At 41.8% G+C, this 72,089-nt stretch overlaps 2 protein-coding genes across 4 annotated transcripts in view; both read right to left on the bottom strand.

Moving 5' to 3' along the window:
• Positions 1–35,479: 35,479 nt before the first annotated feature.
• On the bottom strand, positions 35,480–46,595 carry OSTC (oligosaccharyltransferase complex non-catalytic subunit). The gene is made up of 4 exons (XM_080797184.1): positions 46,392–46,595; positions 42,618–42,711; positions 40,681–40,878; positions 35,480–36,054 (listed from the first exon to the last, which is right to left on the bottom strand). Exons 1-4 carry the CDS (start codon positions 46,528–46,530, stop codon positions 36,036–36,038), a joined length of 450 nt encoding a protein of 149 aa, XP_080653310.1. The 5' UTR covers positions 46,531–46,595; the 3' UTR covers positions 35,480–36,035.
• A 23,306-nt stretch (positions 46,596–69,901) lies between these two features.
• RPL34 (ribosomal protein L34) overlaps positions 69,902–72,089 on the bottom strand; it is a 5,527-nt gene continuing 3,339 nt past the window's right edge. For all 3 annotated transcript variants that reach the window (XM_080796937.1, XM_080796936.1, XM_080796938.1), the window contains exon 5: positions 69,902–70,962. In XM_080796937.1, coding sequence (XP_080653063.1) covers positions 70,878–70,962 — 85 coding nt within the window. In that variant the 3' untranslated portion in view covers positions 69,902–70,877. The remainder of the gene's footprint in view (positions 70,963–72,089) is intronic.

Below are 72,089 nucleotides of genomic sequence, written 5' to 3'. Positions count from 1 at the left end.
ACCATACAGCTAACCCCCCTTCAGACAAGGGGCTGAGACCTTTTCACTATCAGGAAGTCATTAGCTACAAGCTGAGGAGGGTGCTGTTTGTAGACATCTCTGAGAGAGCCAGCTCCCTTGGGCAGAGGTCAGTTCTCCAGAGAAAAGGAAACCCTGAGTCATCAGCAGTCATCACTTCAGAGTAGTCGAGGGCTGGGTGTGCTAGCCTGATGAAAGGGTCTGTCTGGGCAGGGCATCCTCGGCCTCCATTAAAAAGGGTTTCAGAAGAGATTTATTTATCGTGAGACCTCCAACACATTTTATGTTGAGACACAGGGAAATGATCCTTCACTATGATGCCTGAGCATATAAACAGCATTTTAAAATACGGCTTCCTTCTCCTGTCACAAAAAAACACGTCTTTTTTTTTTCTTTTTAAAATATTTTATTTATTTATTTGACAGAGAGACACAGCAAGAGAGGGAACACAAGCAGCGGGAGCCGCAGAGGGAGAAACAGGCTTCCTGCAGAATGTAGCTCAATCCCAATCCCAGGATCAGGATCAGATCCCAAGGCAGACGCTTAACCGAATGAGCCACCCAGGCGCTCCACAAAACACAAGTCTTCAAAAAAAAAAAAAAAAAAAAAAAGTCTAAGGAAAGAGCAGCCGTGGACTGGCCACTGCAAGAAATTTGTCTTTGCAGTTGGACACACATCTACAGAGACAGTGAGGTGCGCTCAGCGGCCATACGTTGCCCGCGCGGGGGAGGTGAGTGTGGGAGGCAGCAGCTCCGCGCTCAGGCTCCCTGCTCCCAGAGGCCCCAGCAGCGCTCCCCCAGCCACATGGGAGCCAGAGCGTCCTGTCCAGCTCCACCACTTCATCACCCTGTGACCTCGGTGACCCGTTTCTTTTGCCGAGTCTGGGTCTCCCGTCTGGAAGATCAGAATAATCACACCAGGACTCGCTGCCGCCTCAGGCGGTGTGAGGACAGGAGCATGAATCCAGGCCGGGTGCCTGGAAGGCCCAGGTTTTAAGCCCTGTCTGCTGCTAGGAGCGAGTTTGCAAACACCCACACAGCCAGCCGGGGTTGCTGAGCGATTGTTGATCCTTCCCCCAGACACCAGGGTTGAAGGAACCACGAGAGGAAACTGAAACTCGCGTGGGTGGGGATGCTTTGACCTTGGCGCCCGACGGTGGGGGCAGGGTGCTGGAGGAGGGACGCCGCCCTTTCAGCTCTGTGGAGAAAAGAGATAACAGGAGGGGAGATCCTTGGGCTCTGCAGGGACTCACCCTCGCCCTTTGTCTTGGGTCGCCCGGTGAGTGCCTTCAGACCTCAGTTGGGGGGAGGGGTCTCTGGCACGAGGGTCACAGTAGGTCAGGACTCACTGACATCAGACAGTTGTTTTTCTGCCCCTCTTCCTCTTCCAAACCCTTGGGCTGGGAATTACAATGTAAGCGGTTCTTCCTTTCAGATCTGCTAGTACCCACAAACAAAGCCAGGGGGAGTCCTTGGGAGGGGTGGCAGTGGGGGCCTGGATTTCTGAACCCTGCTGCCGCTGGACCTCATACTCCGTGACCCCCCAACCCCACCCCAGCCCCATTCCCTGAACTTGAGGCATCCAAACTTGTCCCAAATAACACTACTCACCTGTTCTGGATATTCCTCTATCCATCTGTGATTGCACGTTGCCATAGTTTCTGTGGAGTGTGTGCTTAGGGATGGAATTACTGAGTCCCTAGGGTATGTGAATGCTCAGCTGGGGTAAATAATGCCAAACTATTCCCACCAAAGTCATTACCTCAGTTTCCATTCTACTCCCCGACTTGGAAGAGATCCTGCAGACCCACATCCTCTCATGTATTTTGTATTGTCCCTAGTGCTGTCCATAAGAGCAAAAAACCTGGAAACACAAACGCCCTCTCAGCAGTTGAGTGGATTAATAAGCTCTGAAATAGGTACACAATGGAATATAATACAGCATTCAAAAATGATCAGTTGCAATGCCACACAGTATGACTAAACCTCATCAATATAATCCTAGGTGAAAATATGCCTGAAAGATTCCATACATGAGACCCCTTCCTATGAACACTATACACACATACAATGTATTTAATAATACATTTAGATACAAAACAGAAGTATAGAGAAATCAAAGCTGGTAGTGATGAGCACAGGAGGAGGGGTAGGGTTGACAAAGGATAGTTTGACAGAAGGTGTCATGTCATTTAACTGTAAGTTATTGTCAAGGTCCTAGCTTTCAATTTAGGTGTTATGTTCTCCGGTATTTATTGCATTATTTAAAATATCTAATTAAATGACTGAGTAAAGACCATGTATGAACCAATGATGAGGCTATTTACAAACCAAGGATTATGTTCTTTCAGTTCTACACACATATACATGTTTATTGGAAGAAAGGAAGGTAGGAAGAAAGGACAGATGGATAGGAGGAAGAAACCACTAACCTTAGAGAACTAATCAGAAATCATCCCAGACAGCGCCTTAGACAAATGCCCTACACACATGGGTTGGTTGGGTGTTTGTACCTCATCTCTCTCTTTGGCTCCCTTCCTGTGTGGCCCCAAAGATGGGCATCCACCTCCATAAGGAATCTTTTGAATACACGAGCTACTCCATTTTGTAAGTCATTCCTAGGACCACGCAACTGCCAAACAAAAAGAGAGAGTTTGCTCTTATTTCGTATCTAGTAGAAAGAGAAAAAAATTAATCCTTTCCTAATAGCAGTTAAAAGTGGGTGTTCTCAAGTGCTGGTAGTATAATAATCACTGGGACTTTTTTTTTTTTTTTTTTAAAGGAAGAAATGGGGAGGTCCGAAGGAGAGGGAAGGAGAGAGGATCCTTTTTTTTTTTTTAAAGATGTTATTTATCAGATAGGCATCACAAGTAGGCAGAGAGGCAGGCAGAGAGAGAGAGGAAGGGAAGCAGGATCCCTGCTGAGCAGAGAGCCCAATGCGGGGCTCGATCCGAGGACCCTGGGATCCTGACCTGATCCAAAGGCAGAGGCTTTAACCCACTGACCCACCCAGGCGCCCCAGGAGAGAGGATCTTAAGCAGGCTCCATGCCCAGCACAGCGCCCACCCGGCACCCCTTGGGAACTTTTTAACATACAGATTCCTTAGAAATTCACTTTCAGGTATCCATTATTAGCCACCATTCCAGATAATTCTAATGCAGGTAGTCTGAGGACCATATTTTGAGAAACACCTGGTTAAAGAATTGAAACAAGTGGAGTTTGTATAGCTAAGGAAGTTGCCATTAAGGGGTCAGTAATGGAGCAATTAAGGCCAATTGTCTTGTGAACATACAAAGCCTTTTAAATTATGAGTCAATTATGACTTTCTTGTTATGTGTTTAGTACACATTATTTCTGAGAATTTGTATTGGTCCTTGGGAGGGGTGTGTGTGTGTGTTTATTTTCCAACAGGTACCTCAAGGACACTGAAAAGTATACCAGCGTACCTGCAAAACTTGTCCTGGCACGAGTCCTTCAAAAGGATTAGATTTAAAGTGATCAACAGCCCCCCATGCAGGTCTTCTGGAACGGCATGCCAAGTCCAGTGCACACCATCTGAGCCAATAAACTACTCATGACTCTATATCATTTTCCCCCCTTTTTTACCAAACATAATGGTGCAGAATGATCTTTAAAGTGGAGGGGAAAACTGGCATTTGGATTTCCAATATTATCAAATTGCTCCTAAATTTATCTTTTCTTAAATGAAATAAGCCCAGTTATTCCAAGCCTTTTTAAGGACACTTGTTTAAGCATTGACTTTTTTAAATTCAAGGTTAATTGTGTGTGAAATATAATTATGCACAGTAAAATTCACCCATTTTAGGTATATCGATTAACAGTACACTTCACATTTGACAAACATATATGAAGAGTATAGAAGCAGCCAAAACCCCTTCCTTTTGGTCTGTGGTCAGTGTGTGTTTGATTCCAGGAGCCATGGTTGTCAGGATAACTATGTGTTCTACGGAAAGTCTCAAAGAGAGAGGTAAGACTACTTGAATTCTCTACAATATCTCAGTGGTGCTTCTGGAGTTTATATTCTGTGTTATCCAGCTCAGGCTGCCACAGAAAAATACCATAGACTAGATGGCTTAAACAACAAAAATTTATTTTCTTGAGGCACCTGGGTGGCTCACACGGTTGGGCGAAAGCCTTCAGCACATCTCAGGGTTCTGGGATTGAGTCCCGCATCGGGCTCCCTGCTCAACGGAAGTCGGCTTCTCTCTCTCTCCGCCCCTCATGCTGACTCTCTCTCTCCCCTCCTCCTCAAATAAATAGATAAAATCTTAAAAAAAAAAAAAAGTTAAAAAATTTTTTTTGCAGAGATTTGAAATCTGGAAGTCCAAGATCAGGGTAGAAGCATGATTGGTTTCTAGTGAGACCCTCTTCCTGTCTTACAGATAGCTGCTTTTTCACTCTGTTTTCACATGACAGCGAGAGAGAGACAGCAAGCTCTCTGCTATCTCTTCTTATAAGGTCACTAATCCCACCAGGAAGGCCCCACTGTCTTGATCTCCTCCAAATGTAATTATCTCCTAAAGACCCCATCGCCAAATACCATTACACTGAGGGTTGGGGCTTTCACATAGGAATTTGTCGGGGGTGGGGAGAGTTCAGTTCGGTTGATGGCATACCCACGGAGTGTATTTCTGGCTCAAATCTTCAGACCTAGACTAAGTTTGGGAGGGGAGGGGTAAAGAAACTTCTACTTCAACAGAAGCGCTCAGAGACACTCTTTGTCTGTGATCAAGTCTTAATGGGGAAGAGTGAGGATCAACTCTTTCTGTGGGCAACACAAGAGCTGGGTGTTTCCTGACCCCCTTCCAGGTCAAAACGCGTCACATTGAGAGTTCACGTAACTCTTCAGTGTCATAGTTCTGTCCCTCAGAAAGTCAGGACCTTCCCTGCCCTTGAAGTCCACAGTCAGATGCCCGACAACCTGAGGTTAATTTTAGCATCTTTCTCATAACCACTGAGGTCTCGATGCATCTGCTTAAAAGGAGCAGTGTGATGGATTTTTCCTGATATTTCCTGATATTAACTTTACCTTTACAGGTAGTTGGGCTTTCCGGGAAAATGTGAAAAGTTGTCACTGTTACCAAGAACTGCTTTGGTTCCTCAGACAAAATTGTTGACTTATATATTCAATAGGAACCATCTCTAGTGAGTCAGACAAAATTCCAACTGAACCCTCAAACCAAGTCACTTTATCTCTACCAAATAATAATAATAATGATAATAATGATAATAAATTATTAAATAAGAAATCTGTAGCTCTGAAAAGAAAACCTAGGAGTTTCTCTAAATGCTTTTAATGTGATGGGATCCAAATATAAAGATAATTTGAATAAATAAGCTTTGCTCCAAAAATGCATGAAATCCTTTCATTGTGATTGTTTCCATGTGTCTTTCTGAAAGCTTCACAGGTCAAGTCCAAGAATGATAGAAAACAGTCTTTTTTTTTCCCCCCCTTTTAATGGCATGTTTGCATTAGATAGTCCTACATTAGTTTTATATCTGATCTGGCTTGATTCTGGGTGTTATAACTTGGGAGTGCGGACTGACAGGGCCCCGAGAGGGGGAGTTGCTGCCCGTCAGGGGGAAGAGAAGCAGAGCAATGTCTGACTTACCAGATGCTTCAGATAGGCCGTGAAACTTCCAAATGAAAGAGCAGCAACATTTTCTTATCTCCATCCCGTAATTAAGTCATAAAGTCTTGACTTTCCCTGATGGGTAGCCATGTGGTTTTAAATAGTGCCTTAGTTTGGGTTTCCCTAAATAGCAGACACTGAGACAAGGACCTGGGGACGGATAGTTTGCTTTGGAGATCATCCCAGGAAGCCAAACTGGGGAAATGGGGAACATGAATCTGGGAAGTGAGAAAAAAACAATAATAAAGGAATCACCACACACTCACGTGGTTTTGGTTTTTTTTTTTTCAAATTTCTTTCAAATCACTAGTTAAAGGCCACATATTAGCTCTAACAAATTTCCCATGATTTGTAATTTTTGTCCATCTTTTCTTCTAAAAGTACTTCCATGCTGGGCCTGCTGTCCCTGTATTTGTGCCCGTATGTATGATAGCTGCGTTCTAACTATGAATATCCATTGGTCTGGTTTCCCACTCCAGCCTCTCCGGGAGCACTTTCTCTGGCTTGAAAGCCTGTGACTGAGATGTAGGTCTGTTTGGTAAATGCCAACCCCGAGGAACCATTTAACGTCCATCTGCAGCACGCTAGAGGGGGAGGTAGCCTGGCTCCCCTGAGACCTGGAGGCAGGCTGGGGTGATCCAGGCATGAGCATCAATGCCTTTGGCAAAAGTTTCTTGGATTCTTCCCATCTTCCTGCTTAAGCTCAGTCCCTGCCAGGAGAAGATGGAAACGGCACAGTGACAACACAGGGTGCTATGAGCTCCATTTCATCTAGACACACAGAGTATGCTGAGCTCCCTGATAAGGGATGTGGAAAGAAAGACATCTCCCAGGTGAAGGAGGGTAGACACCCCCTTCCAGAGACAGTGAGAGCAAAAGCCCAGGGTCTAGAGTGAGAACCAATGAAAGAGCAAGGGAAGAAGGAAGACCAGAGGATGAGGAGAACAGAAGGGTGGTGGAAGGTGAGAAAGGAACTGGAAAGGAATTTGGACGTTACCTCTTAAACTGTGAGGGGCCTTAGAAGAGCTTTAAGCAAACATATTTGCCTTCGACAAAGATCTCTGAGGCAGCCCCAGGGCAGAACACCAAGAGGTGAGTCTGAAAATAGGGAAGAGAGGCTACTTCTCTCTTATTTCCTTTGCTGCTGTAACAAATGGCCACAAACATAGGGGCTTAAAACACAAATGTATTCCCTTAGGGTTCTGGAGGTCAGAAGCCCACAGTGAATCCTGCGGGGTTAAAAGGCGACGTATTGCCAGGGGTGGTTGCTTCTGGAGGCCCGGGGGAGGAATCGGTTTCCTTGTCTCCTCGGCTCTTAGAGACCCCCTGCGCTCCCTGACTCCTGGTCCACTTCTTCCGCCTTCGACGTGCATCACCCCAACTTCTGGATCTCATCTTGTCTCCTCCTCCTCTGACCTGCTGGCTGCCCGCGGCTGAGGAGCCTTGTGATTACATCAGATTCAGGTGGATCATCTAGGATAATCTTCCCCATCGCAAAATCCCTAATTTAGTCACATCTGCAAAGTGGCCTTGGATAGAAGGTCCTATTCACAGTTTCAGGCATTGGGACAGAAAGACCCTGGGGGACCATCACTCAGTCTGCCGCAGTGATCGTGTTTCCAAATAAGAGGCAAGTCCAGTGAACCCGTAGGATACATGGGACTATCACAAAGTAAGGGGGCTCCAGGGAGGAAGAATATCATGTATTTTCTTTTTACCGAAACAGTATGTGTGTGTGTGTGTACACGCATGTGTGCGAGTGTGTTCATGATATAAGTGCTGTGATTCTGGGGTGACAGTGCCTACGAATCACGCAAAATGTAAGAATGTTCTCTCTCATGAGATTTTGATAACAGTGTTCAAATTTGGTCATGTGAGGAAAGCACAGAAATGTGTAGGTACTCGGGGAATATGTCTAATTGCCACTATTTCCCTTTGAGGTCCTTGAAAGCACTAGTCACTCTGATTCACATTTTTCTCTCCCACAGAGTGGAGCACACACTCTACCCTAGGTATCTGTTGTCTGCTGACCCAGGGTGCCTTCCCCCTTCCTTCATTTTAGCAATGCTTGATTTTCACATGGATATCTAATACACACACACGTTTGTGTAGTCAGTTTTCTGTTCCTTGGCCCACGGTCCACAGCCCATTGGCCTAAGCTGTTCCCAGTAGAGTGCATGCTGGAACAGAAGAGCTCTCGTGGTATAAAGTTATGAGTCTGGAACTCCTATAGACACTTAATCAGCAAGAGGATAAAAGTAATACCTCTACGGAGAGAAGCACGTTGCCGAACCACTGAAAAAAAAAGCAACCCTAAAACCTGCTCTTCCTCTGGATATTCCAGTTAAATGAGCCAATAAATCCTTTTTGTCATTCAGCTAGTTTGAATTGGGTTTTCTACTTTGCAAGCTAACATTACCTAACAGGTACATATGTATTCCTTGCTGAATGAGTATGAATATATACATGAATAAATAGCAAGAAAAACCGCCTCATTAGAACGTTCTCTTTAATGCTATTCAGAACATCTTTTGTGTTGATATCATAAAAATATCTGCTTTTTTTTCTGGGCTTGTTCTAACTAAGAAAATATGGTTACAGAATTTTAGAACTATGTATCTCGAATCGAGATCTATAGGCATGGTTTTCTAGACAGAGGCTTTCGGGGCAGCAATCCCAATCAGATTGCTGAGAATTTGGGTCCTGGTCTTAGAGGGGCTTTTGCAAGGTAAGTACCTTGTTTTCCCTAAGCTTAACTGAGTTTGGAGGTTGTCTTTGCAGGGAGCTGGTGGAGACGATGAGGGTGTCAAGGTCACTCCTTGATGCCTTTGCAGGCTCCAAGATTGCTCCTCACTTCTTTCTGAACATCATTTAGCGTAATGTAATATTACATAAGGAAATAGTAAAATCAACTGTGGAACTGAAAAGGAATCCCTTCCCTTGCTTACTTATGATTCTGCTGAAAAGGCAGCTAAGGGAAAATATCTGAAAGAAGGGAGAATAAACAGGGTAGAGTCCCACCCTCTCACCCCAAGTCCTTCTCCCATCACTAAATCAATGTCATCCCCTCCGTTTCTATGAACATCCATATGGGGCAGAGAACTCAGCAATTTTGGTTCCTCTAAAATAACAAAATTGGCCTAAGCCACCTGCATGATGATCTGAGAAAGCCCTCCAGCATTTAAGCTTTTTCTCCAGACTCTTATCTGTCCCTCTACTCTGCCTGATTTGTCAGTTTGGCTCACTCTCAGAAGAAAGGGCAAAACAGTCCACCCCACCCTGGCTGATCTTCGACTCTGTGTCTTTCTGTCTACATCATAATATCAGCCTATCAACGTAATTGTTGGAATTTCTATTGGGATTGCTGAGTCTATACATCACTTTGGGGAGAACTGACATACATATAGTATAATTCCAATTATACAAAATTGAAAACTAAGACAAACTAATCTATAGGGTTTAGATACTGATAAGTTTAAAATATAGCAAGGAATTAATTACCGTAAAAGTCAGTAGAGTGGTTACCTCTAAGAGGGAAATAAGGAGGGATGGTTCCTAAGGGATATATAAGGAGACTTTGTTTTGTTTTTTGATTGTAGTTATATAGGTCTCTGCCTTATCATTTGTTTTTTGATTGTAGTTATATAGGTCTCTGCCTCATAATTACTTATTAAGATATATATTTCTGATTTACCTAATTTTGTATGCATATTTCATAATCAAATATTTTAACATTTCTAATTCTGCCTCTTGCTAGTTGTTGCATTTGTCTCAGTTACATTAGTCTCTTTCTCTCTCTCTCTCTCCCTCCCTCCCCATCCTGGCCCGTTTTTCCCATTTGCAAAATAGAGTTCATACCTGCATCACAGATTTGTCTCTTCTTACAACATAGCAAACAGTACACAGTACAGTGCTTAGCACATGCTAGAGAATCAAAAAATGTTGATTTCCTTCCCCCTCCACAGCAAGCTCAAATAGAATCAGCCAGAGAGGAGAGGACACCCTCTACAAGGGTTACATATTCAGGAGTCCCTGGCACGCAGCCTTGGACTTACACCCTGTCCTGTCCTGGACAGTGACGTTATCTCCTGCTCTTTCTGGAAATCATGACATCTGTCCATTTCATCATCTTAGGTGTAGGGCAAAGTGAAACTCGCTCAATAATGTTTATCTCTAAACCAGTTCTCTGCCAGAGTCACCCACTGGCGATGGGCTTTCTCCCCACCCCTTTGCCTCTGTCCTTGGCTCTAGAGAAAGTAGACCTGCAGCCTCTGACCCCCACCCCCAACCCCGTAAGCCCTGCCAAATTGTATCAAATAGTGGTAGAGTTTTTTAAAACAGTTCATTCTGAACTGAAATCACTTTAAAATCATGCTGTCAAGTACCCGTATGTTCTTAAATTCTTCTAGGAGTTAGGCACCAAAGTTAGTCTCTTAATAATAAAAATTAAAATAAGAATATCTAAGATATTTGGAGTGATTGCTATATATGCTAAGCCTTTTGCTCAGCACTTCAGGTGTATTATTTTGTTTATTTATTTATTTAATATTTATTTGTTTGTTTATTATTACTCCTCACGGGATAGTTAAGTATTATTTTTTTTAAAAGATTTTATTTATTTACTTGACAGAGAGAGAGAGATCATAAGTAGGCAGAGAGGCAGGCAGAGAGAGGAAGGGAAGCAGGCTCCCTGCTGAGCAGAGAGCCCGATGCGGGACTCGATCCCAGGATCATGACCCAAGCCAAAGGCAGAGGCTTTAACCCACTGAGCCACCCAGGCGCCCCTTAAGTATTATTTTTATCCTCCATTTCATAGGTCCCCATTTCATAGATCGGTAAGCCAGATCTATGAGATCTTCTCTAGATCTATCAGATCTGGAGAAGCGATGACTTAACCAATGTCTCATAACTAGCAAATTGGGGAGATCTTTACCATATATCTAAATGTGTATACGGACAAGTTTCAGACTGAAATAGTGGAGATACATACACATTCATGCCTACAAACCAGCTCACGTCATATCTACCATTTCTGCCATGAATGACACAACAGTGGCATGTTCTCCAGCATGTGTGATTTTTATGACTAATGACCACATATAGGAGCACTAACGGACCCGCCATGGGGGGCGCCCTGCTCAGCCTGGCTCAGTAAGTATTAACTTCTCCTGGTAAAAATGAGTTAAGAGTAAAAAGGCACCTATCTTACAACCCTTGTCATCACAGGTGCATTTTATAGTCAAATTGTTCCAGAGCCGAAGGAAATGAATTTACCAACTGCGCACAAAAGTAGTTGCTGGTCGTGAGTTAGAGAAAGTAATAGTCTGTGGTCACTAGAAATACCGGCCCAGAAACCAATCAGACCCTCTGCTGCAAAATTTGGAATTGGAACAAAGAGCAGTTTGAGTCTCTTTGTTTAGCCATGAACATTTTTTTAAAAATTTATTTATTCATTTATTTATTTATTTATTTGAGAGAGAGAGAGAGCATGAGAGAGCGTGAGCACAAGTGGGGAAAGGAGCAAAGGAAGAGGGACAGAGAATCCCAAGGCGACTCTGTGGAGCCCCCTACTCGGGGCTGGATCTCTCCACCCTGAGATCCTAATCTGAACCGAAATCAAGAGTCTGGTGCTCAACTGACTGAGCCACCCAGGCAGCCCTGTTTGACCAGAGATTTAACACACAAACTGTGAAGGAGCGTACCCTGTGCCCAGAAGAGCAGAGAAACCTGCTCACCAGAGGAAGAGCGGTCAGACAGTGTGCAAAGAGAAGGAGAAAAACGAGGTTAAGGGGCACCTGGGTGGCTCTATCGGTTGAGAGTCGGACTCCTGATTTCAGCTCAGCCATGATCTCAGGGTCATGAGATTGAGTTTCCTGTGGGGCTCCAAGCTCAGGGTGGCGTCTACTTGGGATTCTCTCTCCTTCTCCCTTGCTCCTGTTCCCCTCCCCCACCACTTGTACGCTCGTTTGAGCATGCTCTCTGTCTCAAAAAAATGAAAACAAAAACAAAAACGAAAACACAAGGTTAAGAGAAAGAGCTCTGAGGGCTTGGTAGTTCCCCATTCCAGCCCTTCCTGGAAGTCACCACACACCTGTTCTGGGTTCCTCAACCATCCCATTCTCCTTTCCATTCATATCTGTAGTTGCTGGCTGGTTGGCTTTCGTCTCAAAGTGGCTTAAGTGTGGAAGAGGGGTTTAAGAGGAAAAGTCCCCCCTTTCCCCCTAAAGCTTAGAACTGTCATTTGTTAATCCTTCCAGGAGAGCCTCTGAGCATCCCTCAGTGTTTGTCCCTGTTACTCATAGCCTCCCCTTCTGGTTCCATGCACTCTTCAGAGGTTGCTCGCAACATTTCTTGCCAGTGCTGTCCTGTGACCCTAATCCCAGATTTACCATATGGTTCCCATCTTACCCCTCACAGTAACAGGATAGGTCCCAGAACCTGCCCCTTAAAAACAACCAAAAAGTACATTCCTCTAGATCACAGCAAGTGGCATGACATAGCCATGGGCTATTTTCCCAAAAAGAACTTGAGGCCTCGAGTGTATGATTAGTCACGGACCAAGGGAATGGGACAGAATGAGGAAATGTAGACCAGATGCACACTGGAATCACCTGGGGAATTTTCAAAATCATGAAGCATGGTCCCACCTCCAGGGACTCTGATGGAATCGGTAGGGGGCCCTGGCATCAGGATTTTAGACATTGCTTGGCCTCCCACGTGATTCTAATGAGCAGCCCCGGCAGAGAACCATGGATGTACAGGAGAAACAGTGATTTTAGGAAAAGGTAAAGGTGATGAGAATCATGTTGACTAAATTTTTTTATCCTCCAGGACATGTAGTTTTAAGTACCGAGAACTACTAAGCACTTGCCGTGGGCCAGAAACAGTGTTTTGCCTTTATTTTCTCCATCCCTCACAGTGACCCTGGAGTTTCTCTAGCTGAGGAAGTGAAAACTCAGGTGCTGACATCATTCCACTAAGGACAAAGACTCCTGGGTCACAGAATTTGTGTTTTCCCTGACACACTATCAAAGTGACCGGGGTGTTCCCTCACAATGCATTCTTGGCCCTCTCCAATGGGGATTAAGTTCAATAGATCTGGACGGGTTCAAGTCTTTCCCCAGAAGCACTCCAGCTTCGTTTGAGGCACGTGGTTCACACAGTTTTTGAGAAAGATTTTCCCAACTATACTGTTTCCTCAAGCATGGGCCCCTACTCCTGGGGCTCCCAATGTAGTAGATGCTCAAGAAAAAATTACCAGAGGGAGAGAAGAGAGAGAAGGAGGAAGGAAGGATAAATCTGGGACTATAGTAATATAGTAGTATATAGTATAGTATATACTAATATAGTATAGTATACAGTAATATGGTAATATAGTTGGGTAATAATTATTGAGTAACTGAGTACTTACTAACTGAAGTGACTGTGACAAAACAGTTATAAATGTTAAGGAATACCTCACATATCTGTGGGGCTTGTTTGTCAGCTTTCTTCCTTGTTGATGTAAAAGAGCTAAAATGAGAAACCCTGAAGGTTGGGGGGATGGCGGCAGAGAGGGGTCAGGGCCAGCGTGGGAAGCTGGCTGGGGAGGTGCGGAGGGGGGGCAATATTCTCCTGCAAAATCACCAGCGTGGCCCAGACAGCAGCAGCAGAGGCATCCAGGCCCAAAGACAGTGCTCTTGAGCACAGAAGTGCTTTCTGTCCACACATGCACTCTATTGAACCTGACTTTGACACCCGTGAGTAAAAACATCCATGAACACAGACAAAATTGCAGAGGGCCAAGCCTACTGTTTCAGCTGGGATTTCACTCTGTTTAATAAATAGTGCAGTCCAGCGAGAAGGATTCCACACTTAAACCAAAGGTCACAGGCAAAGTGCAAGAACAAAATAGATTTGGAGACTCCATGACACTTCCTGCATGAGCGGAACAGAATCCCTCTACATTACATACCACTGCCCCCCAAATCTCTGTAGTGAAAAGGCAATAATCACCGAGCCCTAGTGGCACATCGTATTTTATGCAACCACATTTGTGGCCAATAAAGGAATCTGGACAGCCCCTTGGAGTCTGTTCACTGCCAAGGGCAGGACTCTATTGTAATACTGACAAAGGGCCAAGCCACATCGCTTCCTGCTCCTCCCTTCTCCACAGCCCTACACCTCACTAGAAATTGCCTGTTCAACCCTTTGAACACAGCCGAACAGGGACCTAGAGATAAAACTTCAGTGGGCGTTACTTCTTTCATCCGAACGTATCTGGACACCAATGGCCTCAGATGCATGTGCGACATGCGTTTGTTGAATGAATGAACAAGTGAAAGGATTTGTTAACATAAAGACAGCCTAGGAATCGACGTAAACAATGTGACATAACAGGAAAAAGACAAATGCTTGGTATTGACTCAGAAATTCTGCAGTAGTTGCTCAATAAATGAGTGTGAGATGACCATGAAAAAAGTACACTTTGAGACATCCACCAGGTGAAAGATATTTATTCAAAACCCCCGGGGCCATGTTTCAAAAATGTGCCTAAGACTAAGAAACGTCTGGCGTTTTTATTAAAAATACAAATTCCCCAGGATCCTGCCCTATAGATCCTATTTCTGCAGATCTACTACAAGGTTTGGAAATCTCCATTTGTAAAATTCCTAAATACCCTGGGGCCAAAGTGTTAAGGTAGTTTGCTATTTTTCTTCCATTTAGTAGAGTTTGACCTTCTCGTTCATTGAGCAAACATTTATTGAGTTTCTACGGTATACCAGCCACGGAGTTAGGCGCGGGGTATATTCAGGATGACCAACAAAGACAAGATCCCTGTCCGTAAGCGGCTGATCCTAACGAGAATTTGAAGCACATTGGATGAAAGAAGGTAACAGCTCAAGAACACCTGAGACCAGCACAGACACACCAGAATGGTCTGGCAGATGAGAAAGGGAGGGAGCTAAACGGAAAACTCTCTAAAAAGGATTGGAATTCAAAGTTGAGGAAGATGCTGGAATTTGCACGAATGCACTGTCACAGGCACCCAGGGTGGTAAGGCTGAGAAAAGCAGCGTTCCAGTGGTTTGCTCGGGGTCACTTCAGTGACAAGAAGTAACAGTGTGGCCAGGGCTAACACTCTTGTCTGACATCCGGAACAGAAATGTGTCTCTCCCTGGGGTCTGTGGGATTTGACTTAGAAGAGTTTTCAGAAAATAAATGTTGTAATTACTGCACCAGATGAGTGAAGCTCTCGTTGCTTTCCGAAGAGCATTTGCTGCGAAGTTCTCCTCAGGGAGCCTGTGGAGAGCCTGGGGCCGTGCTTGTCTCCATCTGATCATGGAGAGAGAGCGCACATGGGTTACAGGGCTGAAGGACCAAGAAGCACCTGTTTTGGAGTTAGGGAGAATGAACTGGAACTCTGGCTTCTCCACGTGTTTATTGTGTTAGTCAAGGTCCCTTCTAGCCTGTTGTCTTGACCCACAGGATCCTCGTGAACGTCATATCACAAAATACATAAGAAGCGATTAACCAAGTTACTGGGCCATGGCTTCTATTATTCTCATAGAGGTGCAAAAAGGATAGCGAAGACCTATGTCTTTATGGATATCAGTGTTTGTGGCTTTTATCTTGACAAGTTCTCTACCTACAGAAGCTGGGAGTTTCCACACTTACCTTCCAGATTTTCCACATAGAAGATATTTATTTATTTGTTTGTTTGTTTGTTTTTTTGTTTATTTTTAAGGGCAGAGAATTTTTTTTAAGATGTATTTATTTATTTGACAGACAGAGATCACAAGTAGAGAGAAGGGCAGGCAGAGAGAGAGAGGAAGGGAAGCAGGCTCCCTGTTGAGCAGAGAGCCGGATGCGGGGCTCAATCTCAGGACTCTGGGATCATGACCTGAGCTGAAGGCAGAAGCTTTAACCCATTGAGCCACCCAGGTGCTCCCATAGAAGATATTTATTAAAGCTTTCCTCGTTCAGGGGCTGTGAGCAGGGCTTCTATACCATCAAATGAGGACCACCAGGAAAGACCTAGCTGAAGACATATTTCTAAGGACTCCACTTTTGTCTCTCATCTCTGCCAAGTGAGAATCTTTTCCAGTAGGCACATTTTGACTGCAGGTGTTAAGGATTCAAGTATAAACAGTATTGATTTTTAGCTAATGTGAGAACAGAAAGAAGGTTGTGGTATCGGTGGATCGTTGAGTTTAAACTTTGAGAGAAAGATGCTTTCAGTAGCTGAGGGAAGCACTAAGTTGCTGGGGTCAGGATGAAAGCAATGGGAACTGGGGCGAGGAGAATCCCACAGGAAGAAAAGGCAAGAATACCTCAATTAGGACTTTGGGTATTTTGATCATTAACTGGGTATTACTCTGGCATTGAAACCTGCCACATCATTTATTCACTGGTTTCTTCATTCATTCATTCATTCATTCAAATGGTGTTTATTATGGACCTATGTAGCTACTCATCATAGCAGCTACATAATAAATTCCTGAACAGGATTAGCAGGCTACTCCATGTAGCCACTCACTTTACCTCCATGCCTTAATTTCCTAATCGGAGAAAGAGCATAATAGTAGTACTTGCCTCATAGATATGCGGGAAGGATGGAATGAATACACGTAAGGTGCTAAGAAGAGTACCTGGAAAGTGGTAAAGTCTCAATAAATATTAGCTGCTGCTAAGTATTAACAGAAGGCCATTTGGGTGTCAAATTAGGAATTGTTATTTTTAGGAGATTATCAATTTTTTCCATCAGCCCACTACCTCCCCTGGAGCCCGCTGCAACCACCCCTGCGCCCGCACGCGCGAGCGCGCGCGCGCGCGCGCGCACACACACACACACACACACACACACACACACATATGCCAGTCAGTTTAAGATTGTAGGATTTATAGTCCCGCTCAGCTTTCCCAGACCTCAACATTTCAGAGCATTTTCCCCTTCCTTCCCTCACACATCTCACGTAAGATTCTTCTGTTTCACCTCATTCGCATTCCTTTCTCTCATTTTGGCAACTCTAGAATTCCTGTTTTTGTTCGGTCTTCATTTTATTCTCATACTTGTTGCAGTCATTAATGAGCACTCGCTTCTCGAACACGTATGACTGGAGACAGTTGAAAAGATCCAAACAGAGAGTACTGGATAAAATTCTCTTTCTTCTACCTTCGTTCCCTGCCATGTTGTCTAACAAGACTTTCTGTTCTTGAGATCTATGGTATAAGTTCAACATGACTGGCTCATCTTACGGTGATTAATAGACTTTAATTCATTCTTATGCCCCTAAACTGATGACTCTCACAGGACTCAACACAAGATTTACTTATATTTGAGCTGTGTCTACAATTTTCTTCAAATCTCCCTGTCTCCATTTGCCCACTCTAGAGAATGGAAATCTCATCAAATTCCTGCCGACCCCACAAGGGTATTATAAAGGTTAATGAGGCAATTTCCCAGCAGTGCTTTGAGTGCTGAGAGTGTATGACCGTTATTATTGCAAGATTACTGAGGACTTCCAGTGTTATAAAAGAGCACACATTCCCCTCAGACCATTAGATAAGAATTCTTAATTTTAATTTTTCAGATTTTAATACATTCAGGGTTTTTTCATCTTTAGAGTTTTGCTAGGCATTTCACTGATATTTTGGTGAGATTGATTTCTGGAAGTCTTATATGTATTTATACATATGCGTAAATACTCATATTTCTATACCACATCAGTGATTTTATATGTCATATAAAAAAAATCCTTCCAGACATAAGTTTCTGAAAGAGTTAAGTATTAAAGACTCAAAAAGGGAGCATTTAACTCTTACTACATCCTCAATATGACACTTGAATTCCCTCCACGTCGTCTCTGACACTTGTTCTATCTCTGCTTAAATCTATCCATTGACAATTTCTTGGGTTTTATAAACTTCCTAACATGTAGAGCATTTCCCCTTTCGCCAGGAAAGGGCTGTTTCATGTTGTCCTTTCTCCCCTGAGAACTCCAACTCTTCCCCCTTTCTCATCCAGTGGACAAGCTGGTGTCCCACTTGGCCAATCCCCTCGAAAGAACACATGCACAAGTCCCCCCTCGCCAGGCCTCGTGCCTCCTCTCTGACTTCGGTGGGGGGATAAACTGTCCATGCTCCTAGCTAAGCCCATCTCCTCTCCCACCTCCTTTAGCACATTGTGCCACCGTTCTCCTCTCTGTCATTGGTATCACCCACTTTTCTCTACCGAATTATTCCCATCAGCAGGCAAGTAGATTGCTAACTTGCCCAACTCAACAGGACCTTTTAATTCCCACTTGACCATTCAGCTAATACTCATGTTTCCCCATCCGTTTTTGGCAAAAGTCCTTGCCAGTGGTAGGTGTACCAGTCCAATCTGTCTTCTCCTGTTCCATTACAAACATCCTGCCATGTCTCTGAAACTGCTCTTCTCAATGTCACCAGCGGCATCCACACTCCACACCGTTAAGCACTCTGGTCATCTCTCAGCACTCACCTCACTGCACCCAGCAGGGGCCTCTGACCCAGGGGCTCCCTTCTTAAAATACTTTCTGCACTTGGCTTGCAGGATGCCTGGTATTCCTCTCCCTCTTCTGCCTGCTCATTTTCAGTCTCCCTGTTGGTTCTGCCTTTGACATACATGGCTTCCAGCCCCCATTGGCTGCCCTTCATATAACCACCATCACTTCTCACCTGCATTATTGCAACTTGCCTCCTAAGTGATCTCCCGGCAGTGGCTCTTGCAAGATAGTCTCGTCCCAGCAGCCAAATTCCTCCTTTTCCGGTAGGTCAAGGTGAATCATTCCTCGGCTCAAAACACTCCAATGGCCTCCCATCCCATTCAAAGTAAAGGCAAAGTCCTTGCTATGTCCTACCAGGTCCAATGTGATATGATCCTATGTTATTTTTCTAAAAGCCCCTCTCCCACTGCTTTCCCCCCAAGTTCACTCAACTCCAGCCACGGGGGCTTCTTACTGAGCCCCTGAACTCACGAGGCCCACGGTGACTAAAGAGCTCCCATATTGCCTCAGGGTTCCCTCACTTCCTTCATTTCCTCACCTTCTCAGGAGGGCCTTCCTTGGCCATCTTGTCAAACATTGCAAGGACCCTCCCCTCCAACTCATAGCCCCCTTTTCCGTCTTTCTTCTTCCTTAGCATTTCTCCCATCCACCCCTATCATACGTATTCGTTTATCCTGTTTTCCACACTAGCATGTAAGCTCCACGTGGATTGGGATTTCTTTGTCTGTTTTGTTTACTGTTTTATCCCGTGCCTACAGCAATGTCTAGGAAATAATGAGCCTTCAATATAAATATTTGCTGAAAAAGCTATGTGTGAAACAAATTGATAAGTCAGTTCATTATAATTGGTATATTGTGAGGAAAATAAAAATCAACTATTGGCATCCAAGCACCTCTTTGCAGTGGATTAGGCCATCTGTGTGCCCATGTGATCCTGGCGTTGGTGATGACCCTCACCTCAACCCCACGGCAGGAGGGGCAGATGACAGGCTTCCGCCAGAAGCTTACTTTGGGCTCAGAGAGGACTGGCTCTTTGCCAGAAGTGGTTTGACAAGCTCATGGTTATTAATTCATCAGCTGAAGCAAACAGGAATTTGTCCTTTTTCAATATGCTGTGAGGTTCTCAGGCCTCAATCTTCCTGGCTTTGGCCTCTCAATTTTGTTCCCGAATGCAACTGGTGAAAATTCTATTCCGACTTAATTAAACTCAGGGAACTGACTGTATTACGATTTTCTGCACCTATAATCTGTCTCTCAGTGTCAGCCTGAGCATAAACATTCAAGTAAGACATCATTCATAATTCGACGAACATCTAGAGACTTTCAAGTTTCCAAGGACAGTATAAAGGATGCAAAAATAAATAAGGCCTGGTCCTTGCCTTTGAGGAGATCAAAGTCTAAAGGGGGAGGGATACTTTTAAACTAATTCAACACAATGTAATAAGACCAGTAATGGATGAAGGATAATGGGAACATAGAGCAAGGACGTCTGCGGGGACAACGGGACTTTGAAGGGTGAGAAGGTGTTTGCTGAAAAGGGAACGTGCATTATATTAGAATAACTATAAGAGTTTTTCCCCACCCCCACAGTGATCTCTGTTTCTCCTGCTGTGACACAAAACAGGTCACCTTCCTCTTGTCTTGAGGCACAACAATACTCGAGTTAAAAATGACTTGATTTGGGGCGCCTGGGTGGCTAAGTCGGTTAAGCGTCTGCCTTCGGCTCAGATCATGATCCCAGGGTCCTGGGATCGAGCCGTGTGTCACCCCACATCGGGCTCCCTGCTCAGCGGGAAGCCTGCTTCTCCCTCTCCCACTGCCCCTGCTTGTGTTCCCTGTCTCACTGTCTCTCTCTCTCTCTCTGTCAAATAAATAAATAAATAAAACCTTTAAAAATTTACTTGACTTATTACAAAATTTCATCTGTTTCAAATTGATGTCATTTCGATTTACCTCTAGGAATCTGCTGTGGCGATCATCAGGCTGAGTCAAGTGTCATCAGATAAATCCCAGGTTCTTATTCGGCGGGCTTTCCACCCTGGGCTCACAGGTTATTTGAGCTGTGACTTTAGAGACTAGCTCTGCCCAAGCTTGAGCCTCTCCACTGCTGGGGAAGCAAAGCCCTGAGATGGTGCCTGCTTGCCCCAAGTGAGTTAAGTCACCCCTTCTCTCAACAGGGACCTAATCTGAGCACATATCAGGTAAATGAATCAATTGCCTCAGCTTACTTCCTGCATTTCCCAAGCTGGCCTTACTGCATTCTGCACCTAAAATAAGCAAACTCTCTCTGAACTATCCCCCTTATTTTAAAGTTATCAGAGAGAAGGGAGAACCAGAAGCCCTCTTAGCAGTGAAATAATTGGCCTTGTGCAGCCACTCAGGATAGCGGGGCTGAGGGGCGGTCACAGGAGGTCACCGTGACACCTCTCTTCTGTTCCCTCAACTCCTCCCCTCCCCTCTGCCTGCTTCTGTCGCTTCTGTTAAGGCTCGAGCTGCCTCTCCTGCTGCCACCAACTGCCATTAAAAAATATTTGATTGCATCACTCTTCACAATCTGATTTCATCTCCACTAGTCTCCATATAGGCCACTAGTCAGTCTCTCTACAGCTGCCTTAGGCTGGGGAAGCATCTGTGGATCGGCTGAGATCAGGGCAACCAAACTATGGGATTCAGAACATGGAGGCCTGGACAGGAAGAACTACCTGTAATCGATTACCTCAGGTGGGGGGTGGTGTAAATGGTGGGCCAAATGGCCTGTCCAGTACACATAGTTTCCAACTCTTTGGCCTCTTTGGACCATGGCATAAAAAAGAGCATCCTTGATAAATATCACGTAGAAGAAACTACAGGAGCTCTGGACAGGCATGAAGTCGGCAAGGAAATTCCTCGTAACTTTCAGTTTTGTCTTCTTAAAACCTGGCTTTAAAATACCCAACTTACACAACTATTTGAAGGAGTTAAAAGTGTTGAACATGAAGCCAAGTCCATAATTCCAATTTGTCATGAATTTTCCTCTTCCTTTGAAGCATACACACTCATGTCAAGTCTTTAAAGTCAGTCCCTCCTGTGCTCGCTTTGGCAGCACATATACTAAAGTCAGTCCCTCCTTAGCTAAACCATGGCTACGGCCCATCCTTTGAACCTACATTAACAGAAACAATAATAATGCCTAGTGTTTGTTGAGACCTTTCCCTATATTAACGCCTTTCATCTCCATACCCGTACTCCGGTTCGTTTTCCTTCCTAACACTTGCCTACCTGATACTATATATTTCTTTCTTTCAGTATGTCTCCCTCTCTAGAATATAATCTCCACAAGCTCAGGATATTTTGTTTACTGTTCTATCACCAGCATCTGAAAGAATACTTGACTGTTAGTAGCCTTCTTTATATATGTGTTGAATAAATAAATATAATCCCCTCACATGCTATGATATAGGTAATATGATTAGCTCTTCTTTCAGGTAAGAAAACAGGCACCGAGGGGTCAAGTAAGTTGTCCAAGGTCACACAGTAAGTATATGGTGGAGGCCGGATTAAAAGCCAGACTGCCCCTAGCCTTTCCAGGCTCCACCCTGTACCCTGTGCCTCTCGGTACCCTGCCTGAGCACTCTGGGAAGGCCTTCTTTTTAGCCCCTGCCTGTAGGAAGCATACCCGGACTGGGTTAAAATAAAATAAAAAATACAATAAAACAAAATAGAATAAAATGATAAAATAAAGTAAAATAAGATAAGGTAAGATAAAATAAAATAAGATAAAATAAAACAGAACAGAATAGAATAACAATAAAATAAAACAAAATAGAATAGAATAAAATAAAATAAAATAAAACAGAACAGAACAGAACAAAATAAAATAAAATAAAATAATGGTTCCCTTTGGAACTGCTGATGTTTACCATGAGCAGCAGCACAACTTCTAGAATGGGGACTAGCATGACAATCATTGCAGCCAGAAACGTATCCGTTCAGGGGCCACTGGCAGGGGCAGAGAAGCAAGCTATCAGCGGAGCCCTGGAAGGCTGGCGGAACCAATACCACACCAGCATCTCGGAAAGCGAAGGCAGGTGACCCCACACGGTGGTTGCTCAGCAGAGTACCCAACTATGGTATAAAGAGGACCTTTTGACAGCTGTTTGCTGTTGTGCCAAAAGATGAAGCCTCAGCTCTTCAGAAACACTAAGGAAAAGCACGCCCCACATGGACGCCAGAGTGAGGAGTGTCAGGCTGACCTGATCTGCAGCCGGTGGGAACTGTCACATGCCAGGACCGCCTCCCAGGACCAAAGCCCAGGCATGGCTGGGTCAGCATGAAACCTGTAAGGAACTGAAGGGACTGGAGGCTCAGGTATGACGGTTGGGCAAGAATGCTGGTGTCACAAGGAAATACATCAAGAGAAGAGTGACAGAATTCAAATAGGATTCAAATTAACAGTATTCGACTTCTCTTTCACAGCAGTTTATGAAACGTGACTGATATTTACAGAATCTGAAGGGAAGTATGTGGTTCTGGTCTAACAGCTAGTTTCTAAAGTATTTCTACGTTTTTAAAAATTTCTTTACAGATAAATGTCTGTCTCATTCTCTGGAACTCACTGCAAATCAACCTGGGATGGGAGCTGGGGATTGGGGCTGGGCCCTGGTGAACAAGATCAGCCATCAGTTTGTAACAGGTGAAGCTAAGGGACGGCGGGGGCGGGGAGGGGGGGGAGGTTCGGTTTATTCTTCACTCTTCTTTTGCCTCTGTTTAAAGTTTCCGTGATAAAAATGAAAAGATAAGGAAATAATGAAAACAACATTTACACAAGACATGTTGACCCTTCCGATGTGCACAGTGCTATGCCATCTGCCCTAGGGTGTGTGAGACCAGGCCCTCTCTCAAGGAGCTCAAAGTCCTAGCAAGGGGAAGAGAGTCTGCACCCTGTGAACCCAAATCCTGAGCAGGTATTGGTACCTTGAGGTGGAGGAGGGAAAATCCAAGAGGGTTCAAGTTCCAGCTGCCTGGCTAGTACTGTGCTCATTGAAACAGCACTGTCATTAAGATCTGAAAAAATACTCCAAGCTAACTTACGGTGCCCACAGGGCTAGTCACCTAGAGTCCACATCTCTCATCTCATGCATCATGGGATATGGTGGAAAAGTAGAGAAACGAATTTCCTTCCTGGACAGGACATTGCTGTGTCCCAGCATATTATTTTAAAGGAAATGCCAATACCTGGCTAGGAAAGAAGCTGGAATTGTAAGGATGGATGTAATAGGTACAGTCACAATGGTGTCGGACGGAGAAGGTTTTCCAGTGATTAGGTGATCCTAGCAACGTCTCTCAAAGAAGGGTTTGAGGCACTTTTTTTCTTTATTGAAATCACCTTGCCAAACAGGTAGCTATTCAAGCCTAGCACATTGAAGTTTCCTCTATCCTGGACAACGTAGGAGAAATTTTACCGACTGGGGTGGAAGATTTTCTTTTTCATGGTCCAGGATGATCCTCCCTATTTTATCCCTTATCCACCTGCCAACCAAACACAGCACAGGTGGCTAAGTCCCCAGCGACTACATCTTGACCACCTTGATTGCACTTGGTGTCTCCAGTCTTCAGTTCTACAGTTCATTTCCTGTTATGATCCAAGATGACAGACTACCTCCATCCAGGGAATCTTCTTCCAGCTTACTTTAAGTGCTCTCATTTTCCATTTTCCTAAGGTCTTAACAGCTCACCTCATTGCTGACACCATGAACCACCTACATGAGCAAATTCCTCGATGTATTCTGTTCCCATGCCTGAAGTTAATAACACGAAACACAGAAGCTACATTACAAAAAGGAAGTCAGGGACGTACGTATAATTTGGTACATAGGATTTAACTAACGCTTTCAAAGGAAAACTGTATAAAAACTATACTTTTCTTCTTTAAAAAAAAAAAGATTTTATTCATTTGGCAGAGAGAGAGAGACAGCAAGAGAGAGAGAACACAAGCAGGGGGAGTGGGAGAGGGAGAAGCAGGCTTCCCACCGAACAGGGAGCCAGATGCAGGGCTTGATCCCAGGACCCTGGGATCATGACCTGAGCCAAAGGCAGACGCTTAATGACTGAGCTACCCAGGCGCCCCAAAACTATACTTTTCTAAGTTCCAGCAAAATGGAGACCACGTTAAATATCTGTAAGTAGTTACGAGTGGTGCAGTGTACATGTACTTTGTGAAATTTAAAGCATTCTCCAAAAGTTATTTCTACTTAAGTCCCCTAATAAAAATCAAGCTCCTGTTCAGGCTAAGTTCTGAGCACATTTCTCAGATGCAAACGAGTGAGACTAAACCGACAAAATGTAGTAAGTGCTACAGGGGGTGGAGGGGAACACAGAGCTCCATCTGCGCTGCAGACATTTGTGTAAAGAAGTAAACAAGAAACAGAATCAGATCCTGAACTCAAGCAATTTCTAAACTGGTTGACTCAATCACATTAAAAGTTGCCTAATCCTTTGAGGCCAAATAAGGACACGTTCCTGGGGAACATTCCCTCATGGTTCAGAGCAGAGGCTCCAGAGGCAGGCTGTAGGTCCCCCAAGGAGGATCTGTGCAAACTACCCAAGCCACTTGACCTGTCTGACCCTCAGTTTCCTCATCTACAAAATGGATGTAATCAGTTTACCTCATCCTCTGTGCGGACGCAGAGTTCATACACTGAGAGTCCTTGGAACGACGCCTGGAGCCCAGCGCGCTCTCCGTAAATACTCGCTATTTTTCATACCCATCCTTCCTTGAACAACAAAGCTTTGGACAGTCAAAGAAAATCCCCTTCAGGACAAGAATTAGGCAGTTAAAGTGTTAACAGTCCTAGAGAATCTAGGACTAGTGAATCAGCACTTTGCCCTCCCTTGTTTAGACCCTGTTTGTTCAGAAACACTGATTAACAGGGCTCAGGGCAAGAGATCCAAGATGAATTTGAATGACAAGGAAAACAGCAAACCTTGAAAGGGGCAATTTCCTAGTCAAGGCTTTACTTTAGTAACCACCAGTGACATTTGGGGAGTTGGAGGGAGAAGGGGGAGAGAGAGAGAAAGCAGATCTGCATGTACTGGACTGAGAAGACCCTGAGGCTCAGGTTGGTATCCAGCCTTTTCAGGCACAACTGTCAGCTCTTCTCAAAGTGCTGACCAGGCGTGGCCCGGGGCCAGGGGACACCCAGCCACGTGGCCCAGACAGATGTCCAGCTTGTTGTGAAGACCTGCCCAGATTACTCAGCCTCTGGGTCCCTCAAGGAAGTCACCCTTACAGGAAGGGGGATCATGACTTTTCATGAGGAGACACATGGCCAAGCTTAGTAAGTGGAAGAACTAGGAGTAACTTTGTCCTGGCCTACCTTCAAGAGTTTATTTAAATATTTGACAAATCTTCTGTTTGATTGTTGACACAGTTTTAAGTGGTCTTGCCCGCTTCGGTGCAGCTCCTGTCCTGAGAAATCTCTCGCTCAGACACATTGAAGTACAGTACGGTATATCGACCCCACCCTCAGTGGATGTGGCTGTTTATAAAATAGTAATCACTGATATCGGAAAATTGTTAAGAGAGCTTTGAGAGAAACAAAGAGAAAGCAAAGTTTCAGAAACGTTTGGATTTTTTTTAAAGATTTTATTTATTCATTTGGGAGAGGGAGTGAACGAGAGAGAGCACAAGTGAAGTGGGGGGGAGAGGCCGATGGAGAGGGAGGAGCAGACTCCCTTCTGAGCAGGGAGCCCAATCGGGATAGGACACTGGGACCTTGACCTGAGCTGAGGGCAGAGGCTTCACCAACTGAGGCACCCAGGCACCCAATATTTGGATTTTACACTTCCTGTTTTGAAACATCATTTAGTTGATACCTTAAAAAAATGATGATGTTAGTATTTGTATCATTGTATAGATAAAAGGTATTCAGTGTTGAAAATGTATATATAAATTGAAAATATTCTTGAACTCTCTTTGGCTTCTGTATACCACTTATGATCACAGCAGCCTTAAGAAGATGCCGTTTCCAGCTCCTGAGATCCTAAGAGGCATCTGACTTGTCAGATCCGTCACAAAGGAGTCATGGACCCCCAGGGTCACTTAACTAACTGGGCCTCAAGTCAGGCACTGAAGCATTAGGAGAGGTCTCACTACTGTTTTCCACAGACAGCTTTTTTCTTGGTTAAATAGTGTGTGTGTTTTTAAACCTTCACCATATGTAAAAACAATACTTTGAGATAGGCCTGCTAGAGATAGAACAGATAGTATAAATTGGACGCAGCCTCAGGATTGGGCTTCGGCCTAGAGCCGGCCACCTACAGTAGACACACAATAAATGCGTCTTCTATTCAATAATCAAGGGCTCCCTCTGCTGGTCAGATGGAATTCCTTTGTAGCCCAGCAGACACTGCTGAGAAAACCCATGCGTTGGAAAATTAGAAAAAAACGAAGAGAGTATCCATGGTAAAAGAGGCTTTGCAGGTCATTTGATCCAAACCCTTTACAAACGAGGATGCTTATTATACTACTGGTATATTCCTAACTAGAAGAAATGGAGAAAGTCAAATAATTTGTTGAAATCATGGTTGACACTGACTGCGAGAGACAGCAAGTATGGGATTAAATAAGGTGAAAATAATCCACATGGCAGATGCTTTTTGGTTTTTGGACTGCTCCCTGCTCTTCTCAGAGAAAAAAGTAAAGGAGGACTTTTGACTTGAAGTCAAAAACTAATTCGAACTAATGTTCGAATCGAGTTTCCATCTCTACTAGCTGTTTCTTGGTGGAGATGTTTAGCTCTGTGGCTTCATATCCTTCATCCTTAAATCCTAAGTCATAATACTCCACTAGGCAGAGGAGAGACCACCTGTCTGAAGCAGATCAGGGGGCACATAGCAGGAGCCCCAAAATTGTAGGAGAAGGAAGGATGGCTGCAGGTTTTGCTTATATCAACATTGTAGAGTAAGGATAGTTTCCTACATGCCCAGCAGCTTTGTACCTTGAAAATGTGTAATACAGGGGCACTTGGGTGGCTCAGTCATTAAGTGTCTGCCTTTGGCTCAGGTCATGATCCCAGGATACTGGGATCGAGCCCCACATGGGGGTCCCTGCTAGGCAGGAAGCCTACTTCTCCATCTCCCCTCCCCCTCCCCCGCTTGTGTTCCTGCTCTCACTGTCTCTCTCTCTCTCTCTCTCTCTCTCTCTGTGTCAAATAAATAAATAAAATATTTTTTAAAAAAGAAAATGTATAATACAACTAAGAGTTATGAAAGAGTACTAGAAACTACACTTTAACCATCAGTTTAACACAAAGTCTTTTAAAGAGGTTAAATGAGGAATGTTTCTTGGATAAACTGTGTTTTTAAAACACAAGCTTTTGGAGCACCTGAGTAGTTCAGCTGGTTAAGCATCTGACTCTTGATATCGGCTCAGGTCGTGATTTCAGGGTTGTGGGATGGAGCCCTGTGTCGGGCTCTGTGCTGGGCATGGAGCCTCCTTGGAATTCTCCCTCTCCCTCTCTCTCTCCCCTTCTCTAAAAAATAAATATATTAAAACACAAGCTTTTATTTGCTACCTGGAAAGTCTTTTCTGGGCTTGCTATCACTCTAATGCAAAAAGACAACAACTCCTTCTCTGGTTTCTCTCTCTCTTCTCACATGTCATTATATTGCAGCTAGAAGAACCCAACTGACACTTGGCACTTTCTGCCTGGAAATCTCTCCATGGGATTCATGAGTGTCTTAGGTGCCTTTTCTGTTTTACACGTTAGTAAACTTTACGTAGCACGCGTCACTTTTCTTCAACCACCGAGGTCCCCTTCCTCACTGTTTTCAGCCCCCACCAGCACTTCCCTGAGGACCTGTCAACTGTCATTGATGGTATTCTCGAAACCCTCCTAGCTTGCTTTCTCCGACTCCTCAGGACTCTCTCAGTTTCCACCCATCAATCAATCCCATAGCCAAGGCCACGTTTCCATCCCAGTTATCTACTGCTACATAAAAAGCCACCCTAAAACCTCGTGCCTTAAAGGAACAGTTTATTAACATGTCCCAAGGTTTTCTAGGCCAACTGGGCTCAGTGGGCAGTTCTTCCTGGCTGTGTCCCTCACAGGTGCCCTGCCAGATGGCAGCTGGGGCTGCATGGCCACCAGAGCTCACTCATGGGACTAGCAGTTGGTGGTGGCCGCCAGCTTGGAGCTCAGTTGGTGTAAGACAGAGCAGCCACACGTGGTTTTACTGAGGGCTTGGGCTTCTCATGATCTTGCAGCTGGGTTCCAAGAGGGCATACCCCAAGAGTGAGCATGCTAAGAGGGGGGAAACAAAAGCTGCCAAGCCAATTATAAAGCATATCTGGCACCGGCATGGTCACTTCTGGCATGTTCTGTTGGCCAAAGCCAACACGGGGTCAGGGGTTGGCCCAGGGTCATGGGGTCGGCACGGGGTCACGGGGCCAGCAAATTTGCAAGTGCTGGAGACATCATCTCTACCATTTCATGGGGAGTGGCAAGGTTACTCTGCACAAAACAAGTGAGACCAGAGTATTGTCACAGCTATCATTGGAAACTACAGTCTGCCATTTAAGGATTAAAAAAAAAAAATTCCATCAACTCAAGAAAGGTAAGAGAGGAGGAAAAAGGAGCATTGAAAAAAATGAGACAAATAGGACAAGTGAAGAGATACAGTAAAGTCTAAATATGTAATCATTACCATTCCTGAAAATTATTAATAAAGTCGCTCATTAAAAGAAAAAGGTTGTCAGAGTAAAACACAAATACATGAGGTTTCACGATACACACAGGAGACACACCTAAAACATATGTAAGAACAGAGAGTATAAAGAGTGAAAGAAAATATAAACATATAAATATATTTATATATAAATATATATTATATATATATTTATATACAAAATATAAATATCTATATAAATATAAATATATATAAATATAAAGAGTGAAAATGATTCAAAAAGATATATGGCAAATTTTAACCTGCAGACAGTTGAGTTAGCTACTCAACTCTCTCTATAGCTACAGACTATACAGATTTTGAGACCAAAAAAAAATCACTATCAAATACAAAAAGAGTCACTGCATAATGATGAAAACTTTAATTCACCAGAAAGATCTGACAATCAAATTTCATTAAACTGAAAATATTTTTTAAATTACGAACACAGTGAATATTATCTATGTGGTAAGCAGTAACCCAACAGCAAGCAAAACTGTATGCTTTATTACTTAAATAGTTACACAAACATGATATTTTTTAAAAAGCAAAGAAGTGATAAGCACCAAATTCATAGCAATGGATACCTTGAGAGGGAAGGCACGGGATTGGATAAGATAGAATACAAATACAAGCCCCGTGGTATTGGAAATATTTTCAAGCTTGTGTTGGGTTATGGGTTCTTGGGACTTTGTTCATTTTATTACGCTTCTCAATTTACATGTCTGTTTCATATATTCCTTTGAATATATTACATATTATATAATAAAAGGTTAACATGAAAAATTACATGAATCAAGCTTTATGGGGGAAACAAAAAAAAATAAGATATCAAAACCACAACCTCATCAAATTAATGATCTGAGTCTTTTTCCATGGTCCTAGACCATGGTAGTAGTCCTTTGTTTATAAGTTTTTTCTGTCCTATTTTCCAACCTGAAAGTTTTCTTAAATTGGTTCTTACTCTGTCTACATATGATATACTTCAGGTTTTTGAGCTTCCTGAAATAACAGAGGACAGTGTGTGTGTGTCTGTGTGTGTGTTGGAGGAGACGGAAGAGAGGGGAGAGTCCATTCTTTTGGCAAGAGTATCTAGAGGTAAGCAGTGTACAGTAGGTAAGGGAATGGATTTGAGGGACAGGTAAACTTGGGTTTGAATCTTGGATTAAATATTCCTTAGTGTGTGATCTTGGTCAAGTTGCTTATGACTCTGAGTTTGATTCCTGTATCTATAAAATGAGAATAATGCCCACCTCACAGTGTGTGGTGCAGGTAAGAGAAAACCATATAAAGAAGTTGGGCCCGGTGCCTGATATAGAATGTATATGCTTTGATTTTTACTTTTTATTCTAATTTTAATGAGATCCTCAGCAGGTCTATGACCCAAAAGATTGGGCAGCACTCTTAGAAGCAATAATTTCCCTTAATTCTGTGTATTTAGCACTCACTTGTCCACAATAAATGACCAAAATGCCCACGAGCTATATTTGTTCACTGTAACAAACAAGCACAATGTTAGCTTCCAGGGATAAGTAAAGAGCTCGCTTTCAAAAGAAAACCAGGATGTAAAAAAACCCCTTTATTTAAATAAAATGTTCATAAGGTACACACATCCTAGGCGTACAGCTCAATTCATTTTCCCAAAGTGTACATTCCTTACCACGTGGGGCCCAGATCGGGAAATAACATTAGCAGCAACCCAGGCAGTGACCCCCATCCCCTTCGATCACCGCCCCACTTCTCAAGGCAAACCACCATCCTGACCTCCACCATCCGGGCAGACACCGACTTTGAAAACGATACATTAGAGTATAGGATGAAACGTACATGATGTCCTAGCAGAAAATATGCGAGATTTAGAGGGAGGCACGCTTCAGTTCCAGCCCACCTGAGCCCGTGAAATGGAGACACACTCTTTATTAGACTGAACTGCGGTAAGGATTGGAAATACTATGGCTCAAATACCCAGCACGGTACCGGCCCTTGCTGACTCAGCCTATTTCTTCTCATGACACTAAGAGACCCAGAAGACAGTTGGGGGTCCTCCTTCCCACTCAAATGTGATAGCAGACGCAAGGGTACCATTTACATGTTATCCAAATAGAAAGGGTTATGTGAAAAGATACAGTCCGGCGTGAGCTCTCCGGGCTTAAAATTGTTAGCTAATTTCCTGTCATCTCCGTTAAAACAGTACAACAGTCCAGGGGACTCTGAGTTCCAGCTGTTCCAACCTCTGAAATGGGTCAGACCTTGAGTGCTCTGGGTTTAGGCTGGCGCCCACACTCTGCTGCTAAGAGAATAACCATTTTTCCTGAGGTGGAGCGATTGCCAACATAAGCACTGAATGGCGTGTGTGACGGTGCATCCTCGTCAGGCCGCGTCTGAAGAAACAGTCTTTAGGAAGAGGCGACACCCTCTGCTAACCAAAGGCAGCTCCTTGGCCTTCAGAAGACGGCGGTGTCACGCTGCCCACCCGCGGGCAACTGTTTCCGCCCCGCGACGGATTTGAGGTAAGTGGTAAGAAGGCTTTTTTAAGTGGACATAAAAAGCGGACGTTGTATGGTTCAGTTAGATGGAGATGGACACATGCCTGTGTGTGCACGTGTCCACCACTCCCATCCCTGGGGAGGAGAACGTACAATCATGCGTTAAATAAAACCTCTGGTGTGAAGGGAAAATGACTAAAGATAAGTATAGACCTAACATTTCCGGAGCTCCTGAGAGGTTCCAGACGCTGTGCATTATCTCATTTAATTCTCAGAACATTCCTATAAGGCGGGTATTGCTATCCTTATTTTATTAGGAAGAAGATGAGGCTCGGAGAATGGAGGCAACTTGGCCATGGTGACATAGCTGGTAACTGGCAGAGCTGAAATATGAATCCAACTCTGACTTGATCCCCCAGCTGAGCTTCCGAGAACTCATAGTATCGTTCATCAAGGTCCGTAGTAACCACTGCGGAAACCCTGATAATTAATACAGCTTATGAGATGTAGCCACCAAAATGGCTATGCCCATCTAAGAACCCCCAAAGCAGTACATAATCTTTCAGGGAACGTATTTTTGAAGGAATATGAACAACCTAGAGTGTGGTGATAGGAGTGACCCTAAAGGAACCAGACTGCACACTTCCGAACCTGAAAAGCTAGTAACGGTAGGCCTGAAAAAAAAAAGGTGGCTTCTAAGAGTTTCAACGTTTGAACTGTTAGCTGTCATTACAGTACAGTTACATATGCCTAGATGCAGACACGAGCAGTGGACCTGAAACCAATGAACTAAAGCAAACCAGAAGATAGCTTTCTAAAAGACAAAGAGATCTGAGGGTGGCTCAGTCAGTTAAGAGTTAAGAGTCCAACTCTTTTTTTTTTTAAGATTTTATTTATTTATTTGTCAGAGAGAGAGAGAGAGAGAGAGAGAGCGAGCACTGGCAGACAGAGGCAGAGGGAGAAGCAGGCTCCCTGCCGAACAAGGAGCCCGATGCGGGACTCGATCCCAGGACGCCGGGACCATGACCTGAGCCGAAGGCAGCTACTTAACCAACTGAGCCACCCAGGCGTCCCAAGAGTCCAACTCTTGATTCAGCTCAGTTCATTATATCGGGGCTGGGGAGTGAGTCCCATCCCAGGCACATGTGCTGGGCATGGAGCCTGCTTAAGAGTGTCTCTCTCCCTCTGCCCCTCATCACCACCTCTTCTTTCTCTCCCCCACCCTTCAATTAAAAAAAGAAAGAAAGAAAGAGTGAGAGATCTGAAAATGGAATGGCCTGCCTTGAGAGGTAAAAAGATTTCCATCACTGACAGGTTCAACAGAAGCTAGAGGACAACTCATCATGGACAATGAAATTAGGACTTGAATCTCACATAATTTATAACAAATAATATGAACTAACTTAATAACAACTGGACTTTGGATAATCTTGCAAAGAGGCAGCTAGTCAACTGGGAGCAGCAGGCGTGGGGCAGGCAGGAAAGGCTGGTCAAAGATGAGGGAAAAGGTAGGGTTTCCATCGAAAGAGGCACCCTTAAAAGAGTGAATGTCCTCTAGAGTGGCTGAAGCTGTCAAGTGTACAGTCGAGGTAGGCTGACAGACGTGATTCCCACCACTCTGAACTAGAGGAATAGAAGTGAACAGTTTTATATAGAGAAAAGCCTGGAGCAGATAGATCATAGAATATGTCAGAATCAACACAAGTCCTTACAGCAGTAGATTCTCAAATCTGGCACACCTGATACTCGGTGGCATCCCTGTCTCGAGTATCATGATACTTTGGTATCCCGATCAATTACCCTTTGTTCCAGCCAGCCTGGTTTTCTCTCATTCGCGGTTAAGAGTCTTAGTACATAGTAGAATACTGTACATTAAGCAAAACAAGGAAAAACAAAGACGTTTTGGGAAAAGTGTATTTGCATTTGAAACTTTTAGGCCCAATGTTCCAACAACAAATTAAGCGTTTCCTCAACCCAGATCTGGGTTTAGGTGTTCTTCCCATGTGTTCCTATAAGCAGAGAATTGGCCAATTTGTACACACTCAATAGATTATAAATTCCACATTAGCAAGGGCTTGTATTTTTTATGTAACCCTTCACTTTTTATATAACCTCACATTGATCTAACCCAGCATCTGGCATTAATTCTTTTATAAACAAATGTAGACTTATTACTTTGTTCAAACACTGACCTTCTATACCAGAAAATAGCAGCTCATAATGGAAACAAGTGGTCTCTATGTGGAGGCAAGCAGTGTTGCTAATGAATCTCAATTTACTTACTAGTGAAATGGGAAAAAACCTTTATTCCAACTTTATACTTCAGGTATGTACCATTTACTAAGAATCTAAGTCACCTCACACTTCCCAATTCAAGTAATGACTATCAGAGTACCATTTCTTTTACCATCCAGATACATAGGATTTCTTTTCATTTTAATCCTGTAAGGTTTCCTTTATGAATCTGCCACAGGTGTGCTACTCAGATACCTTTGACCAACTCACCACCTAACTGCAAGGTAAAGGGAGAGGTGACAGCCTCCAGTTGTTGGCTTTGTCAGGGTTCACACGATCTGTGTCCAAGATCCTGCTAATCTCCAGGTGGCCTCGGGCTGAAGACCCAGCGGTGATACTGGGGGGCTAGCCATTTCCACCCAACTGCTCTGAAGGCAGTCTCTTCTATGGAGCTCCCCATGGGACTGACAGCTACTTTGTCAGCTCTGCGTCACTGAATGGCAGCGTTCCATGGTTAGCCTCACAGGCCTGCTTTACCCCTCACTGGACCATTTTGCATTTCTTATTCCACGTTAGTTAGCTTTGACTCCTGGAGAATACTGGGGTAAAATCAGACTTGTTTGTTTCCAGTCTAACCTATTAATTTGGTCTCTTTCTCATATACTTAACCTCTGCTGGTGTTAATAATGGTATTACTTGAAAGGCTTTCCTTCAGCCTATGCCATTTTAGTTTTAGCTTCCCCAAAAGCATTTTGAGTCCAGTACAAGAAAATGATTTTTTTCTTCACATAAAACTTTGCAATTTTACCAGCAGATATTTAAATATATTTCACTGTATTCAGTAAAGATACATTTATTTTGTGATAAAAACAAAAACAGAATCTTAAAAGCAGAGACAAAACACACCAAACCTCAGTAGCGCCATCTTGTGGTGTTTGATGGGAACTGTCCACTACTTCGTTGTTTAGGAAAATGCCTTTTGAAGTCCTAACACCTGTCATCTTGTCCATCTAGTTTAACCAAGGTTTTAAAATATGGCCAAATAACAAAAAATAAAGTTAAATCAAGCCTTTTAAAGTTGGTGAGTACATACAGATCTTGTTTTCCTTTTTCTGAGCCTTGAGGTAAAATCACCTTCTCTCCCCACATCTCTCATCAGTAGACTAGTAACTTACTTTTTGTTTATGGTGTTTATCGGTATCTGACATTTCATAAGCATTTTCTATCTTTTGTTTATCTGGCTTCTCTACCAGAATATGAAAACGAGCCTTTATCTGTCTTATTCACCCTTATAGTCCTCAGGGCCACTTGACATATAGTAAGTATGTAAAACTTTTTGAATAAATGAATCTTTTAACTTATGAATGGCTACATATAAATCAGTCTTGGAATTAGAAAAAAATCACCTGACAGAATTTTCCTGTAAACTTAAACATCTTGGGATAAGAATTAACAGAGCCACCAGAGAAGTGACATTCACAGCCAGTCAGGGAGAACCAAAAGGCTTGGCTACAAGAAATTAAGGCTAGACCAGACTGGTGTAGGGATCCTTTTAGATGTGCCCAAAATCGTGTTAATTACTGAAAACGAATGCCTGAAGGCAGTTTTCATCTCAACCACATTTACAACTCTGACATACACATGCAGCCCATGCTTGAATATTTATAGGGATACAGAATTGCGACCTCACAAGACAACCTATTAATCACATTTTGAGATCTTAAACTTTCTAACAGTAGCTTAAGAGAGTCACAAGAATAATTATGGACCAAAAAGTTAACATTATCAGTTAATTAAATCACATACATAAGTGGCCTTCTTGGCGCAGTGGCTGGCAGATCAGTCTCATAAAAATACAAATACAAAAGGTATTAATTAGAAAACTTATTTATTTCTGCTCCTCTCATACATCTTATTGTGCACGAAACAGTCCTGCATACATATCTGAGTAATGTGCTGTCACACACTCTGTTTAAAGGCAAAGCACCATAGGTAAAGCTGATCTGTCCAGAGTTCTCAGCTCATGGAATCTTGCTTCCTGCTTTTACATTAATTTTTGAAAGTCAGAAAATGTCATCTCCAAAAAATGTTAAGGGGGCTGTAAAAAATAATCACTTTATTCAATATTACAGTTGTAGAAACAGAATATATTTTCTTTAAGAAATGAAAAACTAAGAAAATGCCACCTAACATCGTTGATATGTCAGTATAGGCCAGCAGGAAGAAATACTGTGATGAGCTTGTCTCTTTGATACCAAGCAGACATTCTAGTTCAAGCTTTAATATGCTTCCTAGTTTCACTAGATGCTTCTTTTCTGCTGCTTCGCTCTTTTTCCGTATTTCCCATCAGAGGATTGGTACAGCCTTTAAAACTTCATTAACAGGAGCAAATCCAATATCCACTGATTTCTTCTCAAAGGCATTTTTTTAACCCATCAGATAGCCCCTGTAGGAATAAAATTTATAAACACAAAAAGTGAAAAGGAAGCAAATTCCAAAGCGCCCAAATTTTATGATGAATCAAATGACAATCTAAAAATATAATTGTGTGATTCCTCCTTATGGAATTAGGAATAATGGAATATCTTATGGAATATCTTGCCTTAAGCCAAGATACAAAGTATCTTGTACAAAGTATCTTGCCTCCCCAACAAATGACTACATTACTGAGCTTCATTTCCATTACCCTTTTCCCTCAAAGGGTAAAGTTATAAACTAATAAGCTCCAAGCTTGCAAGCAAATGAAAAGCCACTCACACACCTGCGGGGCAGGTGTAAAAGCCAGGCCATGAAGCTCTCCTTCAACCAGGACTGATTTAAAATGCAAGCACTGCAGCTAGGTTATCGATCTCCTTAAATCACAGAATTAGCAACAAAATCAAGAAAAGGAAGAAAAGAAAAATGACAATAGGTATAAGATGATAAAAAGGAGAATGGCAGGTTACACTAAGGAAATCAACTAAAAACTGGTAAGTGCTCCTGTGTCTAATTAAGTCTAAACCTAAAAGGACCCTGAGTCAAGAAGGCAAAATCATGCTTCATGTTCAGTGTCCAGCAAGTAACAGTTATCAAATAATAAATATTTGCTAAATACAAATATGAATGTTACAGAGGCAATAAAACAAACACTTTAGAAAGTGGCCTGTCAAAAAGGAGTAAAAGCGTTTTAGTACATGTAGAATTAAATTTCAGTTACATGGAAAAATCATATATATGCATTCTCCTAGTCCCTAAATGACATTAATTGAGTAAAGTATTATTATTTTCTTACTTTTATTTTTCATTCCCCCTTCCTTTAGAATTTCTTCTCTGAACTGATCCTGTGATCTTAGGACTTATAGGGGAGCTCCCTAGCTTTTCTCATCAGGTTTAATAAACACTAGCTCAAACTGCTAAAAAGGCGATTTTTGCTACTCTGACTAAAACAGGCCTTTTTAGGGGTGGCTGGGTGATTGAATCAGCTACGCATCCAGCTATCAGTTTCAGCTCAGGTCATGATCTCAGGGCCTTGGAATTGCCAGCGACGGGAGGCTCACGGAGTCTGCTTAAGAACCTCTTTCCTCTCCTTCTGCCCCTCCCCCCACTATCTCTCTTTCAAAAGAATAAATCTTTAAAAATAAATAAATAGAAAATAAAACGAGCTTTTTTTGGTCCCAAATTCCATAGTATCCATTCAATAGACTATTTTATACAGCTTTATAACAGACTTGCCTACAAGTAGAAACCTATCCCTCCACTCCCAACCAAACACTTTGCCTAATTTTAGGACATCACAGCATGATACAGCACACCATCTTTTATTTTTTTTAATTTTTACAATTCTTTTAGGTCAAAAAACAACCCTAATAGTGAAGACTTTAGAGAATCTAATGACCATTACTTTTCAGAAGAACCAAGCACAAATTTGTACCATCTCCCACCCAGTATCTAAACATCATTTCATTTCTTTAAACCTGTGCACATTTAAAAGGTACCTATCGCACACACACAATCCCACATACATTATCTTATGAATTATATGAGAAGAATTTTGTTTTCAAAATGAAAACTGTTTTTCTGTAACTTTGTACTAGTACCATAAAAATATTAGGCACCAAAATTTGATTTTTCACTTTAAATGTATTGTCATATATGCAAATGGTCAAGAAATAGTCATTCGTTTTATTAGTGCCCATGTTTCTATAAAAAATATGGCATCGGAGCACCTGGCTGGCTCAGTGGGTTAAGCCTCTGCCTTCGGCTCAGGTCATGATCCCAGGTCCTGGGATTGAGCCCCACATCGGGCTCTCTGCTCAGCAGGGAGCCTGCTTCCCTTCCTCTCTCTCTCTCTCTGCCTGCCTCTCTACCTACTTGTGATCTCTCTGTGTCAAATAAATAAATAAAATCTTAAAAAAAAAATATGGTATCAAATAAAGCCATACATTGATTTGTAAAATTTTATCTGTAAGAGAGACATCAGGTCTCTAAAAAAGCATAAATTAAACAATATAAAACAGTACCAGTTCACTGCTGTTGTTTTTTTTTCCTTTTTAAAGGTTTCTCTTACTAAGGATATCAAACTCTTTGTAACAAAGACTTCAGCCCTGGAGGTCATCGTGATGAATCTTATGCAGCCTAGCCATCCTTTACCTCAGATGCTAGCAACTTATTTGATCTGAAAGCACCCTTGGTCAGTGGTGTGTTTTAATGTCTTTTTGCTATTGCTGTTCCACTTAGGCATCAAACTGTTTATTTATGTTGGAACTTCAAAGATCATTTGTGTGCAAAAAAGTCATATTCCCTCCTTACTGGTGGTACTAACCACAGCCCTACTGTGTGCGACATGTAGGCCCAGGGACATGACTCATCATCTTGTCTGGGGTCTACAAACATTCCAGAAAATGCAATACTGTTGCTTCCCCTTCTCTTCTAAAATTGTCCATTGTTTCTTCCTGCTCTGCACCCAAGGAACCAGGCTTTAGGAGGTGCAGATGAGAAATCATATCAAAGAAGGAACCATAAATTCCTTCTCCTTAAAAATCTAAATCCTAGATTCAGCTGCATGACAATTTACAATTTAGATCACTGTTCTGTTTGGATTAAATCTAAATATAATTTACACCTAGGAGATTATATATAAAGGGAGCATACCCTATTTCCTATTGTTCACTTAGGCGGCAATCTTGGATGCCAGCCTACAAATGGGGACAAGAAGACAAATATTTACATAAATAACTCAAACAGTAAGATGGAGGCAATCAGAGTATTAAGCACTTCTCAAAGCTTTTGGTTTTAAGCAGTAGATAGCTCTATTATCCTACAAGTCAAATGCCTGAGCTAAAAAGAACAGCACTTACATCCTAAGGAGAGGACCTAAAACAATAAAGAAGAATGAGCAGCTTAAGGCAGAATAAAAATAAATCTCGTTCTATGGGCAAAACCAGCCCACTTCTGATCTGCTATATGCCTCCAAAAGTTCCATCTGTTTTGGTTAATTTGTAGTGGCCTCTTGATCTCTCTGGGAGCCTCCTCTTTTCCTGTTTTGCTATGGAAAATTTCAGCCTCTTCCATACCAATATACCTTTCTCAACAGAGGAGAAAAAAAAAAGGAACAAAAAGAGGATGCTGAAGTACGTAATTCTTCATACAATTTAGCCAGTGGTCAAAACTATTTTTTTAACAATTTCATTTATTTACTAGAGAGAGAGCACAAGCAAGGGGGAGGGGTAGATGGAGAGGGAGAAGACTCCCTGCTGAGCAGGGAGCCCAATACGGAGCTCAATCCCAGGACCTGAGCCAAAGGCAGAAGCTTAATCAACTGAGCCACCCAGGTGCCCCAAAACTATTTTCCCCAGACAAATATAAGAACCACTGGCAGAGGAGTCTGAGGGAACCATATGGATACACAGATATTCATTCAGTTGACAAAGAACACTGCTCTCTTCCCACCCTGCTAAGATGTGAACAAGACTGCAGGATTAAGTACTACTGACTTCCTAGGGGAAGTCTGCCCATTCTACTCCAGATGTGTTACAGACAATGGAGAGGTGAAGCCACAGAACAAATGAAACCCACACACCCTCCTGTATTTTTTTTTTTTTAAATACGGAATGCTTCACTAATTTACGTGTCATCCTTGCGCAGGGGCCATGCTAATCTTTCTCTGTATCATTCCAATTTTAGTATATGGGCTGCCGAAGCGAGCACCCTGTATTTCCTTTTAATGTCTCTTATAATAAGGGAGTATCAGTTCTAAGAAATCACTGACACTTGATGTTTAACCTAGCCCCTAAAAAATGAGTTTACTAAGAGCTAATCTTTGTATGGTATGTCTACCCAGGGTTCCTGCAATTACTAATTCATCCATAGGTGAAATCAGAATATAGGTAAATGTGATCAGACTTGTCCACATTTCAAATTAATGACTCAAATGGAAATATAAAAGCTGCCATAAAACCAATTTGTTTTTGTTCTAAAGATATTGTATGTTTTCTGAAACAAAATGTTCTTATCAGGCCTGTAAACATAAATTCCTTCCTCTTAAAAATTTAAATCCTAGATTTAGCTCCATCTCTCTCTCTCTCATGTGCGCGTGCGCACGCGCGCACACACACACACACACACACAAATACACACACGTATAAAATCCTTTTCCCAACTTTTTGGTGAGGTAATAACCCCCTTCCTGTCCAAGGCTTAACGGGTTTTCCTCACATCATTATTGAGAGATCAGCAATAATTAATGCCTTGAAAATATTCCCTACTATCACTATTACTACTGGAATCCCATATTTTATACATTAACCAAAAAGCAATTTAAAGAAACAGTATCTCCAGTCAGTGGTCAGTGATGTAACAGCAAAATAACAGTATGGAGAAAATACTCAGAAAGACCTACTACTGATTTCAATTTTACTACTAACCATACCTATAACCTCGAGCAAGTCACAAATTTCTTTGGTTCTCAGAAATGTCATTGGTTTAAATGAAGGTTAAATTAAATCGCCCATGATTTTACGTGATCCAAGTAATTATTTTACCAACTTGCAACAGAAGTTAAATTGCTGATTATACAAAGTACTTAATAACTTACGGCAGTTTCATTCTCATGAATACTCTAGCCATGAAAAAACTCAGTAGGACACAGACGAATCCAATGAATAGAAGAAGAAATCTATTGAGTTTTGGAATGTTTGGTGCATTCGATCGGTCCAAGATTATGAAACCTAAACCTCCCATTGTAAACAGGAAGCTGGATGCGAGTCCTTCCATAATATATTGTCCATTTACTCTGAAAAAGACCACAGCAAAACAGTGAGTGAAAATTCCCAGAAAAATAAAATACTTGTCTTTGGACTGAAATTCCTATTTCTGCTAAAATATTTTTGTGTTAATTTTTTATTCTTACCATTAAAACTATTTTACCACATTTCTATGTATTCTTGTCAACAAAATTTATTTTTATTTAGCCTATTATGTATCAAACAATGTTCTAGGTTCTGGGGATACAACAACAAAAATCTGTGTCTTCATGGAGCTTTTATTCATAAACTTTTAAAACATCAACTAACACAATTGTCTATTTAAAATCAATGCTGAGATTTTACTAGCATAAAAATCCAGTCAGTGTATGTATATGAACTCTTCACCCAGAACTTTTGTTTAGCTTTTAAAAATTATGGCATTTAAATTTCTATTATAAATTTCAAATTCTGAATTGGTTAGGAATGTTTCTAGAAGTTTTATGAGAATTTATAAACCTCCTGGGGCACCTGGGTGGCTCAGATGGCTAAGTATCTGTTTGGTTAAGCATCTTGGTTTTGGCTCAGGTCATGATCTCATGGATCATGGAATCAAGCCCTGCATGGAGCTCCACAATCAGCAGGGAATCTACCTGAAGATCCTTTCCCCTGCCCCTCCCCCAACTTGTGTGTGTGCATGCACCTACTCTCTCTCTAAAATAAACAAACATTTTTAAAAAATCAATCAATCAATAAATGTCTTGTTTCAAAGAGAAAATTTTAAAAGCAAGTGTTATCATCCAGGGCTCCATGAACCCCCACAAGGATTTCCAGCAATCTATAAACCCTCAGAATTATATGTAGATTTATATATATATGTATATCTGATTTTTCTGGGAACAGAGCTTTCAAAATTCTGAGTTCATGGATTCCCAAAAAGCAAATTCTTCTGTTAGAGGGATAATTTATACATAGGTACCTGTTACAGAGGTATGTATTTTTTGTTAGCTAATTGCTTTAACTGAAAACACAATACAGGCACGAGGCTCAAAATTCAAACAGTGCCAATGACAACACTATGAAGGGTTCCCCGATCATCAAGATCGCCTATCATCTAGATTTCCCCCGCCCCTAGAGAATCACAGTAATCTTTTCAGAATATTCTATGCAGGAATACCATAAAAGTAAATGTAAATGCAAATATATAGCTATATTTGATAGACAGTTATCAAGTGGATTTTAGAAAGCAATACACTAAGCACTGCTCAGATGAACCAAACCACGCTGGAATGGTGCTTCATTACTGAAATGGAGTGCCGAAGTGTCCAAAATTACTATTTTTTTATTTGATAGTATAATCCAGGGGTCCACGGATTTTTTCCTTAAATGGCCAGACAGTACAAGTCTTAGGCTTGCAGGCCACATGGTTTGTGTCATGCTTACCACTGTAGCTTGAAAGCACCTACAGACAGTATATAAACAAATGGGCATGCCTAGTTCCAATAGAACATGACTTACAAATAAACAGGTATGTACATTTTGCTGCTCCCCAGAATAGTCTAAATGTATTTTAAACCAATACCTTCCTTTAAATAAGCGATCATGTCAATCACTGTGAAACACTTTATGTCCTATAAGTAAGTAACATACATCTATTCTTGCCCACTTCCTGCCATTTCAGCTACTATCTAAATGCAGATGGACCCACAGGTTTCACTATATTTTAAAAAAATATCCATACTCCAGCAACCTTCCTTCCCACCAAATCATTCAAAAAGTTAAGTGTTACCTGTAGGCTAAGAAAGCTACTGGTCTCTGATGTCCATGTTCATCGGTCATAGAACCAACACTTGGAGGTTCAACAATAACATCATAAATTATTCCTGTATGAAAGACAATAGTATAGATTAGAATGGATTCCTAATTTTTAAAAAGGATTAGAGTTTTCGTGTCTCTAAAGGATCATTTATATTTCAACAAGACTACTGAGATATATTATGATAATCAAGTGAAGCCCAGCTAATATCCTAAACTTTAGATACACCATTCAAAAATTCAACTCAATATTTCAGATTATCTCTGTAAAACAGGTGTTTGATAAAAGAAATTCATTCAGTAACTGTTTCTAGTACTTCACAATAAAGGAGATTTAATATTAAAGGCTGTATTTTAGTTCAAGAAAATGTTCCACATATGCTTGGATATGTTTCTATCAATTGAGAGGTAACTAGAGAAATTTTCTTGCTTAAATATAAAATAAGGAGATATTTTAAAATCATACCAACAGGCAGACAAGCGATACTAGAGATTCGTGATCATTAATGTTAACATCCATCACTTAGGTCATGATGTCACTGTGTTAATACTAATGTCCATCAACATCAATTGTTTTCCCAATCTCCCATTGCCAGCATCTACTCTTCACCTTTTCTACTATCCTCCAACAACCTCACTTCCAGCTTTTCTTAAGCATAGTAAGACTGTGTCTCCCTCACCCCTGACTAACAAGCAATCACACAGGAATTCCCTCATCTCTCCACCACCACCAAATCTATAAACTAGTATCTGCATCCATCCATCCTTCCTTCCTTCCAGCTACAAGAAAGAAAGAGTCCCTCCTTCTAACAATGTGAGATTCCTTCTGCAATTATCAGGACTCCATCCCTTTCTACCTTCTCACTGATTTGGATCTTTTGGCTATCTCTCTTCCTTCCTAAACTTTCAACCTCTCCTTCCCTATGTCAACTTTCCCTTGACTCCAGACCCTCCTAGTTAACATCCTATTTCTATGCTTCCTTTTTGAAACAATGTCAGACTTCCTTCTGGGGGGGTGGGGGGGGAGAGAGAGTAAACTTTTCTCCGTTTCCTCATTTACCCCTGATTCTTCAACTCACTCCAACCTGGCACCTGCCTCCACTGATGTCACTCTTGCTAAAGTTGCCAATAATCTCCAAATTCCATGGACATTTTTCAGTTGTCTTAGGAGGCTTCCCAGCAGCACTCAATCCAGTTTACTAAATCCATTTTCTTTGGGGGGAAATTGGCTTTTGTGATACTCCTGTCCACACTTTCTTGCTACATCTCTAACAGAGCCTGTGTATAAACCCACTAAATGTTGGGAGTTCCTTAGGGCTTGATGCACTGTCCTCTTTTTCTACATTCTCTCCTGAACTGAACTCATCCCTTCCCAGGGTTTTAATTCCATGTACTAATGATTAATGATGGTCAATGTGCCAATACCTATCAAACGTTAGCACCCGTAGAATTAGATGTAAGCTCCCTAAGAACAGGGACTTTCTCTGTTCTTCAATATCTCGCTTATGAGAGGATTAAAAAAAAAAAATCTATTACTAACCGATTTCAACAGAGAGCTCTTTTCTCAATTCTAAACTCGTAGATGCAAACTTGACATAGCCAACTAACTGTAGTTGTCCAACTTTTACATATCCTGAAGTGCCCTCTGGTTCACCGTTCCCCACCAAAAAACCTTCAACTCTTCAATCTCAGAAAATGATCCTCCCATCTAGTCAGATGCTCAAAGATTCCTTCATACTTCCTTCTCTCCAATCAATCCATACATCCAATCAATCCATCAAGACCTAATGAATCTACTTCCAAACTATCTTTCATTATACTTTCCTCCATCTCTACTGCCGCCAACCTTGTTAGACTCAATCAACTATAAACCTACCTAACTGGTCTCTTGATTCCGTATTTGTCCATTCTTTTCCCTCTGCCCAGTATTTTCTTTCCCCCAATTCTTCAGATTTTGGTTAACATGTCACTTCCCTCAGAACCACACTCCAATATAAATGATGTTCCAACTCCCATTATTTTCTCCTAACTTCTTGTTCTATCCCTTCAATGAATCTCTGGTAATTTGTAATGGAAAAGATAATGCAGTGGAAAAAGACTTCTGTGTTATTTAACCTGTCTCAACCATGCAATTACAAGCTTCAGGAGAGCAGCATTCTTATGTTTCCTTGACTGCTGTTCCCAGTACCTAGTGCCTGGAACTTAATACAGGCTCAATGCATTGTTTGCTGAGTATTTCTCAGCAATAAGTATCATTTACTTCTAGAAGTACACTCACAGTTTTTAGAAGAGACTCTTTTCCAGTGGCAAAACCGAATCCTTGTATGAGATACCTCTGGCCTTCGCCACTGAAAGGTGTTCTTTGCAATCTGCCCCTGGGGTTGGAGCAGAGAATCTCCCCATACACAATCAACAGGGAATAAGTGGACAGAAGGGAAACTGTGCGGCTTCTAACAAAGGCTTGGACTCCAAGGGAGTAAGGGTTAGGAAAAAGAGACTAGCAGCTCAAAGCAGATGAAGACTATTATTTTTGTTTAATCACATGCACTTTAAATTTCATTTATTCAGTACAGTACCTATTAATGTGCTGAGCAAATGTTAATGCTAATGCAATTCTAGGATAGTACCTTACCAATATAAAAAATATTCAAATGTATTTTACTTAAGTAAGTACAAGTTAACTATCGTGATTCTGGACTGGGAGTGGGAGGTAGATTCAAAGGCACATTCTAGTACCAAGCTCTCATAGTCATAGTTTCAGATTCATCCCTCTTCAGTACCAATGCTTTTCACATCTCTGAAAATAAAGATGTTTATGGCTATTCCCTTAAAAACGGAGCCACTTTTGCTGTTCCTAATCTGTAAGCTTCAATTTTATAACTTCCAAATTAAGTATTCCACTTCCCAGTTTGCCAGTTCGGTAGAAGTCTTGAGTAAATCGTGAATCTGTGGCTTGAAAGGGTGGTGGCTCGAAAATTGTAGCCGGATTGCCAACTCATCACTAGACAAAACTAACGCCCCTTTTGCAACGTTTTATTTGAAAACAAACAAACAAACAAAAAACCCCAAAACAGGATAAGACATTCTGGAGTGTTTAATAGTACTGCTATTTTCCTAATTCTTTAAATTCTCAACTTCTGCTTCTTGAAATACAATACCTTCTGCGAATCTAACTCCAATCCCAAATATTTATCAAAACCGTGGATTCGGAAAATTCCACTGGCATTTATTCTTGATTGGGGCAAAAGGCAACAACGGACGCTTGGGTGTGAGCTAACAAACCTAAAGACTGTCAAGTCTCTTCCAAGGGTCCAGGGACTGCAAAGATAAGGGAGAAGTCCCAAGCCCTCCTGACCAACCATGGAAGTACAACGGACAAGACTAGAGTCCTCCAGGACCTTTGTCAAAAAAACTTAGGGCAGGCAATAAAGAGCAACAAGACAGGTTTAAAAAATAGAGTCTGATTCGGATCCCTAGGCTAAGAGGCTAGAGGTGCGAAAAGGCAATGGGCGTGAGAACAGTGAGAACAATGAGAGTGACCTCTCAGAATACAGAACAGGGCGTGAGGGCAGATTAACCTTTGGGGCGTTAATCCTTGAGACCCCAGAAATTCCCTCCACCCTCCGAAGAGATCGAGAGCACAGAGATGCTGCCCTCGGGGCTGAGAGCCAGCCGCACAGACGCGCCTCCGGGGTGGGCCGGCTCTCCGCGTCTCAGGGCCTCTCGGGGCCGAGCCAGCCCGAGTTACCTCCGGTGATGAGGAAGTAAGACACCACCACCAGAGCGTACACCGTCATGGCCGACGGCATGTGCACCCAGGGCGGCTTCTTCAGCTTCAGGTTGGGGCATTCGAGCACTAAGAACGGGACGCGGTACAAAGTCTCCATGGTGGCGGCACGGGCTTCTCTCGACCTCCAGCCCCACGCGCCACCCGGAAACAGGCCCGCCCCTCCCGTTCGCCCGCGCGTGCGCAGGGAAGAGACTTGCAGGTCCGCCACCCTGGAAGGCCGTTTGTCTACCCAGAGGAAAAAGAAGAAACTATGAAGAAAGGATAAACACCATGATTTTAAGATATATATTTTTAATCTTTGTTAATCATAAATTTGAATGAGAAGCTCAATTATTGCCAATGAATAGGCAGGTGATTTATGTACCTTCAAGGACCTGCAGGGCGTCAGACGTGGCCAAGCCGGAGAAGCAGTGGGGACCGAATCCGTCGCAGCCCCTCCCACTCGCCGGCGCGGGGGATTTAGAAGCTGATTGGACGCGGGCGCTCTAGGTTCCCAGAGCTGGAGGATGAATGGGAACGTTTGGAAAATTCTGCCTTTTCTATTAGCGGTCTTTTCAAGAGCCTGAGAAAGCCCTAGTTGCAGAACTTTTACTTCCCGATGTAGTTGCGGGGACAGTAATAACTACTGTTACTAATAATTGCTCAAAATTGTCAAAAATTTTTTGACAATCTTTTAATTTTTGGAAAAATTTTAAAAATATCCAGTCCAGATGTATCAAAAATAGCAAGATGACGTCTCCACAGCATGCCTAAAGCTGATACCTTGACGTGACCAAAATACTATTTTAAATAACCCATGCCCTCCACTCCACTTTGCTTCTCCCACAGAGAATGCTTAATCTAAATGCTAAATGCTAAAATCATTCTCGCCAAAAATCCTGAACTCATCCTGGTTTCTCCCTTTATTATAACTCCCATCTCCAAAATACCAGCAATAATGAAGTGGGTATACAGTGCAGCCAGTATTTATACACAGGAAGTTTCTCTGAGTATCATAAAGCAGAATGTTTCTGAAGTTCCCATAGTTTTATAAATAAGCAGAACTTTGGAACAATTAAAATTATGTTGTCTTAAAAAATAAGGAAAAAACATAGAAATTAAAAGTTCTTTTTTAATATGAGAGGTACTTGTTATTAAATTCAATAAATTAACATATAATGTATTATTAGTTTCAGAGGTAGAGGTCATTGATTCATCAGTCTTACCTAACACCCACTTATAGGTGCTTATTACATCACATGCCCTCCTTAATGCCCATCACCCAGTTATCCTATTCCCCCACCCCCTCTTCCCTCCAGCAACCCTCAGTTTGTTTCCTATGATTAAGAGTCTGTTATGGTTTATCTCCCTCTCTGATTCATCTTGTTTTATTTTTTTCGTCTCTTCCTCTATGATCCTCTGTTTTGTTTCTTAATTTCCCTGTATGAGTGAGATCATATGATAATTGTCTTTCTCTGACTGACTTATTTCGTTTCACATAATACCCTCTAGTTCCATCCACGTAATTGTAAATGGCAAGATTTCATTTTTTTATAGCTGAATAGTACCTCATTGTTTATACACACCACATCCTCTTTATTCATTCATCTGTTGATGGACATCTAGGTTGTTTCCATAGTTTGGCTATTGTGGACATTGCTGCTATAAACATTGGGGTGCAGATGCCCCTTCAGATCACTACTTTGTATTTTGGGGATAAATACCCAGTAGAGCAATTGCTGGGTTGTAGGGTAGCTCTATTTTCAACTTTTTGAGGAACCTCCATACTGTTTTCCAGAGTGGCTGCTCCAGCTTGCATTCCCACCAACAGTGTAGGAGGGTTCCCCTTTCCCCACATCCTCACCAACATCTGTTATTTCCTGTGTTACTTTTAGCTATTCTGACAGGTCTGAGGTGGTAAGAAATTGAAAGTTTTTAAGCTTCTCTGATAGCTTCAGGGGGAAAGATAATACCAATTAACCACTGCTTGACAGACATATGTTAAATGATTTACACTGGTTCTTATTTAGTCTTCAAGACACCTCTGTTAGGGAAATACTAACAGCACTTTACATACGACAAAACTGAAGCTTGAGAAGTGAAACTTAAGAAGTGTAGTAGTCTGTGATTGGTTGAGACCTAAAGACAATTGTTCTAAATGGAAACAAGATTTGAGATGTTTAAGATGGGTACTTTACATGTTTAGAGAAACTTCTCTAATAACGAACTATAGAAATGAACCCTGAAAGTATAATCTTGAGATGTTTAAGATAGGACAAGTTTATCCTTCTTCCTATATATTTTAGGACAAATAATTCTATATGCCTTGTGGGAAAAACCTAGAAGCCTTAAATTAAAAATAAACATTTTGTAGTAAAAAATAAAACCACCTAGTCAGAGCTTCACATTCACCTATGTATTGAGTTATTACTTTCATTTTGTCTCTGTTCCAAAATGTAAGTTTGTTCCAGAAACCAATTTATTGTTATTTTTAACATCTTAAAATCTGAAATATTTTCCAACTTGACTTTGTAAAATTCTATAAGCCAAGTATTTAAAAAAAAAACCCTTTTATGAATAAAAACATACATCTGTTACCATCTGTGACCTAACCAAAAATATTTCTGCAGAAAACGTTTTGGTTAAACACAACATAAACTATGTAACCAAAAACCAAGGAAATAATGAATATAACCGTGGACATTAGAGCATGCCTTTAAGTAAACATACAATCTAATCATTCAGTGAATGGATGTTTTATATACATGAAGAAGGGCAAATGTTGGAAGAAACACAGATTTAAAACATTATATACAGTAGGGCCTATCATTTTAAGCTACTTATACATAAAAGCAAAACTGATTAATTCTTACCATGCACAAGAAAAAATACACTCAAAAAAGAAAAGAGCATAAAACTGATATCTGCAAAGATTTTCATGTTTAATGCAGGAAATATTAATTAAAAGCCTTGAAGTCAGGAGTGGCTCTGCTGGTCAAAGAAGGAAAATACCACAAATAAGTTTGCAACTGACTTTTAAACAAACGAGAGCTACCAAGACTATTAATTCTACTGACTTTAGTTTTTTTGCATATGTATTAGGGAGGAAATTAGTAGCTTTGGTGTTGTTTTTTTTTTGTCAGATAATAATATACAATTTTAGCTCAGATTAATTTACAAAGACCTTTTGCAGCTGTGTCGACAGTCTCGTGAACTATGCTCTTTCCCTCTGGGTTCTGTCTAAGCATGAGTTTTTGTTTCCCCAGCTGAACGAGTATTGAGTGGCAACTCTGTGCCAGGCACTGGGTGAAGCACTATTATGTCTCCTGTTCTATCAGACTCTTTGTAATGCAATATTAGATTGGTGAATTTTGTTATTATCATTGTCATTATTTAAAATTTTGAAAATGAAAATTCACAAGCAAAACATAGGTACTTGCCCATTGTAACAACAGAGATGCATGGAACGAGTTTCCTTTCATCACTGCTTTCATTTTACTTCTCCTTTCAGAGGTGGTGAGAATGCTGAGATTAATTCTAAGATGTACAGCTGGAATAAGTGTATTCAGATATGGATTTCCCGACCCATAGAGTGAGGGTTCCTATGGCAGGAAAGATTAAGTGGAACAAAAAACCAAAAAGCCGAAACAAAAAACCCAGATGGCTGCAGAGACTGATGTCACCATCAAAGATTTGGAAGATGCAGAATGACAGTCCCTACCACATTCTGTTGAGTTAGCTAAGTCAGCCCTCTACAAGAAAAATGGATCTTAGTGAGCAACAGTGGATTAAAGTAAATTTAATCATGTAATGACTTCTGGTCATGCTATTCCAATCTATGTAATGAGTAATGCAATAAACTGCTAGTTTTGAGAGGGACCCAAAATAAGGAAAGCCTATGCAATAGGTCCAGTGTGCTGAGCAAACTGCTCTGTCACTTGGGCCAAATGACTCAGCAGGTCCAGTAGCACTTGGCATGTCTGGGGCAGACAAGGATGCTCTATGGAGATTTTGACAAGCCCCTTTAGGTGAATCATAGCACAAAGCCCTAGAGTTCTGCAGCAAACCTCTGCCATCCTCTGTGGATAAATATCTGCACTGAGAAGTAGCTTCTGTCTTGCCATTGGATCTTACCAGGGACTATGCTATTGCCCATCGGCAACAAGTTACCATGAAACCGGAGCCCTCCATCACCAACTTGGCATTGTCTAACCTATCAACCCATAAGCACAGGTGTCCACAGCAGCATTCCATCATCAAACGAAAGTGTTATACAGGAGAGAAGGCTCATGGAAATCTTAAAAATACATTTAAATTGCATGAGAAATAATCCAGATGCCCATGACCCACATCCCTGCCACACTGACTCTTCTCTCCGAACCTACACCTGTGGCATTATGGAAAATGCCTATGACCAGTTACCTGAAGAAGGAAACTTCAGGGAGGGGCTGTTTTATAGGTAGTTCTGCACAATGTGCTTGCAGCACGTGAAAGTAAATGACTTTGCACAACAGCCTCACTTAGAGGGAGCCTCACTTGAAAGAACTGACGAGGGAAAATCCTTCCAATGGGCAGAATGTTAGAGTCTACCTGGCTGTTCATTTTGCCTGGAAGGAGTGATGGCCACAGTTGCAGGTCTATGGTGATTCATGGGCAGTGACTAATTATTTGGCTGGCTGGATGGCCAGGGAATTAGAAGGAACACAATTGGAAAATTGTTGAGGAGGTCCAGAGATGGACCTCGGTTTAAATTTCAAAGTATGAAGATATTTGTGCCCCATGTGCATACTCACCAAAAACAACATATGTAGGGAAGGATATTCAGAATCAGGTAGACAAGATGATCCACCCTGTGGACATCAGTCATCCTCTTTCTCCAGTCACTCCAGTCTGCCCAGTAAGCCCACAAAGAAAGTGGCCATGGCAGCAGGGTTGGAGGTCATATGTGGACTTTCCCTCAAGACTGATCTGGCTAGATCTACTGCTGAGTACCCAAACTGCCAATAGTAGATATCAACCATGAGCCCGCAAAATGGCACCATTCTCCAGGAAGATGAGCCACCCATTTGGTGTAGGTTAATTACATAGGCCCACTTCCGTAGGCACTTGGTTCTTACTAAAATAGGCACTTACAGTGGATACGAATTTTTCTCCCTTGCCCACAATGCTGCTACAAAAATCACCATTGTGTGGACTTAAAGAATGCCTTACACATCATCACAGGATACCACACAGCATTGCTTTGGCCAAGGAACTTGTCTGACAACAAATGAATAGTGGCTCACGTTCATGGAATTTGCCGGTCTTCGCATGTGTCCCATCACCTTGAAGCAGCTGTGTGGAATGGTGGAATGGTCTTCTGAAAACTCAGATATGATGCCAGCTGAATGTCAACACCTCTTGGAATTCAAACAGTGTCTGCCAAGATGCAGCATGTGCTGTAAATCAGTGATCGATACGTGTGCCTGTTTCCTTAGAACCAGGATTCACAAGTCCAGGAATCAAGGATAGAAAATGGGAGAAGCTCCTCTCACTGTTACTTCTAGTGGTGCACTGATGAGATTTTTGCTTCCCATTCCCTACAACTTTGGGCTCTGCTGGTCTAGACTGGTCCCAGGAAAGGAATACTTCCACCAAGGGACACCTCAGTGCTTCCACTAAACACAGATGAAATCATCCCCTCACCTCTCTGTGCGCTCATGCCAGTGAACCAAAAAGCAAGTAAGGGGTGCTATATTGCCTAGCGGATATGAGCCTGACATTCATGAAAAAATTGGATTGCCACTACAAAATGTCAGCAAGGGGGAGTGTGTTTAGGTTGCAGGAGATCCCCATAGGTGCCTCTTACCACCCCTATATTCTATGATTAAAATCCATGGGAAATAACAGCTCAGTAGAGGCAGGACTGGTAATGGCTCAGACCTTTCAGGAATTAAGTTGTAGTTCACTGGCAGACAAAAATCAGCTGTAGTTTTTGCTGAGGGCAAAAGGAGTACGAAATAGGTAGTGAAAAACTCTAACTAAAAATACCAGCTGCGACCATGTGAGTGGTTGTAGAAATAAGCACCGTGGGATTTATGAGTATTTCTTCCTTGTTTTGATATGAATATATTTGTATGTATGCTAACCAATATTTTTTCTTTCTGTTTCCCATTCTCCCACTACATGGAGTATAATATTTGTTGGTAATATTTGACCTTTTAGTATTTAACTTACTGGATATTGGAAAAGGAAGATGACTTATCTAGAAGAGGGATGATTCTCACCCAAAAATAAACAAAAGGACTTTGCTTTCTCTTTGGAGAGAGCAGGTTACAGTTGTATGAGGGATAGTTGTGTTATGTTAGGAGAAAGCATATTGTTGCTACAGCCATTATTTGAAAATTAAGTAAAATATAGTTCAAAAAAGTATACGTGGATACCATGCTGAAAAGGGATAGACTGGGGTAGATTTTTATTGTGTGAGTCTAGCTAAGCTGGAACTGTATCTCACTGTGAGGCTCTGAATTAGTGTGGGCCTCAAGAGGTATTACTATTTTTAAAAGACATTATTTTTTAAGCTAGTGAAATAAATTTCCACCTGATCATCAGTTGCTCCCAAAGCATTGAAATTAGCAGATTAATTAAGCGAATTATGAATAAGTGAGTAGTAGAATACTTATGCAACCAGGAAAAATGATACTGTAGTAGTTTATTTTCTGGAATGGAAGATATTCACAATAGGTTTAAAGTAACAAAAGTCAGTCCACAAAATTGTACGTAGAAATTGGCCCCTTTGTTATTGTATGCCTTTTCTGGGCAGTGTAGATTGAAAAAGTCTGAGGGACCTAAAGGTGATTAATATCCATGTGATGAGATTACAGATTTTTTCCTTCTTTGAACTGCATGTGTTTTCTAATTTTTCTACAGTAAATGTCTATTACTTTTGTAATTAAAATAAAGTTTTAAAAATAGTATTATGGGAGGGGCCTGGGTGGCTCTGTCAGTTGGGCGTCAGACTCTTGATTTTGGCTCAGGTCAAGATCTTAGGGTCATGAGATCCAGCTCCCTGGACTATGCTCAGGGGAGTCTGCTTCTCTCCTTCTCCCTCTCCCTCTTTGCCTCCCCCCATGCTCTCTCTCTCTCTCTCAAATCAATCAATAGATCTTTTTTTTTAAAGCTTTAAAATAAATAAAAATAGTATTATGTTGGAACACAGCAGACATCTTTGATGAGCATGTCGGTCTCTCTACCCAGGTATTGTTCTCTGCTCTATTCTGTCAAGGAGGAATAATAATGGCTCCCAAGTTTGTTTCCAATCTAAGTAAGAGTATTTGGGTGCTCATTACCATGCACCAGCAGACAGCCGTTTATAGTATCAGAAACTCAGTGTCTTGAGGTCAGGGACAGTATTTTCACCACAGAATTCCCTGCACCCCTACAGTGCTTGGCACACAGTAGGACTCCTTGAGTATTAGTTGAATGAATCAATGAATGAATGAACTCTTGGCTCTTCCATCTCTTTTCACGCTTCAGTGTATCACCCTAACAACTGTACTTCTTTAGTGTTTTTTACGTTTGTTCCCTCTTTTCCATCTCTGCCACCACTTGTTAGTCCAGATTCAACCATCTCCTGCCCCAGTTCCCTTCACATTGCAGCCCCCCTCCTTTTTTTAAAGATTTATTTATTTGGCGGGGGGTGGGGCGAATCACAAGCATGGGGGCAGGGGGAGGAGGAGAGAAAACCTCAGACTCTGTGCTGACATGCGTCTTGATGTCATGACACTGAGATCATGACCTCAGCTGAAACCAAGACTGAGACACTTAACCGACTGAGCAACCCAGGTGCCCCACCAAGGTGCTCTTTCTAAGAGGCTGAGCAAATCTCAGTATGCCGATCAAAATGCCATCCTTACTGCTAACTAGGTAGTAGTAAGTAGCTAAACTAACAATCTAAACAAAATTTTGTTTGTTTTGTTCATTACTATCTTCTTCTTTTTTTCTATTTCAAAGCTCCTTTCCATATTTTAATACTTGTTTTGAGGAATTATGGGTGCACTCTGAAAGTATCTGCCTAATCTCATACACTTCCTCCCTTTCCTCGAGAGAGATGGGGACCAGTGAAGGCAGACAGTGGTGGTGATGATAATATTCACCATTCATTTCTTCCTTCATTCATCAAGCATTTATAGAGAATGTAGCAGAGAACAAGCTCTGTTCTAAGCGCTGGGGTGGGGGGTAGAGGAGGGACAAGATAACCAGTGCCAGCTTTCTGCCTTGAGAAACTGTCATTCTGATCAGGGGAGAAACACACACAAACACGCAATCAATGGCAGGGCTGTCTGGGAAGCGCATGCTTATTGGAGTTTTGGACCAATAGCTCAGTGAGTCCTGAAGCAGGGGTTACTCATTCTTGCAGGTAGGAAACTGCAGACTCACAGAAGAGCTCACATTTGAGCTGAGCACTGGAGGAGGAGCTCCATTCCTTAAGGATCAGGCTTTCCAGCCATGATGACCAGTCTGAAGAGAGGTGGAAAAGTCCAAAGGAAGTTGAGTGGTTGTGTATGACAGAAGATAAATGGAAGAACGGCTGGAGATAGGACTCTTAAAGAAAGGATGAAGCCTGGGAGTGGAGGGTCTTTCAATGCCAGGAGGCACTTTGATTTTTATCTAAATTGACAGATTGATAACACTGAAGGATTTTTGAAATTGGGATAATTGGTTGTGTGTTTAGAAGATGGAGGTGACAACAGAAAGGCCTGAGGTGGAGAGACCTTTCAAGACCTCGATGTAAAAGACCAGATGAGAGATGACGAGGGCATGGAATAGACTGTGGAAATACACAGAGCAGGGAGGTTGGTCTAAAGACCTATAAACAGGTCTTTAGAGTCAGGTGAATTTGATCAGCCAAGGGATATGAGACTTGGGCACTCTTGAAAGAAAGGATTCTGATGAAAGTGAGCTGAGTGATAATGGTCCCAGGCATCTCTGCAGTTGAGTCCAAGAGCTGGACTGAAGAAGAAGGCTTCTCCTGGAGCCGGAGGAGGAGGAGACTGGGGAAATGGCCAATGTTGAGCAGAGCTTCCGTGGATAGCAAGAGCCAGGGTGGAGCTGCTTCCTCCCAGGGCCTCTGATTATATGTGCATAACCCCATCACCCTCAACCCACTCAGTGCCTCCCATGGAGCTAGAGGCCAAGGTCCTGCCATCTGCCTGATGAGAACTATTGTTCTAGAAGGACTCTCCAGGAGGGGACATTGGTGGGTGAAGAAAGAGGCCATGTTTAGAGATCCAGGAGTCAGCAGCATCTAGGTGATAGTAGGGGTCTTATTAGTTGATGAACATGCCTAAACATGAGGTAGGGTAGGCAGGGGTTTTGTTTAGAAGAATCATCCTGCAAAAGATCTCCTTGCAGAGCTGATAAAAGTTATGCACTTTCTTCCCAGAAAAATGCTCACCCATACCCACCAAATGTAGCTAAATTACAGGAGGTTCAGAGCCTAAATTTGAAAGACAGAGGGAAGAGGGCTGAGGACAATGCCTAAGGAATCACCCACATGATTAAGAGGATACTACACAATAGATACAGCTAGATCGAAGGAAAGAAGAGCTGTGGGAGAGCAGTAGCAGAGAAGGTTCGGAAGGAGGAGTTTCCAACAAGTCAGATGGAGTGAAATTGAACAAAAGCCACTGAGTTTGACAATTAGTCATTGGTGATCACTGGCCAGGGAGTGTATTGTTAAGCACATGATAGTAGAAGGACTTGAGAGCAGATCTGACTCCATGACAAGGCACAGTCCTAAGACATAGCATCATGGTCAATGAGGGTATGAGGGTGAGTTAATTTTTGGTGAGTTAATTGTTTGGTGAGTTAATTCATTCATAAAAGTGACTGGGAATTTAAAAAATAAGAGTAGTGAAGGAATATAGGATTTATCCCTCCAAACACAGCTGGGTAAGAAAGGAAGAAGAGAGCCAAGGTGGTAGCTGAGAAGGGTTTCTAAGGATGATGGGACTTGGGCATGTTTGTGTAAGATAAGGGAAGAAAATTGTGAATAGAGTGGGACAGAAGGTGGCAGAAGGAGGGGAGGGTGTTAAGGAGTGGAGCGGAGTCAGGGCCATGGTGCAAGTGTGTGGATGGAGCCCACCAGAGGTAAAGTTGACTTTGGAAAAGATTTGAGCCATCTTCTAGAGAGGAAGAGCAGATTAGAAGCATAAAGCAACCAATACTTATTGTGTACTAAACACAAGAGGTGTACTAGGGTATCTTATTTAATCCATCCAATAGGCGTTGTTGACTCCATTTTTTAGATGAGGAAACTGAGGTTCACAGAGATTGGGCAAAATGCTCAAGTTAACACAGTCAGAAATTGGCAGATCTCTGGCCTGCTGATTGCAAAGCTCACACCTTTACATACATTAAAGCTTTGTGCCAAAGGACGGTTTCTATTCTTAGGCCACTTGGAGTGAGGGTTGGCTTGAGGACAGGAGTAAATACTTTCAGAGGCACCTGGGTGGCTCAGTCAGTGGGGCACCAGACTCTTGGTTTTGGCTCAGTTTATGATCTCGGGTCATGGGATCCAGCCCCATGTCAGACTCCATCCCTCTCCCTCTGCTCCTCCCTGCTCCACCCCCCTAAAATAAACAAATAAAACCTTTAAAAGAATGGGTTGGCTGAGTGGCTCAGTGGGTTAAGCCTCTGCCTTCGGCTCAGGTCATGATCTCAGGGCCCTGGGATCGAGCCCCTCATGCAGGGAGCCTGCTTCCCCCTCTCTCTCTGCCTCTCTGCCTACTTGTGGTCTCTGTCTGTCAAATAAATAAATAAAATCTTAAAAAAAGAAAAAAAAGAAAGAGAAAAGAAAAAGAAAAAGAAGCAGCAAATACTTTCAGCTACTTTGACGAATGCAGTAGTATGCAGCATTAGGGGTTCAGATTTTTAAAAAATTATTTACATATATATATTTAAAATTATACACATATATTTTAAATTATATCTTTCCATGTAATATATATGTAATCTTCTGTAATATATATAACATATATTTTTACATTAAATTTTTTAAAGAAGAATAACTGTAAATCTGGACACTTTTTACCTTTCCTGTAAAGCTCTGGCAATTCAGCAAAATAATAGTATGATTTTCTGACAGCTGCTCACATGTAATTTCTTTCTGTGGCCACAGCAGGGCAGGAGTTCTCTTTTACAGGAATCACAGTACTTTGCCAAAATGTATTTTCAATACCTTGAGATTTACAAACCATATTTGCAAGCATAATAAAAAGGCAAACTCATTTAAAAAAAAAAAAACTTGCCTCACTGTTGTGATCAAATAAACTCAAGGAAACATTACACAAAATGGAAAAGGCTGCTTTCCACAGCAGTCAAGTATATCTTTAAAATGCAAATGGTTTACTCTTTTAATGATGAAAGAAAAATCTTGTGAAAGCAACACTTTCAGATGAATAAAATATCAAACCCAGGATATTTTCTTTTACATCTAGTTGCCTTGCATATCATATAGACTTATAAAAGCGAAAAAAGAAATGTGTATTTGGCAAGTTTGAGTTATTAAATCTTAAGGAAAAAAAAAAGAATTATATCCAGTTAAGCTTTTTAAAGTAAACATCGTAGATTTCATTTTTCAATGCAGAAATTTATAAAAAAAATAAGTAGCAAAAGTGGACTGAAACACTGTCAAACAGATGGTCCCCAGTTTTGTTTGTTTGGTTGGTTTTTATTTTTTTTAAAGATTTTATTTATTTATTTGACAGACAGAGATCACAAGTAGGCAGAGAGGCAGGCAGAGAGAGTGAGAGAGGAGAAAGCAGGCTCCCCGCTGAGCAGAGAGCCCGACGTGGGGCTCGATCCCAGGACCCTGGGATTATGACCTGAGCCGAAGGCAGAGGCTTTAACCCACTGAGCCATCCAGGTGCCCCGGTCCCTGTTTTTTTAAAAAATAGGATTACATGTACAGAGCTAGAAAATTCAGAAGGTAGAGAGGATAAAAATATGAAAATTGAATGCCATCTTCCTCTTTCCAGGTTCCCCCTTACCTATTTCTTCTTCCTGAAAGTAACCGCTATTAATAGATTCTTATGACGAAGACTACTTTGCAAGGAATGTTTCACCCCAAGATTAGGAATAGAATTTAAAACAACAGACTTCCGGGGCCCCGGGGTGGCTCAGTCAGTTAAGCATCCGACTCCTGCTTTTGGCTCAGGTCATGATCTTGAGGTGGTGGGTGTGAGCTCCACGTGAGGACTTTGTGCTTAGTTCAGAGTCTTCTTCAGATTCTCTCTCCCTCTCCCTCCTACTCTCTCTCTCAAATAAATAAATGAACAAAATCTTAAAAAAAATTTTTTTTCAGTCTTTTCTTGAACCAAAACTCAGACTGGAATTTTTGTTACACTTGGGAAATGCAGCAGTGGCCTCAGAAGCAAAGGCCGGTGTAAACGGCCAACCATACCACCGCCATCCCCAAGGCCATCCTTCAGAGTGAATGAGAAATCAAAGCGTCTTCTCACCTCCAGAAATGGTCTTCCCAGAGGTAAGGTATGTGCAGTACGCTTGAACCGCAGCTGCCCCTGCTGTCTGCCAGGAGCCCAGAGAAAAGACCTCAGTCTCCAGGGCTGTCAGTCCGGCCCTTTCATACTCACTGAAGTCAATTGAACAAAACAAAACAACACATAACACTTCTATCTTAGAAATGACAAGGGACTCCTTGAGACATTGATTCATCCATAGTTGCACACATTGAAGAGAAAAGTATGTTTTATATATACACTGAATACAATATCTAACTTTTTAAGAATGTTGTAAAATATTTCCATATGTACATTATATCAAAGTACTTTCCCCCCAAGTTCGGTTGAAAGGAAATACCCAGGGCATTAGGCCCATCAGAATAGATGTCTCCAGTTGTGGTTTTCAGATGCCCTAACGTGCTTCTGCCCAGAACTAATCAAATGCAGCTTGGGATTTGTAGGCTCTGTGTGTGTGTGTGTGTGTGTGTGTGTGTGTGTGTGGGTGTGTGCAATTCCTTACAAAGAGAAAAAAATCACTTGGATAAGACACAATAGAGGAGGATGAGTTATCAGTTGACTTTTTGGCTTATTTCCAACATTATCACTTGTTTTTAATCATTCAGAGGAGAAGCCTCCATCATGGCCACCTTGAATGCGTTTTGCTGGTTTCTCCATAAATACATAAGAAGGCTGTTCCATGCTAGAAGCAGGAAAGGATCATGCGTTCCGGGGTGTGGATAACACAGGATATTTAATTGAACACTCAAAATAGCTCCAGTTATATTATCTTCATTTATAGGTGTGGTGACTGAGATTTAGAGAGGCAGGACACTTGCTCAAAGTCATCTAATTGGTGACCAAGAGGGGAACCTACAATTTAAACCCCTATTTGTCTAACACCAAATCGTATATACTGTCTAGGCAGTTCAAGATCTCTGTGAGAATCAGCGAGGAGATCTTGTGAAAATGCAGGTTGTTGGCTGAATGTTCAGAGATTCCGACTGAGAAAGTCTTAGTTGGGGCTCAGGAATCTGACCATCAGATTCTTTGGTGTGGGAGCCTTATATCATAATGCTCAGTTGTTTGTTTATTTTAAAGATTTTTTTTTTTTTTTTTGACAGAAAGACAGCGAGAGAGGGAGCACAAGCAGGGGGAGTGGGAGAGGGAGAACCAGGCTTCCTGCTGAGCAGGGAGCAGGACGCAGAGCCTCATCCCAGGACCCCAGGATCATGACTGGAGCCGAAGGCAGACGCTTAACGATGGAGCCACCCAGGCGTCCCTAATGATCACCTTTTTAAAACAAAAGGGACATTTCATATGACAAATCTCATTTGCATCCTGACATCTAGTTGTAAAGAGGTGGTGTTCCTGGTGTGCTCTTCACCGTGGACCATGACCTTGGCATTACCTGCAGGCTTTGTATTTATATATCTAACAGACTGACCCCAGCAGATTGAATCACCAGCTTCACCTGCTCGAAATTCCTTTGACAGAAGTCGTCTTTCAGCCCAGCACCAGGAATTCTAAAGCTAAAATGTAAATAAGCCTAAAGGAACACACCGACTCATGTTCACACTATGGATGATGGCAGATGTGTTCTGAGGTTGGGTTTTGAGGAGAGATGGAACGGGACCTGGAACTAAGATTGATTAAGTAGCTACTAGGTGCCAGGCCACAATCGATCCTTTTTACAATCTTGGAAGATAGGTATTCCTTTACCCATGTTTGGGGTTCATAACACAGAGACTCAGAGCATTTAAGTAATTTCTTTTTTTTTTTTTTAAGATTTTATTTATTTATTTGTCAGAGAGAGTGAGCACAGGCAGACAGAGAGGCAGGCAGAGGCAGAGGGAGAAGCAGGCTCCCTGCTGAGCAAGGAGCCTGATGTGGGACTCGATCCCAGGACTCTGGGATCATGACCTGAGCCGAAGGCAGCCGCTTAACCAACTGAGCCACCCAGGTGTCCCGATTTAAGTAATTTCTTAAGGTAATATAACTAAGTAATGGAGACCATGCTTTGTCCACTACACCAAGCCACATGAAAGAGGGGGCTAAGAAGAGAGATCGGAGACGTCGTACACTCCAGAAAGTCACCCCAGGGGCAGTACCAGCATAGGGCCCGGTATACACCCAGTGCACAGTTAATGTCTGTTGAATGAACTGATGTGAAAGCCATCAAAATATTCGAAACACTCATGTACTTAAAACCCTGTGGTAACTCCCAGCTGCCCATAGTAGTAATTCTCTAACTTGTTCAGAAAGGAAAGCACTTAGAAATCATGGTGTTCTTTTTAGGGTATGGCAGATTTACACATTATACCACAAACTAACTTACTGTTAATCAGATTTTGTGCAGACAATATCCAGGTCCAACAATTTAAGAAAAAATGTAAATCAACACATTCATCCATACATTTATAGTTTTTTTCCTCCTAAAAACTGGGGATCTTGGATTACCTTGCAGAAGACCCAAATTTTATGGTTTGCTATTCCAAAGTGTTGAATTTCTTCTGATAACGCTCAGAAGAAAAACATAGTCTCCCTTAGTATTACATAGCACACTCCTGGAAAATTCAGTATTTATTAAAACCATGCAAAAGTACCTTTTTGTTTATATTTAAGTGGAGTTGACCAAGGCTTAGATAATAATCAATAGGTTTCCTATCTATGTAAAAATCTGATTGGGTCTTGGAAGGTCACATAGGACTCAGGACAATTTGTTGAGCATGTCCCATGTTGTCCCATACATGACAGAATGTGTAGCATCAGTGCCCCAGTACATTTCCAACATGTCTCATAGCTGCCTTCCGAGCTTGAACCATTGACTTAAACGAATCTACCAAGAGCCACGAGCACCTGAACTAAACTGGACTGTAAAGTCTTGGAGGGCACTGGTGATACCATGTTCACCTTCAAAACCCCATCCAGTGACTGAAGCACGGATGTCCAATTCATTACCAAGGCGATGAAATGAATTCATACGACCATGAATGGGAGATTTTGGAGATTCCTAATCTAGTCTTCCAGAGCAGGAAGTGACTTGGCACCATAACAGAAGTCACTAGTCACAGAACCAGGGCCATAGTTGAGGCCTCTTTGCTTCAACTATTGTCCTCTTTCTATGATCTCAGCCATCTTCAACTGTGGTACTTCACTCATTTAATCTCCAGAGTTACCCAAAAGCATCCCAAGGGGAACTGGGTTTCACCAGTTTTAAGGAAAATAATTTCTAGACTATTGCTTTCCACACATACTCTTTCCTAAAACTGATCCCCCTCAGATAGGCGTGACATCAATTCTCCCTCTCATCCCCTCTTGTACAATCATTTGTCTCCCATTTTACCAAAGAAAGGGTGGTGTTCCATGGTGCATTGATTGGAGGCCTGTAAAATTTGGGAGCAATAAATGGATAATTTTAAATATTGAGACCAGACAGTCTTCTTCAAACAAACTCCTATGGCTTCCCATCTACTTAAGAGCTGAAGAGCCAGAGCAAACCACACATTTTGCAGGATTTGGCGCAGAAATACAAATAAATGTGTACTATCCCATCGGATATCATGCCTAAACACTAGGAAAGTATAAATTGTGCCAACAAATGATTTGACAAGATAAGTTCTAGTCTCTCCTTTGACAAACATACCTTCCAAAGGTCTTAAAGGCCAGGCCCAACATTATGATCCTAGGACTTTCATGGGCTCTCTGTCTAAGCGTGGTGGCATACAAGTAGCCTGTTCCCTGCCCAGTTGCCTTTTTTCTAGACCTCTGGCCCTACCTACCTTGACGGGCCACATGTGCAGCTGTGTGGACGGCTCAGCTCATACACATCCAAGCTCCTGACACAGCCCCTGCAAATGCCCGTGAGCTTCCGGGAGCACCTCAGGGGCACAGTTCTCCCTGAGAGATGGGCCAGAGAGGAGAACTCAGCATACCCTTCTAGTCCCCTGAACTCTTTGCTTATTGGTGCTGGGGAGGGGGGGGTACTGGCAGGGGGAAGCCAGAGCAGAGGCCCCTCTTTGCCCAGCTCTGAAAGCTGTAGTGGTCGGAACAGTAAGCTACAAGAACAGATACAATCTAGCACACTGAGAACTTCCTACCCTCATCTCTCCTGCTTTCTCCCCACACTCCGGCCACATGGCACCCTCTGGCCTCCAGACTGTCCTCTCCTTGGAATGCTCTTTTTCTCAGATGTCTTGTTCTCAGTCTTCTCAGAGCAGCCTCCCCTCACATCAGTGTTTGCATCATAAGGCCCTGGTTCCCCCTGCATTCTGTCCCTTTCTCCTGCTTTACCTCTCTCTGTATATTAGTCATACTAATATTCCACGCATTCACTTGCTCCCTCATCGGTTCATTCATTCATTGTCTCCCCTCGTTAGAATGTAATTTCCATGAAGGCAGGGATTTTTGTCTGTTTTGTTTATCCCTGCCCAGAATGCTGCCTTATAAATAGTAAACGAATAGTAGTAAAAGAATGCTTGCTTGATTGATGTTCAAAAAATAAAAAGTCAGTGCAGGACTTTGTGTCTTCCCCTATCTCACCCATGAGGGAAAGGTTGGACATTGGAGTAGGGTATCCTGGCCCACACTGGGATAACCTGACCTCAGATGAAATGCAGAATTCTGAGGAATGACAATTTTCGTTTACCGTCCTCCCTTCAGTCATCTCCCTTAAATTGTCAAAGAACGGGTAATCCTGAGAAAGAATCCCATGAAAGTGAAGCAAAAACACAGTTGAAAGGGCGGTCCTGCCTTATTTTACCCAGAGGCCAAATGGGTGGCAAGACTCCATACCTCTCTCTTTTGCTTTTCTTTCTTAGAATAGGACAGAATTGTGGAAATCACCAAACAGGAACAGACTTTCAACATAAAAAGTTTAAAATCCCATGGAGGAAATGGGATTGATATGAGTCAATAAGAAAAATAAAGAATATAAAACATCCAACTGTTAAAAGAATCTATGCCTTTTTTTTTTTAAGGTCTCTATGTAGCTTCAATTTGATATATTTAAAAGGTGATTTTTTTCAAATTATTCACATCTTTACTGTGCTGGAAATTATATCCTTTGCAATGATTTAAGTTTATAATGAAAAGTTTTAGATGATGATCTAAAAATGGGAAAATGTCTACAAAGTTTTTCCAAGATTTTTAAGGGATATGCAAACAAAATCTTATTTACTTTTTTTAAAGATTATTTATATTAGAGAAAGACAGAGAGCATGAGAAAGCACACAAGCAGGAAGGAGAGAAGGAGAGGGAGAGAGAATCCCAAGTAGATTCCATGCAGGGCACAGAGCCTGCCTAGGTTTGATCTCAGGACTCCGAGATCACAACCTGAGCTGAAACTAGGACTCCAACGCTCAAACAGCTCTGCCACCCAGGTGCCCCAAGCAAAATCATATTTAAAGACCATTGCACTGTACCGCTCTCTTAGTGGTATACTGCTATGTAACAGACTAACCCCAAAATTTAATGGGGTAAAACAATCATTTTGTTTTTTCTCATCATCCTTTGGGTTAATTAGACTCAACAAGGCGGTTTTCTGCTGGTCTTGCTTGAGGTTTCTCACACAGTTGCAAGCAGATGGCAGCTGTGCTGGAAGCAGGCGTCATCTAGAGCGGGGAGGGTCCACAAACTACAACCTGTGGGCCCAATCTGCCCCACAGCAGTTTTTGTGAATAAAGCTCTATTGGAGCACAGCCATGAGCATCCCCTCGGGTACCGTCTGGGGCCACTTCTGCACTATCAGCAGAGTTGAATAGTGTCATCACAGACCATATAGCTAACGAAGTCTTTGTATGACTTATATTAAGATGCTGTAAACATTTGAATTTTCTTTAAAGCCATTGGTTCTTTAGGAACGTCAAGCTGTAAGCCTACTCCCAACCCAAGAGAGAGAAACAGAGAGAGAAGCCGGCCAGTTAGCAACTGAAGCCCTCAGGCAACATTTGCACAGGCCAAGGAATACAGAGGTTGAATGAATATTAGGGGAATTCAGTCAATAATTTTGATCCCTTTCGTCCTTAATAGTAGGTTGATACCTAAATTATCTAGGGGATTGCATAATTCAAATATCCTCTAATGCAGAGGAGAGTGTCTTTTCTCCTAACCAAACAGTTTAGGAAAGCTTTTTTTTCCCATTGATCTCCCTTAGGAAGGAGAGGAGGCACACATCTTTTGGCTCTGGGCCCACGTAGGTGGACTAAAAGCTATATAGTAGCAGGGATGTTCCCTTTTAGTGATTAAGTTTGTTCATACATATCAGATTCATTCAGCTACAAATGTTGAGTGAATTGGGTTGCATGAATTGCTTTTATTTTTTTTAAAGATTTTATTTATTTGAGAGAGAGAGAGAGAGAGAGCATGACCAGAGTGAGTGGGAGGAGAAGCAGACTCCCCGCTGAGCAAGGAGCCTGGTGCGGGGCTTGATCCTGGGACTCTGGGATCATGACCTGAGCTGAAGGCAGATGCCCAACTGACTGAGCCACCCAGGCACCCCCATTTTTCTTTCTTCTTTTTTTTAATACAATCTCTTTCTTAAGGCATTTGCACATATTGGTTCTTACGCTTGGAATGTTCTCCCTACCTGTCACCCAGCTAAAATCCACTTGTCCTTGCCACAATATGAAACCTCACTTCCTCAAAAAAGCCTACTTTACCACCCTGTGAGGGTTCCTTCTTGCCCTGTTCCACAACACTGTAGTTCCTCTCTCTGATTCTTATCCCAAAGTATGCAATTAAAAATGTATTTATTGGGGCGCCTGGGTGGCTCAGTAGGTTAAGCCTCTGTCTTCAGCTCAGGTCATGATCTCAGGGTCCTGGGATCAAGCTCCGCACTGGGCTCTCTGCTCAGCAGGGAGCCTGCTTTCCCCTCTCTGCCTGCCTCTCTGCCTACTTGTGATGTCTGTCAAATAAATAAATAAAATCCTTAAAAAAATGTATTTATTTCCTCATTTAACATGGTCTCCCCTCTGTGCCATGACAGCAGGAAAGAGCCTCCTTTGTTGACTTCTGTATTACTATTTACCCAAGAGCACAATTTCTGGAACACAGTCATTTCTAATAAATATTTGCTGAGTGAACAAATGAAAACTAAAGCAAACTGTTAAGACTATAAATGCAGTGGCAAAAATATTTATATAATCCTTTGAATTAGCCAGAAACACTTAAGATTTACTCAAAATTACTGAACAGCTAGTATTTTGGAGACCTGAAAACATCTTTTGATCCAGAATTATTGTGAGTCTTATCCTTCAGAAAGGAAATTCATGAAGACTGTCTTAACTTTTCTACTCCTGGTTTTCTACTCCAGCTAATATTTTGGAAACCTGAAAACATCTTTTGATCCAGAATTATTGTGGGTCTTATCCTTCAGAAAGGAAATTCATGAAGACTGTCTTAACTTTTCTACTCCTGGTTTAACTTTTCTACTTCCTAGTGTTTATCACATCTAGTTCTCATTGTTTAAAGAGATGAACCTTGCACGTTTGCAAGGTTTTAAATTATTTTCTTCCTCATTCACACACCCAGATTCAATAAATGCTTTTTCTATTTAATAAAACCAAGGGGCACCTGGGTGGCTCAGTCGTTAAGTGTCTGCCTTCAGCTCAGGTCATGATCCCAGGGTCCTGGGTTCAAGCCCCGCATCAGGCTCCCTGCTGGGTGGGAAGCCTGCTTCTCCCTCTCCCCCTGCCTGTGTTCCCTCTCTTGCTGTGTCTGTCAAATAAAATCTACAAAAAAAAAAAAAAAAAAAAAAAAATCAAATCCCAGAATATTCACAGAATCAAAGCATTAATAGTCATTTATTACAATTTTAAGGTATAAATCATTATCAAATATGTACCAGATATATGTAGAGCTCCTGAAACCAACAGTAGTATCATATTTAAGTTGTGATTTAAGGGCACGGAGCCTGGCTAGGTTTGATCTCAGGACTCCAAGATCACACCTGAGCTGAAACCAGGAATCCAATGCTCAACCAGCTCTGCCACCCAGGTGCCCCAAGCAAAATCATATTTAAGTTGAGAAATAGCCAGTGGCTTGCTGGTAATATATTTTTTTATGATTTTATTTATTTGACAGAGAGAGAGAGACAGAGTGTGTGCATACACAAGCAAGCAGAATGGCAGGCAGAGGGAGAGGGAGAAGCAGGCTCCCCACTGAGCAGAGAGCCCAAAGTGGGGCTCGAACCCAGGACCCTGAGATCATGACCTGAGCCAAAGGCAGTCGCTTAACCGACTGAGCCCACCCAGGCTCCCCTGTAATATTTAACATGCAGCTCCCAAGGAGGGAAAAAAATTTTTGTAGCATTTGGTGATTTCCCAGATGTAAATACTTATGCCATGATAATTTCAAGGTACTGACTGGACATCAACAAACAAAGAGCTGGGAAGAAATGCACGCAATTGGCTCTCACAGCTGGAATGAGCTGGCTCCACACACCACTGGCTCTGTTGGTAATACCTAATAATTATAAACTTGCTAAGTAATCCACCTCAGAGAAAAACCTTAATATTCCACCCTGCTTCACAATCTTACTCCATAAGAACTGTGTATGATTTTAATTGGTGTAATAAGAAATACAGTTTATATTTAAAGCTGCACGTAGTCCTATCAAAATTCTGGGAACCCAAACTCCAAATCATTAGGGTAAAAATTTTAAGTATGTTATTACCTTGCTGAAAATAAACTTAATTTACTTACTTAAACATATGGAGATTTTCTGCTTTTAAGGGTAGACCACCACCTCCCCCATCCTTCTAACAGAATTTATAAGCAATTCAATGGAAGGAGAAATACTAGACTTTAAAAAGAAACCACTGACTACATTCGCATGTCTTTTTAGGAAACGTCAACAATACTTAAGTCACACACACAGAACTGGATTCAATAAAAGCTTTGTTTCGCTTTTTACAAAATCAAAACGCAGAAGAGTGCAGAATTCATTTTGGTTACTTGGGCAGAGTTGGTACTATATTCACATCCATCTACGTCCTTCTTGATCTACACACTACAGGACGAATCCGGCACTGCTTTGAGTGCAGGGGTGGGAGGAGGAAGCTGGACTGCACAGTGTGGGGGGAAGAGGTGAAGAGAGGCATAAGCAAAGGGCTGCTGAAGAAGGATAGCCTGTGGTCAAGAACTTCAGTGGCTCAACTAACACAGGTGAAGAAATGGGTCACCAATCAGGAACATCTCATAACTGTTAATGTTATGGAATTAGCATGTCTGTGTCCCCCTCAAAATTCCTAAGTGGAAACCCTACTCCCCAATGTGATGGTATAAGTAGCAGGGGGCCTTCGGGAGGTAATTAATCTTGAGGGTGAAGCCCTCATAATGGCATCAGCACCCTTGTAAGACACAAGAGGGCTTGCTTCTCTTTCTCCATCATGTGGATACAAGGACATAGCCCTCTGCTAACCAGTAAGAGGGCCCTCACTAAGAACTGAATTGGCCAGCACTCTGAACTTAGCCCTATCAGTCTAGCACTACGAGCTATGTTTGTAGTTTAAGTCCCTCAGACTGTAGTAATTAGTTACAGCAGCCTGAGCAGACTAAGACACTTAGGAAGCACTATTGCAACCCTAGGAACTAAAACTTCATATATGTACCACACTTCAGTGCCAGCTTATGAATTTAAAAATAATCACCATAAGTGAAATGGTCAAATATATGAATGCTCACGAGTATTAAAAAAGAAAAACTGGAAATCACCTAAATGTTCAAAAGAAAGGGAGTCAATTGTGGCACGTAGATTTGATGGCAGATGCAGCCATTGAAATATTTTTCCATGAAGTGGGTTGAAAATTTATGTAGTATCCCTCCAACTTTGATTTAAAATCTATGCCTATGGGACGCCTGGGTGGCGCAGTTGGTTAAGCAGCTGCCTTCGGCTCAGGTCATGATCCCGGCGTCCTGGGATCGAGTCCCATATCGGACTCCTTGCTCAACAGGGAGCCTGCTTCTCCCTCTGCCTGCCACTCTGTCTGCTTGTGCTCACTCTCGCTCCTCTCTCTCTCTCTCTGACAAATAAATAAATAAGTAAATCTTTAAAAAAAAAAAAATAAAATAAAATCTATGCCTAGAAAACAAAATGGGGAAACACCGAACTGTTAAATGATAACTTATATACTGAAATAAAAAGGGATTTTTTTCATTTGTTTTCCATACTTTTCAAATTGTCTACAAAGACGTTTTATAGAAGCGAGAATGTCACAAATTTAAAAAAGGTTAAACCATTTAACAAACACATTCTTTGAAAAGTATGTAACTTTAATGCTTTAGTTTTCTCAAATTTCTTAACCTACTCATCTTGCTGAACCTTAGTCCAACTCACCAGGTAGTCTGTGTTCAGTCAAGCTGTTCTATGCACCCTGAGTGGTAGAGAGAAGCATATGGATGCTGGGCTGGCAAACAGAGGCCATCCCCTCCATAGCCAGTATTCAACAATTACAAACTAGGTTAGCTTACAAAGCAAGCAAATAATTTTTGAATTAAAATTTTTGAATTAAAGTGTTGAGACATTGTTTTTTAATATTTTAAACATACTCACTTTCATATTCTTATACAGAACACACACACCAAATCACCAAACTTGTCCCTGTAGTATGGGTTGGCCTAAGTCAGTGAAATGACTTGTTTCATCTACCTCAGAATTCCATTTTCCTTATAACCCCATTAGAAATCTTATTTTATATCATGATTAAACATTACAGAAGGTAACTCTATTACCTGGTGGACCTCAATTAAGACTAGGCTGACAACAGGGGCCTCAGCTATCATTTGTCTTTGTGGGGAGTGACAGTCATTTGATCAACCACTAAGTATATCATTTGCAAAAATCCTAAAAACAAATGGCTCTGGGTACTATTATATAACCTGTGTGCCTCCGTTTCCTTATTTGCAAACTGGGGATAACATAGGTGTCACGGGGCTGTTAAAGGGACTCAAAGAAGACGTGAAGTATTTTGAAGTGTCATACATGGAAAAGCCAGGGTTAGAAATTCTTTATTGCTGGAGTTCCTGTGCCAGCTTAGCCACTTACTAGCTCCAGGACACCTTTCCTCTTTAAAAGGGTGGTCACTTATAAGCGGAAACACTCCTCTGCCCAAGACATCTAAGTTACATCATACCAGTAACAGAACACCTAGATTGAGGAAAAGGGTCAAAATATATAGAAATCTCTTTTGATGACTAGATTTCTTGGCTTGTGCAAGTAGCTTGCCTCTGCTCTCTACACTCCCCTGAGATTAAAAATAAGCTTGACATGATCTGGAAAAAATGGTCTTGGAAGGCAATTCAAATGAACTAATGTACGTAGAATATTAGAAAATGCTTGGTACCGTCTAAGCACTGTAAGAATGAGCTACTCTCACTCTTTACATACTTTTATATTATTAAGAGTTGTTAGAAATATCATACAGCTTTCAAGAATAAATATAACCAAGGTCTGTTACTTTAATTTCTGAACTGATTATAAATTCAACATCAACGAGAGTTTGAACTTCATTAGATCTATGACAAGTTTTGTATATAAGAGCTCATTATTTGCTGAATATGAAGTTCCGAGCTCTCCAAAATAGACCATTTTGAACTGACCTAAAGAAATGGAAGGTTTAAATAAGATGGTGTAAAAGATTCCATTCCAAATAACTTACTGAACACTGTAATTCTGTCCTGTCAATGTTGGTGCTGAAGGAGACTCTATGGAAATTATTCAGAGGAATTAAAAGAAACATCCAGATATTTTAAGGGCCACTTTTCTCAAACCATCCAAGTCTTCCAGAGCTGCCATCAAAAAATTCTACCTATCACTGACCTCCATTTCCTATGTTTCAGAAAAAGCAATCACCTAAAAATAATGAAATCCCCCAACACCATAGAAATGGGTATACTAACAAATTACAACAGCAATAACAGATCAAGCCTTTTGATTTTTGTATTACTCAAAACAGCTTCATTTTTTTTATTTAGCTTTCTGACTCTGTGCTTGTGCCTTCAACACTTTCACAACGATTTTCTGCTCCTCGATAAGGAAAGCACGCTTGATCCTAGAAAAAAAAATATTAAATGAATACTTATAAGTAAACGAAACCTACAAGTACAGACTAAACACTCAGGAGCTGATATTAGAAGGGCAGACCGTTTAGCCGAAGGTCTCCTTCCTGCGCTGGCATTTAAAGCAGGATAATCCCTCAATTCTATGCTGATTGCACCTGCCCTCTTCTTCTGAGTCATGAAGGAATTATGTGTGCGGAATCAAAATGGTGGGTTAAAAGTTATTAGCAAGAGGCAATTTCTCAAGTGTGAAGATTCTACAGCCTGAATGAGGCCACCTCTGCGACTTACTAGCTATGTGATCTTGGACAAGTTACCTTCTCTGTCATCAGGTACAGCAGTAAGTTCATACCCATTTCACAAGACTTTATGAAGATGAAATTGGGAAAGAGATGCAATTTCTGTACTTTGAACCTCCATTTAGAGAGAAAGTACTTTTTATTAATCACTTTTATTACAGTGCATAGGACCTGACAAACAGCTGGTTCTCACTACCATTTGTTAAAAGCAAAGTTACCTCCAGAGAGAAAGCAAATTCCCCAAAAAACCTGTCCCACCTATGCTCTTTATTGGTACTCCTGTTTATCTAATAACCCTGCCTAAAATTCCTGGGATTTTGGACTCGTTCCCTAAACTTACTCAAAGACCAGACTCCTCTCAGTCATAGCTAACACTAACCTATAGACTACCAGTAGACCTACACCCAAATCTCTAAATCCTATTTTTAATAATGTTCCCATGATTATGTTAAGCAAAGTCTAGGAACCAAACACTGGTAAAAAGCCAAACCCTTTTCCCTTAAAACTAACTTATGACCCTCTCATCTCCAATATACCTTTCCAATCTCATTTCTCATTCCTTTACATTCCTTGCCTACAATGTCCTTTCAACCTCTTGGGCAACATTTACCTATCATTCAAATGCCATTCCCAGAGTCCCAGCAACTTCATGGTAATTATCTCCTCAAAACTTCAATCATAGTTCAGCTTTCCTGTATTCCATGCAAGTTACATTAATTTTCTATTTGTATTACTATAACATGCCTTACCATCCCCCTACAAATTAACTTCTGAAAGGCAGAGTGAACTTGCTAAGTTTGGTGCCAGATTTGGTTTAGAAA

This window comes from Martes martes, assembly GCF_963455335.1.
Source record: "Martes martes genome assembly, chromosome: 2".
Classification (NCBI taxonomy): Eukaryota; Metazoa; Chordata; class Mammalia; order Carnivora; family Mustelidae; genus Martes; species Martes martes.
Note: the sequence above shows the minus strand (reverse complement) of the source record. Positions and strands in the feature narration are given on the sequence as shown.

What these genes read in the sequence shown, in the direction of transcription:
- OSTC (XM_080797184.1), bottom strand. Translation starts at nt 46,530, where the DNA reads ATGGAGACTTTGTACCGCGTCCCGTTCTTAGTGCTCGAATGCCCCAAC. An exon ending in TTACTTCCTCATCACCGGAG is followed by an intron (nt 42,712 to 46,391) that starts GTAACTCGGGCT and finishes TCTTTCATACAG; the next exon opens with GAATAATTTATGATGTTATT. An exon ending in GTAGCTTTCTTAGCCTACAG is followed by an intron (nt 40,879 to 42,617) that starts GTAACACTTAAC and finishes GGTCTTTTTCAG; the next exon opens with AGTAAATGGACAATATATTA.